Source organism: Vipera ursinii, assembly GCF_947247035.1.
Source record: "Vipera ursinii genome assembly, chromosome: 2".
NCBI lineage: Eukaryota > Metazoa > Chordata > Lepidosauria > Squamata > Viperidae > Vipera > Vipera ursinii.
Window position 1 is genome coordinate 50,958,863 of NC_139513.1, and position 72,089 is coordinate 51,030,951.

Genomic DNA, 72,089 nt, shown 5'->3' on the forward strand with positions numbered 1-72,089 from the left:
GAGGGACCATCTCTTGCTGATCACATCTACCCAACCCACTAGAGCGGGGAGGCAAAGAATGTAGCAGGTCCCACCCCCTAAAGAGACACATCTGGTGGGACCCAGAGGAAGGGCCTTCTCTGTGGTGGCTCCCTCTCTCTAGAACATCATTCCCTCAGAGATTAGACTCCCCCCACCACTCTAACACTCTTTCAGAAGGCACTGAAGAAGTGGGCCTGGGGAACCCAGAGTGGGATGGAGCCCATGAAATGGCTAATTTGAATGTATGTTTTCACTGGGGTGGGGTGGTGAGGGATGGGGAGTTATTATTTTATTATTTTTCTTCTCGTTATTTTTTATTCTTTTTACATGGTCTTTTTATATCCACGTAAGCCACCTTGTGCGAGTAGGCAGCAATATAAATTTTCTAAATTAAAAATAAATAAATTTTACAAGATGACACTTTTTCGAATAGCTCTGAACATGGATATATGTTGCTAGCAATCTTGGGTTGGGAAAGAGAGTAAAGAAACCCAGGAAGAGCATCTGAACTTCTCTGGAGTAAAAAAGGAAGCAGCAGCATTGGTAGGGTGTGTGTGAGATGTCAACCTCTGCAAGATGGGGGTGTGGTATTGCTTTTTGATACATTTTTCTTAACATTTTATGTCTGTCAAAAGGAATGGGGCTTCAGACATTATGCTATGCCTGCTGTTTTGCAGATTTAGACACTTTGTCTGCAGATGCCACTGAAGGGAAGGGAATGCTGAACCAATCTATGTCAATAAGGTGTTATGGGAATATAGTCCCTTGCTGGATGGATTAAAGTCACCAATAACCGCCTAATGTGGATACTACATGTATGTCAAATCCTTGCTAATCCTTGAGCTTGTTTGCTTGCAGATGTTTTATTATACAACTAGGTAACATGCTCTCTACATGGGGCTGCCCTTGAAGACCACCCGGAGGCTTCAGCTGGTGCAGAATGCGGCCGTGCAGGTTGTGATGGGAGCATCCCGATACTCCCATATTACACCCCTCCTGCGTGAGCTGCAATGGCTACCGGTTTCCCTCCGGGTGAGATTCAAGGTGCTGGTTCTTACCTATAAAGCCCTACATGGCTTAGGCACGGGATATTTGCAGGACCGTCTGCTGCCAGGAACGTTTTCCTATCGCCCTGTGTGCTCACACAGAGAGGGCCTCCTCAGGGTGCCGTCGGCCAGACAATGCCGGCTAGTGACCCCCAGGGGAACCTACTTGGTGGAATCAACTCCCTCAGGAGCTCCGGATGGCCCCAGACCTTCGGTCATTTCACCGTGACCTTAAGACATATCTTTTCCAACAGGCCGACCTGGACTGATGATAATGGGGTTTTTAATTATGATTTTAAATGTTTTTATTGGTTTTAGTGGGACTTTGACACAATTTAATTCTTTTTTAATATTTGTATTGATTTGTATTTTATTGTTGTTAGCCACCCTGAGTCCTTTGGGAGATAGGGCGGCATACAAGTTTCATAATAAATAAATAAATAAATAAATAAATAAATAAATAAATAAATAAATAAATAAATCATCATACTGATGAAATTACCTAGTTGGGTAATGAAATGTCTGCAAGGAAACAGTTAAGCTCAGATAGCACCAAGGAAGCACCAAGGACTCCATAATTCAATCCTCCATAATTCAATCCAAACAAGTAACACATAAAAACTGTATTTTAAAAGATGTGCTTATTTCATATTTTAATCTCTCTCACACTCTTTTTCTACATATGTATCTCACTCATAAAAATTCCATTCAATTCCAGCTCTATAAATTATACAAAAACAAGACAATAAAATAATCAGTGCTTGCTGATTCTGCTTGCTGAACTGTGAAGAAATTGCAGTTATCTTTTTCCCCCCTAAAGTGCACAATTTTGGAGACAGTTGGATTTCTTGGATATTTATGGTACATTAATAGAATATTCAAACTAGTTTCTCTTAAGATTTTTAACCTCTTTAAATGTTTAGCCTTAAGGAAGTGTTTGGCTTATTCTAAAATACACCATCAGATTTTATGCTAAGGAAAAATTTAGTTCAACAATACTCTAAGTGAAAATTAAGAATTCTCTAGAAAGCCTTGGGCCTTTTGGCAGCCGAATCTATTTAGGAAGTTAAATAAACTGATCACAAAACAGTTCCAGCCTTCAGCAGGACTTCAGAACTTATTAAACTACAAGTCCACTGATCAATAATAATTATTGCCCATGGTGCTGGATACTCTCAAAACTGTTAGCACCTTAGATAGTATTGAAAAAATTGGGAAAAATTCTGTGTAAAGAAAAGAATTCCTCCACTTTCAATCCATCACACCAATATATTCAGGTGGTAATAGAAAAGAATGTCTGTAACTCAGGACTGAATTATGGAGTCCTTGGTGCTTCCTTGGTGCTATCTGAGCTTAGTGTGATGATGATGTTACCTAGTTGCATAATGAAACATCTGCAAGCAAACAAGCTCAAGGATTAGCAAGGATTCGATATACTCAAATAAATTTTGTGAGATTTGTTTTTTAAAAAGGTTAAATCTTTATCTTATCTTTCTAAACACGTTAGGCAATCAGAGGAAAGCAGAATTTTTCTGCATGCATAATTCACAGTAAGTAACAGAGAAGGGGTTAAATAACTAAATAACCACCACATGTTCTTTCTCACTACAAATTAAACCATCTCCTCATATATTTTGAGCGCACTTACAAAGAATAACTAGCAAAAGAAAAAAGAGAAAATATGCTCTCTGTTTCGGAACATTGTGGTTTGTTATTGATATATTTGGCAGATTCCTTTTAGCCACAATATAAACATTTCTACCTTTAATACAAGGTCTGGCAGTTATTGACCTCACTTTTTTTTACAGTTGTGAAATAGAATACAGTCATTGTGTTTGCTGACTTTTGCACACACTGGGATTAAGAACATTGCTTAGTGACAGAACATTTATAACATTCCAATTTAGCAGATGTTATCTTCACTGAAAGGAAGCTGGGAGCAAGATAGTAAGGGTCACTGACCTTGAATTCAACATGATTATATACTCTAGAATATCAGAATATTGGACTGGTCCTCTGACATATGAAGAGTTTGTTGTTATTCAACTTTTGTTTCAATAAATTAACTCTACTGCTATTACCATGCAAAATATATGAGACGCAGAAATTAGTTCAGATACAGATATAGTACCAACAAAATTCAATGTCCATTACAGAAAGTAAGAATACTTAGGCAATTAACTTTAGTTTCTGTTAAACATGATTTACAGTCCAATAGTGTAAGAAGTTTTTAAATAGGATACTAACTCATGCTATGTCTGAGACAAAACATAGTACTTAAGTGGAATTCTTCCAAATGAATCTAATCTCAGGATCCTTGTATTCAAACCTATCCCAACTTTTAAAATCTAGTTGCAACAACAGCAGGAACTAAGAAGTTCTCTTTGTTGTTTTAGAAGTATGTCTACCACGTTTAGGTTAATTATAAATTAATCATATAGTTTAGAATTACAGGATTACAGAATTGGAAGGAACCTTGGAGGTCTTTTAGTCCAATCCCCAGCTTAAGCAGGAAATCTGATATGTTTCTGGACGAATGGCTGTCCAATCTCTTCTTAAAATCCTCCAGTGATGGAGCACCCACCACTTCTGGAGGCAAGCCTTTCCACTGATTAATTGTTCTCATGGACAAAGTTCATAGATTCAGTAAAGCTATGTGCAGTTTAAAGAAAAGTTTATGTAAACAATATGCCCCCCAAAATTGGTACAAACCTGTGTATCATATGTACAGTACATACTCCTAATATAAAACATGGAAAAAACAAGAAGTGAAACATGTGGCTTGTATATTAAATAGCTGGGACCATAGTATCAAAGACTACTTAAATACAAAACTTTCATAAGATCAAGTTTATAGACTTTGGCAGAGAATAGAAGATGACTTTGTAAAGTAATCTTATTAAAGTCCATGCTAACTTGTTATAGAAAGTATTTTGCATGAAAGGAAGAGGCAACCATTAAGCTGTTGACATGATCAGGTCCCAGAACACTTCGCAGGCAGAATGCTCAGCCTGAGGATCTCCAGTTTTGAAAAAAGGTATTAAGCAGCAGGTAATCAGAGGCCCTTGGCTCAGGCAGTGAAAAGGAAATTTGAGGGATCTCTGCTTAGTCAATTCTAGTGCAGCCTAGTCTGATTTTGTACTTCCAGAATTAATGTGAGGATCACACTTAGTGATCTACTGGCTTTTGTGTCTCAAATGTTTTGCCACAGTTCTCTATGCAAAAAGCATCTAATACACAATTAAGGAAGTATTTTTGGAGCATATATGTCCAAAATACATATTTTTTAATGTGGATTTTAAAAATTTGGCAATTTGATGTGAAAAGAGGCTAGAAAAGACCATGAGTTAAAGACACTAGAAAATAAAAGGAACCAGAAGTAGACTTAAGCAGGGCATACATATGGGAGGGTGTGGTGTCAAAAAAAAGTTGGCCTTAATGAAAGGACATGGCTTTGATTGATCAAAGCTGTCAGCTTGATTTTTACACACACACACACACACACACACAGAGAGAGAGAGAGAGAGAGAGAGACAGAGCCATGGGCACCTCTGAATTTAAGAACAATCCTATTCATAGGGTCCTAGGCTTGGGTCCTTTACAATTGCACCAATCCCTGAAAGAAGTCATGTATTTATAGCACAGAATCTTAGTATATAAGAAATATAATTTGGAGGTTAGAAAAGATTTTGCTATCAGCTATTTTCTGAGGATGTCCTTGTGCTCCTTCTTGTTTATAATTCATTTCAAGGCTTAACGTTCTCTGGGGATTTATACAATAGCAAACTCATGAGAAATAGAGACTAGTCAGAATTTCTCCCAAAAGGAGAAGAAAATTTCAAGGAGCCATAGGCATAAGTGAGTTTCTGTTGTAAAATATGGACAAATCTAAAGTTACAAAGCAAATGGATAATTTCATACGAAACATGTTATTCATACTCAACCTTTCCAAGCTGAATATATTAAATTTCATCCCTTTGCTACTTTCTGTGAAATTGGATCAGCCTTTTCATATTACTGCCTGTGGTTGAGAATATATTTATAGGAACTGCCCAAATGTAAACATTTCCTAGTTTGAAAAAAGGGAGAAGGATCTCCTTTGGACAGGCTTGTCAGCTTAACGTAATTCAATCACTCTCAAGGATGGCTTCTCAATAGCTTGTCTTTATTCATGCATCGGTCTCCACTTCAGCCACAACATAATCACACCCTGACAACTCCTAAGGTGCTTGTCCTCCTCAGCTCTTGCTATTGCCCTTGTTTCATCCCCAGACCACAAATGACATAGGCTTCAGTCATCACTATGGGTACCTGTATAAATACAGCTTCTTATTACAATGTTATCCAACAAATGCAAAATCTATTAGAACTTAGCCATCAATTACTGTGAATTCAAAGTCTGATAAAAAGCAGAGCATGTGATCAGAGGTACATTTTGGGCGGATTAGGAGTTGCAGGCAAGCCCCTCCATTCTGATCACTGGCTAGATCTATTTCTCTTTCAGCATTGGCCCTCTCCATTGGCACACACACTCACACCCCACACACAAACATTTTCATGCCTTTCATCTCTTTAGGTGCCACCTCCCACCTTCAAACTCTCTTCATTTTACAAACAAGGTAGAGGAGAGAAAACTTCACTCTTCCATTTGGGGCAGAAGCATGGTGGAGTTGAGCGGGCTTGTGTTTATTTGCTCATTTATCTATATTAGAAATAAGGGAACGCTTCCTCATAAAGCTCCACAGAAGTTTACTGATTGCACAAGCACTGTCGTCCTGTCATCTTTCTGGGGTTATTTTGGCTCAGGCACATTCCCATGTCTTTGTCTGTTTCACTTTATTTTGACTTGCTAGATGCTCCGAAGGGCCACAGATAAGCTAACTATGCAAGATAGATAAAATCCCAAAGTGAGGTCCATCACCGTTCTGACTTCAGTGCCCTGACTGTGGGATGTGTTCCTCTCTTTCTGGTACTATATGTGTTAAGTTTCATGGGGAGCAAAAAGGGACGAGCAAATCAATCCCCCTGCTTCTCATGAAGCACAAATTAGAGCATCATTTAGCAATTACTTATACAAATGGAGGTAGGATAGGCATTGGCATTGGGGGCAACATATTTTAAGCCAGCGTTGTTTTCTGACAGCCCAAGGAATGGTTAGCACTTGATACTATATCTGACCCAATCCAAAAGCTTTTCCCTTCAGATTATATAAATCTTCTTATTTTGGTAGTGCGGGGAGGGGGAATTTAATGAACTTCTTGACTGGAATAATTGGCCTTGGAATTGAGTAGCTGATGGATCCCTTTTGGTATGTTTGTTTTAGGGATGTTAGTGTTCTTTTTCCAGACAATTATTTTGTAGTATCTTTATATTATGCTATTTTAATGGTATCATGCCCTATACAGTGCATGGAGTGGAGATTTGATTTGGTTTTCTATAGCTGTATAAAATTATTTGTATAAAATTATAAGGCAATATACAAGGGCAATATATAATATTATCAGAAGATCTGTTCTCTTATAGAACTGACTTAGAAAGGAGTACATTTGGCAGACACTCCTACTAGGGAAAAAAGAGGAATTTGGTTTTACCAGTTCAGTCTCCAGGTATAACCCCTCCCAATTTCATCTTCCACAGTGCTCTGAAGGGTCCATCAATCTTTACAAAGCAGCTTCTTAGAAGGTATAAGGAACAAAGGAGAAATGATGCAAATCACCTTCTTTTCAATGGGATTATCCTGTGAATGGAATTCTGGCTGCAATCCATTGGAGTGTACACAGGTCCAAACAACAGCATACTGTATGCAAGGAAAATCAAAAGAAAGGAGAGACAGAGGCCAAACTTCATGGGCTCGAATAGTTTCCTTGGCATGGAATAGATTAAACTGATTTATACGAAGTTCAGCATCATTTATTTTGTGAAGTGCTTGGCTTCTTAGGGCTTAACTGCTTGCTTGCATTATCCAACTAGGATAATGTCTATGTCTATTTCATTATCCAACTAGGTAATGTCTATTTTTCCTGACAACTCCCCCACCTTGTCTCATGGCCAAACAAAATGGAGTGACAAAACAATCTTTTCTCCATCTATCAGTCTGCCCAGTTCATCCAAAGTACCTTTTTCTCAGATTTAGCACTAGAGATTCTCAGGGTTACCTGTGGAATTTTTTAGACAGATAATAGCCAATTAGGAGAAGGACTCTGATATAAAAAGCAGTTTTTAGATGTCTCCATCTATTCTAGGAGATGCGGCCTCTTTTTCAAAAGGCATTATTTGCACCTCACAAACTGGAGTTGAAGGAGGAACTGCTTCTCTGTATCTGGTGATTGTTTTAGATTTATTGGGGGGGGAATCTCTTTGCTTCTTGATCAATGGTGAGGTAATATAAGATAAGTAGGAAGGAATAGCACAAAGCAATTATTTGAAGATTATGATTATTAAAAATATAGGGAAGGAATACAAGGTTGGCTTAGTCCATCAAGGTTAAGATACTGTAGACAATCAGTTATATCTGACAACCTTTATTGGACTTTTGCTGATAAGGAATAAATGACAAATGTCTATGGAGATTCTCAATCAACCAGGTCATGGTAGTCCTAAAAGTGCTTTTTTTCCCCAAAAGGTAACTGGACTTTTTTTTTTTCCTTTGAAAACATTTTACTTCATCCAATAAGCTAAAGTCTTCTATTCCATGAACTGAAGAAGCTTCTTGGATGAGAAGAGAAACATTTTCAAAGGAAAAAAAATAACCCAAGAAAGTCCATTTAACCTTTTGAAAAAAGCACTTTGGGGACAAAAAATGACAAGGATTTTGGATTTTATTTCTAGCTAAGAAAGTTTCCTTGAACTGTGGCAAATAAATTTAGCAAACAAACAAACAAATGGCATGAGATATGAAGTGAAAAATGTATATGTTACATCTTAAGATATAGCAATAAATTTACTTAAATTGTTTGTACTTATTATATTTTTGTTTGTACTTATTATATTTTTGTAATTGGTATAGTTTTATTCTTTTTAATGGTAATCTCTAATAAAATTATTAAAATAAAAACCTCTATACTGAACCTGCAAGGGTTTTTATTGTTGTTTTTTTAATTGGAAAAGGTTTTTTTTTATTCCCTATGGAAGAATGGCTAACCAATTTATGGGGTATACCTTAGTGTCTAGTAGGACAACCTAGCTCACAGTTCAAGAGGTATGGACTGAAATCATTTAAAAGTTAAACTGAATTAAATTTCACTGTTTCAATTATCAGCAGATTGATTTACTGAACTTTTCACTGCAGCTGAAATCAATAAAACCCACAAAAACCTTTCATAATATGACTACCACATCTAGGCTGAAAAGTCTGGATTAACATTAGATGGCAGCAAAGAGAAAAAGAAATGTTTATCTTTTGGTTTCTTTTAATAATCTTCTGGATGTTTACAGTGCAGATATGATAACCCTATTACAGATTGACTTCAAGAGGACTGAAGAGAGATAGGGTTGTTCTAAAGTCTACCTTATTTTTATACTGACCCTTCAGCCTTGTAGAAACAGTAAGAAGTGTCATTCAAAGCTTTCTTCTGCAATATTGGTCCATTCTCCCCAAAGGGTTTTGATCCCCACTGAACATGAATGGAATTCTTGATGTCCCAGAATCTTTTCAAAGTGCAACACTCCACCTGTTTTCTCTCCTCAGTGACTCTTGGCATACTGAGCTGCCACAGGAATGATGAGCTACTTAAAGGATTGGTTACCCATGGTAACCCTCTCCCTGATATCATAAAGCAGATGCTCTGTGGATCCCACTTAAGAGTTCATGTGACAAATGAATCAAGTATGCAAGTAGGACAAAACCAGCCCCCAGAGAAAGCGAGATGTCTCCTTATGTGCCCTCAGCCAAGAGTTCCTGTGATTCCAGGAAAAGGTTCTTTATCAGGAGAGGTGGACTAGGTCTACTCAAGATCCCAGGTGCACAATAACTATTTCCTTAGTCTCCTACTCATTGCATTTTCCAGGTTAGCTTTTTGGTTTTCAACCACAGTTGTTCATTAAATGAAAGATACCTATAAGAGAATGCTTTGGCAGCCTGTTCATTGGATGCCATCAGCCTATTTCCTTGACTGACTAATACACCCACTCACAACAACTTTATTCCCAGAAGGAAAACAAACGATAATGTTCTTGACTGAAGGAGCAAGTGTAGACAGACATCCTATCAATAAAGGCTGGGGAAAGCTGATGTCTTTGGAAGGAGATTAAAATAACCCATTAAAATAATCTTGTGGGAGTCAGGACCAAGTCCGTGGAAAAATATCATTTGATATAGAGGTTTAACTGAGATAATGAAACTGTCTATTCAAGCCTTGAAGCTGAAACTCCAGAATGTTAGCAAGGCTTCTGTTCTCTTCCACATAGCATTTGATTTTATGGAAAAGCTAAGTCCCTTTTCTATCTCACAAGCTGCTGTGAGTCATCCATGCATAGCTTACATAGGTTCTTGTCCCTGGTTGGACAAATAAAGGAACTAACTTCCCAAACAACCAGATATGGAGTAGGAATCCCTACTATTACCTTTAAGCTACTTAAGGTACCTGTAAGGTATGCTAGGAAACATATTTATTTCTTTTCGACCCCAAACCACCCCAGTGATGCCCTCGCTGTGATGTCCCGTTGCCTGGAGGCGGTTCGGGTCTGGATGGGGAGGAACTGACTTCAACTCAACCCTGACAAGTCTGAGTGGCTGTACATTCCGGCATCCCGGGACATTCAAAATGTTCCATCTCTTTCTATGGGGGGTGAGTTTTTACCCCCCGTGGATAGGGCTCACAACTTGGGAGTCCTCCTAGATTCACAGCTTACTCTGGAAGATCATACAGTGGCCATGACTAGGGGGGCTTTCGCCCAGGTTCGCCTGGTGCGCCAGTTGCGGCCCTATCTGGACCGGGATGCTCTGTGTACGGTCACTCATGCGCTCGTGACCTCTCGCCTTGACTACTGTAATGCTCTCTACATGGGGCTTCCCTTGAAGACCACTCGGAGGCTCCAACTGGTACAGAATGCGGCCGCGAGAGTTGTCCTGGGAGTTTCCCGGTACTCCCATGTTACACCTTTGCTCCGCGAGCTGCATTGGCTACCAGTTGTCTTCCGGGTGAGGTTCAAGGTCCTAGTTATGATCTTTAAGTCCTTACATGGCATGGGTCCGGGTTACCTCGGGGACCACCTGCTGCCGGTGTCAACTTCCCTCCGCCCAGTACGTGCCCACAGAGAGGGCCTCCTTAGGGTGCCTCCGGTCAGGGAATGTCGACTGGTGGCCCCCAGGGGGAGGGCCTTCTCTGTGGGCGCTCCGGCATTATGGAACCAACTGCCGGTTGAGCTCCGGATGGCATCTGACCTCCGATCCTTCCGTCGCGGGTTGAAGACCCACTTATTTGAATTAGCTGGTCTGGCCTGATGGGGGAATATGGGTTTTTAAATTGATTTTTAGTATTTATTATTGTTGTTTTAACTGGGCACTGGTTTAATTTCCTTTTAACTTTTGTATTGTTATTTATATATGCCCTGTGAACCGCCCTGAGTCCCTAGGGAGAAGGGCGGTATAGAAATCAAATAAAACCTAAAACCTAAACCTAAACCTATTTATAGTTCCACTGAATCTTTACTAACTCTCTCCTGGTGCATATGAGAAACTTTCTAGCTATTTTATTCTTCAAGAGAAGGAGTTTTTCTTTTTTTCTTTTTTTTTTTAAAAAAAAGTAAAAATTCACCAGTAAAATTGATCCAAGCTGTAACCCAATCTTTATGGAATGTCATAATCTTTATGGTATGCTAATTATAAGTAACTATTGCTAGTAGATTTTAATTTGTGGGTCACCTCTCAATAACAACAACAATACTCCCAAATACAAATAATGTTAAGATTTAGTGCATGGAAGAGAAGGAAGAATTTTAATAGGGGTTGCATTCAAGAGCTATTTGCATTAGATATGTCCAGAGATTGTTAAAATAGTTGTAAACATGGGAAATAAGTATTGGTCCATCATTTTCTAAATCTATTAGACTACAACTTCCAGAAACCTGAGTTAATTAGACTGGAAAACCTCTTGCTAGTTGACTGTACTACAAAACCCAATAACTTTCAATTATGGATCATCTTGCCTGGAGCTGCTAGAAACTCTCCTTCAACGACATTACAAGGCTTATAGATTCCTTCCTCTTGATCAACGTTAGTCACCAGCAGTGGCTTTCTGGGTTTTAGGCAGGAATCTTTGGGGGCGCTAGCCAAGAATTAATTGGAATTATCAGCATTATTTATTAAGAAAGGTCCTGGAAAGGAACCCATTATTAACTCTAGTCTTCTGATGGGTTCAAAGCTGGAGCAATTCAGCTCTGGAAAATTACATTTATTAACAACATTGCAACAATAATTAAATTCTGGCAACCAAGACCCAGCATGGGCGTGATTTTCTTTCCCTTTATCTCATCAACACATGAGTCAGCTTGTGATATTGCTGATGCTGTCAGGCTGTTTGATATTTTCTGCCAAAGGATTATATTCTTGAGGTGCTTACAAAACATTTTCTAATTATTTTTCCTTCTACCACACTGAACACCATTAATCAAGTGTTATTATTTCCCCAAACACATTGGATTGTAGCAATGGTACACTCTGCAGGAAACATGCTAAAAGGACTAGGCATCTTCCAAGTTCAACCTGCAGGTAACCAAAAACAAATGATTTTTAAAAAATTGTTTTTCTTGTTCCTAGTAATAACTGTCAGGACCCACCTCAATCCACATCTTAGGAAATAAGAACTCTTGGATGCAAGTTTAGTCCAAAAGGAAAATGTTTACTAGGAAGGAATCAATTGTGGGAATACAAGACGGAATCTGAGAAAAGTTACATTTCAATCCTATATAAACCATTCCCATTCCAGTCCCTCCCCTCATCCATTTGGTCAGGCTGTCATCAGTTGCTAGGTGTCAGGTCCTTCCATGGGAAAGGGAACTCTCCTTGGTTTTATGGTTATTGCTTCCCTTTTCAGTTGTAAATGAAGACACAAACCAGATCTGTCTGTCCCCCTCCCTTCCCCCGTTAAAACATCCCCTGTTGTTTGAAAATCGCTTTAGTAACCATCCTCTCCCCCCCCCTCGGAGAGATGGCAGAATCCCCAGTAATAGCACGTTGTTCTACCTATACAATTATGAAATGAGATATAAATGGATTCTGACATTCGGCTCTCCTTTCAGAAAAAAGATGAGTCCATCTGTGGGGAAAGAAAACATATAAATGTTAGCCTGGTTTGTTTGCATATTCTGTATGAAACCTCTTAAGCAACTTAGGTGCTTTAACATGGAGTTTGTTAACCCACTCATTTTCTGAGGAGGGGAGGTGTTTCCATGCCACTAAATATTGTATCGTTCCATGGTGTTTTCTGGAATCTAAGATTTCTTTCACTTCAAAATGTTGTTCTCCTTCCACCATGATGGGTGGTGGTGGTGGTGGGATTTTTTCTCGTAGTGGAGATTGTTGTTCTCTCTTTAATAGACTGCAGTGGAAGGTTGGGTGTATTCGTCTAAGATTTTTGGGTAGTTCTAATTCAACTGTTACTGGGTTTATGATTCTTTTAATTGGAAAGGGTCCAATATATTTTGGTCCTAGTTTTTTACAGGGTTGGAGTGATTTCAGGTATTTTGTGGATAAATATACCATCTCTCCTACCATAAATGGTGTGGGATCAGTTCTTTTTTTTGTCTGCCTGTGTCTTGTATGCTTTTCTGGCATCTTCCAACGCTTTCCTAACGATTGGCCATGTATTTTGTAATTGAGCAATCCATTCCTTCAGATCAGGGATAACCGGTTCTTTTGGGGTTAGTTCTGGTATTGGGTTGAAACTCTGGCCTGTAGCTACTTGAAAAGGAGTGTAACCTGTGCTTGAGTGGACTGCATTATTATATGCTACTTCTGCAAAAGGCAGTAGGTCCGTCCAGTCGGACTGCTGAAAATTAATATAGCATTTCAGATATTGTTCAAGTATATTATTAAGTCTTTCAGAAGCTCCGTCTGTCTGAGGATGGTGACTAGATGACAGTCCTTGGGTGGTTCCTAAGAGGGATAAAAATTCTTTCCAAAATGCCGACGTAAATTGCACCCCTCTGTCAGATATGATGCGTTGTGGTACCCCGTGCAATCTGTAAATATGCTGTACAAAAAGTTTTGCTAATGCTTTTGCAGTCGGGATTTTTTGGCAAGGTATGAAGTGTACTTGCTTAGAGAACAGATCTGTGACAGTCCAGACTACGGTGTTTCCATTACTTTCTGGCAGTTCTACGATAAAATCCATGGCTATTTCTTTCCATGGGGCTGAGGGGTTTGCCACCGGTTGTAACAGATCTGGCGGTTTCCCTTGCAGTCTTTTGGCCATCGCGCAAATTTGACAGCTACCCACATAGCTTTCTATGTCCTTTTTCATAGATGGCCACCAAAATTGCCTTTTAGTTAAGTGTAAGGTTTTTACAAAGCCAAAGTGTCCTGCTGATTTTGTATCATGGCACAGTTGCATGAAATTGATTCTCTGTGTGGCAGGTATATATAGCTTCTCCCCCACCCACGGCAGTCCATCTTTAATTGTGCACACATGTTTATTTTTCTGGAACCATTCATCACTTTCCAAAGATTTCCTGAATTCTATTCCAGTTTGGCTATCTACCTTCGGCTTCATTTTTTCTTGTGCCCTGGTGGTGACTGGTGCTGCCAGTTGTTGTTCCGGTACAAGTGGTTTAAAGTCAGTAACTCTTGTGCTGTTATATTGGGGCATGCGGGATAATGCATCTGCCAGGAAGTTCTTTCCCCCCGGTAAGTGTTTGAGAGTGAAATTGAATCAGTGAAAGTGTTGGGACCAGCGGGCTTGCTTAGGAGTGAGCTTCCTGGGCGTTTTTAGTGCTTCCAAATTTTTGTGGTCTGTCCAGACCTGGAAAGGTATTTTATTTCCTTCTAAAAATTGGCGCCATGTTAGTAATGCCCACCTCAACGAGAATGCCTCTTTTTCCCATATTGGCCAGCGTTGTTCTGTTTCTGTGAGTTTTCTGGATGTGTATGCGCATGGTTGCAATGTCCCCCCATCATTTTCTTGTAATAGTACGGCTCCTACCGCTACATCACTCGCATCTGCCTGTATTACAAAAGGTTTGTCGGGATCTGTGTGTTTTAGGACAGGTTCAGCAGAAAAAAGTCTCTTTAGCCTCTCAAATGCTGCTTGACATTCCATTGACCATTTCAGAGGCTGGCTGGGTTTCACGGGTGACCCCCCCTTCGTTTTCAACAAATTTGTGAGGGGCATGGCTATTTGGCCAAATGCGGGGATGAATTGGCGGTAGAAGTTTGCAAACCCCAGGAAACTTTGCAATTGCTTCCGTGTGCGGGGGGGTTCCCACTCTAGTACTGCCCTGACCTTCTCAGGGTCCATTTCGATGCCCTCTGGAGATATGCGATATCCCAGGTAGTCGATTTTTTCCTGATGGAATTCACACTTCGATAATTTAGCATATAAGTGGGCAGCTCGCAACTTCTTCAGGACTGCTCTGACTAGTTTGATATGTTCCTCTTTGGTTTCTGTGAAGATAAGGATGTCATCGAGGTAAACCAGGACCCCCTTATATAGGTGCTCTCTCAGCACGTCATTAATTAATTGCATAAAGACTGCGGGGGCCCCTTGCAGTCTGAATGGCAATACTTTGAATTGATAGCACCCCATTAGGCAGTTGAATGCAGTCTTCCATTCGTCTCCTTCCTTAATCCTAATACGGTAGTATGCTTCCCTCAGGTCTAGTTTGGTAAAAATCTTTCCTTTCGATAGGTGGGATAACATATCCTTCATTAGGGGAAGGGGGTACAGATTACATTCACTAATTGTGTTCAAATTTCTATAGTCCACAAGCAAATGAAAGGACCCATCCTTCTTCTCCCTGAACAGAACCGGGGCGGCCACTTTGGGTTTGGCAGGCTCAATAAATCCTCTTTCTAAGTTTTTCTTTATGAATCTCTCCAATTCTGCCATTTCCCTTGGGCTCATGGGTTTTGGGAGTTTTGCCCCAGGTTTGAATTCTATGGTGCAGTCTGTGGGGCGGTGGGGGGGGAAGCTCATCTGCTCTTTCCTCACTGAAAACCTCAGCCAGGTCCCTGTATTCCTCCGGTATCTCTGGTAATCCCTTCTCTTTCCCCACTGCTGCTGTCTCCTCCCTCTGGGTTGGGGGGCTGCTTTTGGAGTGTACGTTCTTCTGCCCCCCCTTTGGGAAGTTGAGTTCTGCTGTCCTCCAGTTTATCCCGGGGTTCCATTTCTTCAGCCATTCCAGTCCTAGGATCATTGGGCATTCCATGCCTGGGGCCACTATAAACGTTATGTCCTCCTCATGGGGTCCCAGTGATAGGTGGATTGGTAAAGTGGCTAGGGTGGCTGGCCCTCCCCCTGCTATTGTCCCATCTAATTGACTAAAAGAGATTGGATGTTTTAGCCTCCTCACTGGGATGCTCAATCTCTCCACCAGCGTTGGGCTGATAAGGCAGCGGATGCACCCAGAGTCTATCAGAGCTTTTATTTTGGCTGCTTCAGGCATAGGGGAAGCTAATATAGTCACTGTCTTAAGTATGGGTGGAAGGGGTCCACTTACCAATGGTTCTCCCTCTGAGCTGTCTTCCTTTTTTTTTTATTAAAAAGTTTTAAAATACAATTTTCCTTTAAAAAGCCCCCCTTCCCCCTCCCCCCTCCCCCTCCCTCTCCTCCTCCCCCCCTCCCTCCTCCCCCCCTCCCTCCCCCCTCCCCCCCTCCCCCCCGACTTCCCAGAGCTAAATACAAGGTATATATATAAAAAGCAATCATAAACAATCATATACTAACAACTATAAATTCTAAAATCCATCACTCTCTCACTTATATAGGATAAGACAAACCTTAACAATATAAAATATATATAAAAAAACTAAAATAGAAAAAAAAAAGAAAACGAAAGAAGACTTATTCGAATGCTACATAAAACTTCTTAACCCTATACTTGTTGTGGATATACTCTATCCATTTTCTCCATTCCATAATATAGCGTTCTTGCGAGTGATCTTTCAAATAGGCCGAAATCTTCGCCATCTCTGCCAGGTCGGAAACCTTCAAAATCCACTCTTCTATGGTCGGCAGTTCCTCTTTCTTCCAATATTGGCCTATCAAAAGTCTTGCCGCTGTAATTAAGTTCAACATCAACTTAGTGTCCACAACTGTAGCGTCTGCAATTATTCCCAACAAGAAAAGTTGCGGACAAAACTTTATCCTCTGTTTAAAAATCTTCTGCATATTCCACCACACTTTTATCCAAAAGGTTTTAACCTTCTTACATGTCCACCATATGTGAAAATAAGTTGCATCTTCATCACCACACCTCCAACATTTAGGCTGATACTTCGGATACATACTTGCAAGCTTTTTAGGATCTAAATGCCATCTATAAAACATTTTATAAAAGTTCTCTCTTAAGTTTTGAGCTTGTGTAAATTTTACGTTCCTCACCCAAATCTTTTCCCACGTGTCCATTGTGATAACTTCCTGGATGTTTTGGGCCCATTTTATCATACAATCCTTAACAAGCTCTGTTTCTGAATCGATCTCTATCAATGCAAGATATATCCGTTTGATATGTGCTGATCCCTGATTTCTAATTTGCTTTATCAAATTTTCATCAGTCATTGCAAATCCATTTTTCTGGTCCTCTTTCCACCTGGCCCGTAACTGAGTATATTGAAACCAGTTTTGAACAACCTTCTCTTCTCGCAAGAGGCTATATGATTTCAAACACCAAGCATTTCTTTCCAAACTAAGAATCTCCTTGTAGGTAGTCACATCATGTTTGAAGCCAGCATGTATATTTTCTATTGCGTGTTTTGGAATTGCCCACAATGGTATCTTACAACTTAACTTATGTCTATACTTCTTCCAAACTCTCAACAATGCCTGTCTTAAAATATGCACCCTAAACACGTTGTCTACCTTCTTATCATACAACAAATAAGCATGCCAGCCAAACAACAAATCATGGCCCTCAAGATTTAATAACCTCGATTGCGTCAAATTAATCCAATCACTTATTCCTACTAATGCAGCAGCTTCATAATATAATTTAAAATTAGGCAATTTAAGGCCACCTCTCTCACAAGTATCCTGCATAATCTTAAGTTTAACTCGTGGCTTTTTCCCTGCCCACACAAATTTATTGATACCACGCTGCCATTCCTCCAAGTTAGAATCTTTCTTAAAGATCGGTATCATTTGAAATAAAAATAAAAATTTTGGCAGGACATTCATTTTCACTGCTGCAATCCATCCCAACAAGGACAATTGCAATTTTTCCCAACTCTCCAATTCTTTTCGAATTTCCCCCCATAATTTTTCATAATTATTTTTATATAACTTCGTATTAGAGGGTGATAAAATCACCCCAAATATTTAACCCTTTTAACAATCTCAAATCCAGTTAATCCTTCTAAAAGAACCTTCTGTGAAACCGTCATATTTCTAGCCAAAATTTTGGTTTTCTGTATATTTACTGTATATTTGCACGTAAAAATGCAAGTAGAAAAATAGGGACCGCTACGGTGGGAAGGTAACAGCGTTCCGTGCGCCTTTGGCGTCTAGTCATGCCGGCCACATGACCACGGAGACGTCCTCGGACAAGCGCTGGCTCTTCGGCTATGAAACGGAGATGAGCACCGGCCCCTAGAGTTGGAAACGACTAGCACGCATGTGCGGGGGAACCTTTACCTTTACTTTTTTTATATTTACCTTAAATCCAGAAACCTTCCCATATTGTGTTATTATCTCCATCAGGTCCACAACAGAGTTCTCTGGCTGGGTCACTGTAACAACCAGATCATCTGCAAATGCTCTCAATCTATAGTCCTGATCTCCAACTTTTATCCCCTTAATTTTTTCCGAATTCCGAATTTTAACCAATAATATCTCTAAAGTTAACACAAATAGCAAGGGCGATAACGGACACCCTTGCCTTGTGCCCTTCTCAATATTACATGCTGCTGTCAGGCTATTATTAACTATAATTCGGGCAGTTTGTTTTTGATATAATGCCCTAATCGGTTGTAAAAAATTTTCCCCAAAATCCATTTTATCTAAAACTTTCAACAAAAATTGCCAATTCAATTGATCAAAAGCCTTTTCAGCATCTAAAAAGATTAGAGCTGCAGAGATCTGGTTGTTCCTTTCCAAAAACTCTAACACATCAACTATATGTCTCACATTATTTTTCATTTGCCTACCACTAATAAACCCCGTTTGATCCCCATGAATCACCTGTTGCAGAACCCTCATCAGTCTATTAGCCAAAACCTTAGCAAATATCTTATAATCTGTATTTAAAAGCGATATCGGTCTATAATTTTTAACTTGAGTAGCATCCTGATCTTCCTTCGGAATCAAAGAAATAAAAGCTGTTCTCCAAGACGGTGGCACCTTTCCCCCCCTCTGGATTGTCTGGAACAACTCCTTTAACGGTTTTATCATCTCTAATTGTAAATTTTTATAATAGGCCACAGTCAAGCCATCCGTGCCTGGTGCTTTATCCAGCTTCAATTCCTTAATTGCTGTAAAAATTTCTTCTTCTGTAATCAGTTGATTAATCCCCTCTTTTTGTGCTTGCGTAAGAGCCGGGATCCTAGCATTCTCCAAATATATATCAATATCTTTTGCGCTAATTTCCTCTTTAGTATATAATTTTGAATAAAAATCCACAAAAGCATCCTTAATAAGATTCTGTTGAAACACAACCCTTCCTTTATACTCAATCTTATCTATATTAGAGGCCCTTCGTTTTTTCCTCAGTCTATAAGCTAACCATCTGCCTGGTTTATTAGCGTTGCAAAAAGTATTATGCCTAGCAAACCGCAGATTGGTCGCCACTTGATCAGCCATTAGTTTATCAAATTGTCCTCTTAGCAGTCTAATAGCCTCCTTGATCTTCACATCCTCTGGGTTCAAAATCAAAACCTTTTCTTTTTCCTTTATTTCATTCTCCAATTCTTTCCTTCTAGTTTCCACTGCGCGTCTATGTCTATTATTCATATATATCAGCACCCCTCTCATATAGGCCTTGCTAGCATCCCAAACCATATCCATAGAGGTACCCTTATTCATATTAATCTCAAAAAACTCCTTCATCCGCTGTTTGCATTCTTCCACATTTTTCTGATTTCTAAACAAGTTCTCATTTACACGCCACGAGCGCCTATCTCCTTTCTCCTTATCAATCTCCAACCAAACTGGACAGTGGTCAGAGATAATTCTTGCACAAATCTTCACCTTTTTAGTTCTCAAAAAAAAATCATTAGTCAACAAAATAAAATCAATCCTTGAAAAAGATTGGTGTCTGTCAGAAAAAAAAGTATAATCCTTCTCCTGCAAGTGTCTCTCACGCCAAATATCTCGCAATTCCAGGTCATCCTTCATTTCAAAAAAAGATTTAGGCAATCTAGCATGACTTGGAATGCGCTTAAAAGCTCCAGCTTTATCCAACTGTACATCCAAAACACCATTCCAGTCCCCCATAAAAATAAAAGATTTATAATCCAACTGGGTAAGCTTTGTGTGAAGTAAACTAAAAAAATCAGCTTGTTGTTGGTTAGGTGCATATAATCCAACTAAAAGCGTCTTTTTACCTTCTAACAACAGTTCAATCATAACAAATCTTCCATGCTTATCTGCTTCAATTAAGTCTGCTGTTAAGGCACTTTTAACATAAACAACCACACCATTTTTCTTGTTCTCTGCAGAAGCAACAAATTGCGTACCCAGCCTCGAGTTCAATAAGTACTTTTGATCCAAAACTCTAATATGCGTTTCTTGCAGACATATAACATCTATCTTAAATTGTTTTAAATATTGAAAAACTTTCTTCCTTTTCTGTGGTGAGTTTAATCCATTAACATTCCAGGTTAAAAATTTAGTTGCCATGCATATCCTCCACAAGCTCTTGGACCACAGCTTTGATAGGACTAACTTCTTTAGGCCGTGCTCCTCCCACAGCTTGGCTATAAGTACGTTGTGAAGATTCTGAAGACTTTTGCTGATCTTGTTGTTTTATTTTCTTTGCTCGTTTTAAAGCAGCACGCGTTACTCTTTGCTCTCTAGGATCATCCAAAGAAGATATAGCGTGATCTCCTCCAGCATCACTTTCCTCTGCTTCATCCTCTTGATGTTCTCCTTCTTCAGGTCCCTTTGCAGCTTCCAGAAGTGTTAATGGGGTTGCTTTTAAGACATCATTGTAAAAATCACGCGCTTGCTTCACAGTAATCAGCCGATACCTTTTACCTTCATACATCACCATCAGCCCATCTGGAATCTCCCATCTGAACCTTATATCTCTTTGCTTGAGCTCATGCACAAGAAATGTATAGTCCTTCCTTCCCCTTAAAATCCTTGGAGGAATTTCTTTTAAAACCAGGACTTCTTGTTCAGCAATCACAACTTTAGCATCATAGGCAGCTTGTATAACTTGATCTCTAATTTCTCTTTTTGCAAAGTAAACCACCACATCTCTAGGCAGCTTTCTCTGTCTGGCAATCCATGAATTCACCCGGAACACTTTATCCATAGCTGCCCTTATTTCAGATGCTGGCTGGTTCAATACCACTTCAAGAGCCTCAGAGATCAGCTGCTTTAAATCTTCTTTAATATTAAACCTCTGATTCTAATAGCAAACTGCATCTGGTAATATTGGGCAAGACTTAACTCCTTTTCCATTTTGTCTCTTGCAGTCTCATTCTCCCGTGCTTTTACTTCTAATACTGCATTCCTTTGAGCCAGATCATCCATTTTTTCATCTAAATCTTCCACACATTCCGCCACTTTATGCACTGAAGACAAAATGTCTACCTTCATCACACTGAACTTCTGTTCCATCCTCTCTTCCATTCTCTCCTCCAGTTTCTCCAATTTCTCCTCCATCTGTGCAAATTTATCACCCATTGATTGATTGATTGAGTCCAAAAGTTTATCCAAAGCATCTCGTAAATCCTTCGGTGTCAGCACTTCAGGAGGGTGCAATGCCTGTAGTGATGATTGTTGCACCGGGGAGGATCCACCACTCCGAAGAGTTTTAGGGGGAGGTTTAGCCGCCATCTTTTACTCCTCAATTATGACGCACTTTTAAAAAGTCCAACAAACTCGAGAGTATAATAAAATAATCCTCTTCACCTTTTCCCTCTTGTATCGCTCTGCCTGCTCCTTTAAATCATAGTCCTTTCTTCAGGCAGGGATGGTTCACAGACGCCTGGCTCTGCTCCAAGAAGTTCGGAGCAGAGACGCTGGCCAGCTGGGAGCAACCCAGGCTTCGGGGGAGTTCAATCCTTCAGCCGCCCAAGCTCCAAGCTCAGGCGGCCCCGGAGAACTCTACCCCTACCTGGGGCCTCACCCCCTCCTCTTCTCCCGAGGAGGGGGCTTCAAATTCACCCGAACAGCTGATCGGCGCTGTTTCGGGCGAAAAAACAACAGCTGAGCCGCGGGCAGCCCGGGAAGGCTGTCTTCGGCGCCGCGCCGCCACCGGAAGTCCCCCTCTGACCTGTCTTCCGAGTTGTCCACCGTCCCTGCGGTGCAGGCCGGAGTCCAGTCCCAGTTCCTGGCAGGAATTGTGGACTCTACAGCCTCTGTCCCCTTCATGGAAGATTCTTTTGTGTTGCCTTGGGGCTTCCCCGGCTTCTTGGAGGATGATGCCTCTGGTTTTCGTGGGGGGGCTTTTGAACGACATTCTGCAGCACGGTGGCCCTCTCTCCCGCAGTTGAAGCAACTTGTTGATTTTTTGGCTGTGGCTGGTGGTTTTTCCCCCTCGCGTGTTTGCTCGGGTGGCAGGCGGCCCCATGGTTTTCCTCTGCGGTGTCTCTTCAGTAGGTCTATTTCCACTTCCTCCGCCAGGATGTACCAGTCATTGAGGTGGGGTGGGTCTCCTCGAGGCAGGCAAGCATCATACAGGTCGTAGTTCAGACCGTCTTTGAAATGGCTAAGGAGGATGTCTTCTGGCCAGTTCAGCTTGCTGGCAATGGCTCGGAATTCTTGGGTATAATCAGCCACTGCTCGCCTGCCCTGCCTCACCGTTTTGATTCTCTCCCGGGCCTTACGGTCAGCCAAAGGATCCTCGAACCGTCACCTCAAAGATGACATGAATCGGTTGAAGTCGTTGAGTTCTGGGGCGTTGGAGTCATGCAAGTTCACCACCCAGTCTGCAGCCATCCCGTCCAGGGCAGATTGCACAATTTGGATGCGTGTTTTGTCACTGGGGATGTCCCGTCCATACTCTTCCATGTAGCTGAGGACTTGGGTTAGGAAAAATCCCAGTCGTGATGGCTCCCCCTTGAATTTGACTTCCAGGGGTGGGAGTCTTTGGCTGGAGCGTTGTCTGTGCCGTGGCCGGTATCGCTCCTCATCCTGGTCCCCATCTGTGGTTCTGGGGGGGGTACTTCTGAGGCAGCAATTCCTGTTCCATTGGATGGCCCTGGGGTTTCAGGTGTTGGATCCCCTCCGTTACCTTTCCAGTTGCGTCCCCAGGCGCTGCCTCGGTTGCGATTTTCAGCTCTCTCCTCCCTCAGTGAACTCAGGGTTGCTTTCATCAGATCAATGGCCTTTTCCAGGATCCGCTCCTCCTCGCTGGCGTGCAGGGAACTCTCCATCTCTTGCCCCCATTCCGGTTGGTGGTTACTACGCCTCAGGGTCTTTTCTCCCGAAGCCTTTTCCCACTCACTTTTCCTTCCAACGCCCATCGACCACCGGGGTTTTCGGTTGTACTGCTCCACCGCTTCTTCCCCGGGGGAATATGCTGCTTCAGCTTCCCATTGTCTCTGGGATTCCATTTGGGGGAAAGACTCCCCCTCCATGGGGCTTCCCTCCTCTCTTGCTTCGTCGCCAGACATTTGTATTTGTTGCAAAGTCCCCCGGTAAGGTTTTCCCTTCCAGGTTGACTCTTAAAGCAGATTCCGTCTACTGTCTGGACCCACCTCAATCCACTTCTTAGGAAATAAGAACTCTTGGATGCAAGTTTAGTCCAAAAGGAAAATGTTTACTAGGAAGGAATCGATTGTGGGAATACAAGACGGAATCTGAGAAAAGTTACATTTCAATCCTATATAAACCATTCCCATTCCAGTCCCTCCCCTCATCCATTTGGTCAGGCTGTCGTCAGTTGCTAGGTGTCAGGTCCTTCCATGGGAAAGGGAACTCTCCTTGGTTTTATGGTTATTGCTTCCCTTTTCAGTTGTAAATGAAGATACAAACCAGATCTGTCTGTCCCCCTCCCTTCCCCCGTTAAAACATCCCCTGTTGTTTGAAAATCGCTTTAGTAACCATCCTCTCCCCCCCCTCGGAGAGATGGCAGAATCCCCAGTAATAGCACGTTGTTCTACCTATACAATTATGAAATGTGATATAAATGGATTCTGACAGTTTAAGCATTCACACAGATAGAAAATTGATTTTCTCAGCTGATTTATTCATGAGACTTCCATGCTCCTAAAGGTTAAACATCACAGCAACATGTAGGGAATAAATTGACAGTTATTGAAGAATCAGTGAAACCTATAGTCTATTCAATTATAATGTGCATTTTTATTTACCATTCTGCTGTTTAACTTGTGACAGCATTAAGAAAAATGTAAGTAAATGCACTTGTTGGGTGGTGCACTTCAGAAATTTTTTATTTTATCTTAAACATTTATATAACAGTATATAAAGTCTGGGTGGTTTCCAATCAAGAGTCCAATTTCCTTGGTCTTGAGCTATGCTTGAATGTAAGTGCTTTTATTGATGCATAATAATGGTTAACCCACAATCCAGTTAATCTGAGTAACTCAGATTGAAGCAGTTTCATCTTCTCTGTAATCAAAAGAATTCTAGTTATTAAAGCCAGTGGCAGAAATGGGTGTGGGCTGGAGATATGCATATTTGAACCCTTATCTTTGATAGGAAGGGTTGTATGTTTATTATTAAAGTAGAAAATAAGTATTCAGATTAAAGTTGGGTGGCTGTGTTTGCCAGGTTTTTTAATGTCTAAATTGTATTCAAAGTTTTTGTTCCTTAGTCTTTAAGGGCTATTTTTTGATAGAAACTCTATCAATACTGTTAGATCCACTATGAAAATATCAAAGCTCAAACAAACTTAAAAGGGTGATAATTATTAACATATCAAATAGTATCTTAGCTCAGGTTTTTACTTACAAGATTACATACTGTTGGTGATTATGGTTTCAGTGCTGGTTCTTTAAGTGGCAGGCTGGACACCACAGCCTCCAAACAATCAAGAAAAGTGGGGGCCTAGGAACAAGGCACCGGTGCATCACCACAAGATGACAAGTGCCAGGATATCAGAGGCCTAGACTTAAGATTTGAGGCAAAGATGGATAGAGACCTTTCTTCCTGACATGTTTATAACCGTGCACATTGTATTTGTATGGTTTATTTTTTTAAGTACATTTAACAGGAAGAAATTAGGGTGCCAAATTTGAAGCATATCCCAGAGAGGAATAAATGAATCATAGGATGGCTTTCTTTAACCGTACAAAAAAGTAATTTATTTTTTTTCCACCTAAGCAGCATCAGAATTAAAAAATGAAGTCCCATACAATAAATAATAAATCACCATATTATCAGCAAAGCCCTTTGCTGAGGCCCAAATCTTCCTAAGATGTTTACTTACAAGTAAATGCTTTCAAGCAAAACGTCAACACACCAGACCTTTATCTCTGCAGGTGCTAGATGTTTTTGTGTTCTTTTTCTAAGCCATAGCTGGAGGACTAGTAATCAAAGGAATCTTAACCGATCTTTTATGTCTTATGCTATATTCCTATTAACACCTCCCCCACCGAACCGGTAAAGAAATTATTTTTAAACAGTGATTTGGTAAATCCTAGAACTCTCCCCCCTTGGCCACCAGTCTCAGAAAAGGAGATACAGTCCATCATTAAAAGCTTAAAGAGCAATAAAGCCCCAGGCGAGGATTTTTCACCAGCAGAATTATTTAAGAAATTTCCCAACTGGTGGGGCCCTGTATTAGCAGGTCTTTTTACACACATAAATAACACCTGCCATATACCAGATAGGTGGAAGATGGCAATAGTTGTCCCCATATATAAAAAAGGGAGTTAAAAGGATCCTAGTAATTATAGGCCTATCAGCCTGATTGACATTGTAGCAAAAATATATGCTAGGTACCTTTTGAACAGAATTGAAATCTGGGTAGAGGAAAACAACATCCTCACAGAAGAACAAGCAGGTTTTAGACAAAACAGATCTACTATTGATAACTGCTTTGTCTTGAACCATCTAATTGCCAAATATGCCTATAAGAGGAGACCCCTGTTTACTGCTTTTATAGACCTTACAGCAGCATTTGATATGGTAAATAGAGACATACTATGGAGTAAATTGACATCTCTTAAAATAGAACCCAGACTCCTGGCCTTGATTAAAGCCCTTTACACAAGTACCTGTTTGAGGGTGCGGTATGGGATTAATGGGGCCCTGACTAACAGGATTCACACAAATAAGGGATAAGGCAAGGGTGTATCCTGGCCCCATTATTATTTAATTTATACATCAATGACTTGCCAGGGTTAATGAAGGATACCATGGTACACATGCCAATGATCCTAAACACTTACTGTAACAGCTTGCTTTATGCTGATGATATGATTTTATTATCATACTCACAAGTAGGATTACGTAGGCTATTAAGAAGATTCAGCTCTTATTGCCAGGATAACTCCCTAATCATTAGCAAATCCAAATCAAAAATAATAGTGTTTGGAAGAAACCATCAGAGACATAAGTGGCAATTAGATGGTGAACCAATTGAGCAGGTTAATACCTTTGTATATTTGGGAGTAACTTTCTCCAAGACTGGATCTTGGGCCTGCCATCATCAACGGAGTACATTTAGAGCAAATGCCTGTTTGAACTTATTGCTCAAACTAAAGAACCATAGTTACCCAGGGTCCCTAGCTCCATTACTCAAGGTTTATAAGGCTAAGGTTACAACAATGCTCTTGTATGGAACAGAAATTTGGGGTCTTTATTCAACCACAGTTTTAAAACAAACACAGTCCCAGCATCTGAGATGTATTTTGGGTGTAGATCCAAGAACATCTGCTGCAGCAGTTAGAGCTGAATTGGGAATTCATACAATTCAGGCATTATCTAAAATTAGAGCTTATAACTACTGGTGCAAAGTTAATGAAATGGAGACTGATAGACTCCCCAAATTATGCCTACTAGAACAAATAAAACTACAATCACAAATCTCCTGGATCACCAAACTAACAAATTTTGTAAGAAGCTGTGGCCTTCCTGTTTCTTGCGTAACAGGAGAACAATCTAAAAAAAGAGTTGCCCAAAGAATTAAGGATATAGAAGCACAAACTGATATAGCTATCCTTAGTAAGGTGGGTAACTTGAAATGGCTGAGTAAATACAAATGTACTTTTCAAGTGGACAGTTATTTGAAGTTACAACTCCCAAAACATCTTAGGGAGATATTTACGAGAGCGAGATTCGAACAGCTTGATACAATGGTCAGATATGGGAGATTTCATGCTATACCGTACAATGAGCGTCTCTGCATTTGTGGAGCGGCAGAGGTAGAGGACCTGGCTCACATCCTATTTGACTGTTGTCTGTATAAGAGGGTGAGAGACAGGTATCTTGGTCTATATACCAAATGAATGACCCATTGGGATCCCCATATCAAAATAACTTAGCTTATGTCCGGTCAGAACTTGAAAATAACATTTAACGTAGCACAGTATTTAAACAAAATGATCCGGTTAAGATCTGCATATGTGGGACTGATTGGGGTAGATTGCAAGGGCGACTCCGAAATATAATGTTATCATATTTTATCTATATCTTAAATTTGTATTTTATTACTATTTCATCTTAAATTGTATTTTATTTTAATTCCATTTTAAATTGTATTTTATCAAATTCCATTTTGGATTGCTTTTATTAAGTTTTGGTGATGGTTTGTTGCTGGAACTTTGCACTTTGATATGGCCCAAGGGCTAATCAATAAAGTTGTTGTTGTTGGTAATATTAACACCTAATCATGGCACAAACATGCCCTGGAAATCTTCTCATGCCAGTATAACTTTCTGCCATGGTAGCCCTCTAATAGTGCCATGCTATCTACCTAAAAGGCTGGATCTAATCTAAACTTAATCAGACTACTCTAACTTGATCCAGAAGCAGCATTCTTTTCTGGAAGATCCCAGCCCGAGAAAAGGTGGAATGCCAAGTCCCTAAGTCCCATTGATTTCACATCTGAATCCAACCCACTGAATGCCATGGAACTTCCTCCCACATACTGTAAGTGAGCAAAGGAATTTAGACTTTAGAGAAAGTTGCCTAGAGATGTGGTGGTATATTTTGCAAAAAGAGAAACTAGAGATGAAGTTATACAAGCTGCTTATGATACTAAAGTTGTGATTGCTAATCAAGAAGTTTTGGTCTTAAAAGAAATTCCTCCAAAGATCTTAAGGAGAAGGAAGGATTTTACATTTCTTGTGCAAGAGCTCAAGCAGCGAGATATAAGGTTCAGATGGGAGATCCCAGTGGGGTTGATGGTGACGCACGAAGGTAAAAAGTACCGTTTGGTTACTGTGATGCAAGCGCGTGATTTTTACAATAATGTTTTAAATGCAACGCCATTAACACTTTTGGAAGCTGGAAAGGGATCTGGAGAAGGAGTGCATCAAGAGGCCGAAGATGGTCAGATAGAAGACAACGGTGTTGGAGGAGTTCAAGAGACAACCTCGTCGGATGAATCTATAAAACAGAGGGTGACGCGTGCTGCTGCAAAACGATCTAAGAAGAGAAAATAGCAGGATTTGCAGAAGGCTATGGAACTTTTACGATATAGTCAAGTAGTCAAGTAGGGGAGGTGGGAAAAGATTTGGGTGTAGACGCAATATATTTTTATATTTGGTGGTTCTGTGGAAAGGGTGAGCTTTTTTTGGATTAAAGTTTGGGGGAATATACAGAAGATTTTTAAATGGAGGTTTAAGTTTTGTTTGCAATCTTTTTTTTTTCTTATTTTTGTGTTTGGAATAACTATAGATGTGGTACTGGAAGAGGAACGGCCGAATACAGAAGAGTTGACTTTAAAGTTTTTTGATTTGGGATTCTTGGTTAATTTCAAAAATTATTTGTAAGAATGTTATATCATGGAATGGATAAAATGGATGGAGTTTATTTAGGATAAGTATAGGGTTGAGAAGGGGTTTTTTTTTCTTTCTTTTTCCTTTTTTTTGTCTTTAATATATATTTAATACTATTAAGGTTTGTTCCATTCTATATAAGTTTATATTCTATATAAGCTAGAGAGTGTCCTTTTCTTATTCTAGTTTTTTTTTATATATATACTTAATATTGTTAAGGTTTGCTTTATCCTATATAAGCTAGAGAGTGATGGATTTTAGAATTTATAGTTGTTAGTATATGGTTGTTTAGGTCTGTTTTTTTTATATATATATACCTTGTATTCAGCTCTGGGAAGTAGGGGGGGGAGGGGGGGAGGTAGGGGGGGGAGGAGGGAGGGGGGAGGAGGGAGGGGGAAGGGGGGTTCTTTAAAGGAAAATTGTATTTTAAAACTTTTCAATAAAAAAAAAAAGATCTGCATATGTGGGACTGATTGGGGTAGATTGCAAGGGCGACTCCGAAATATAATGTTATCATATTTTATCTATATCTTAAATTTGTATTTTATTACTATTTCATCTTAAATTGTATTTTATTTTAATTCCATTTTAAATTGTATTTTATCAAATTCCATTTTGGATTGCTTTTATTAAGTTTTGGTGATGGTTTGTTGCTGGAACTTTGCACTTTGATATGGCCCAAGGGCTAATCAATAAAGTTGTTGTTGTTGGTAATATTAACACCTAATCATGGCACAAACATGCCCTGGAAATCTTCTCATGCCAGTATAACTTTCTGCCATGGTAGCCCTCTAATAGTGCCATGCTATCTACCTAAAAGGCTGGATCTAATCTAAACTTAATCAGACTACTCTAACTTGCTCCAGAAGCAGCATTCTTTTCTGGAAGATCCCAGCCCGAGAAAAGGTGGAATGCCAAGTCCCTAAGTCCCATTGATTCCACATCTGAATCCAACCCACTGAATGCCATGGAACTTCCTCCCACATACTGTAAGTGAGCAAAGGAATTTAGACTTAATCAACTCAAGATCTTTTTTTTTTCATTCCCACTGTATGAAAGGGGAAAGCAACCACAAACAAATCCTATTTTAGATGACAGTAAAGACAAATAGGAGGAAACTTGTAATTAAAGTCCCCAACCCCTGTGGGAACAAAAACTGACATGGAGGAAATTAAGAAATGCTATTCAAGGGGTAACTAAATAAGTACTCATCACTAATCCCTCAACTGTGCAACAGGGAGTAATAAAACAAGCAGGAGTTGCAAACAGGATTAGCAGCTCAGAAATGCTAAAAGGGCTGGATAGCATTTCCCAGGTGCTTTGGCACAGAACTGCAATTTAATGCAAACGTGCCACAGTATAAGAGTGGAAAAATTACAATAGAAGAACATAAAAAACACTCGTTAGCAAAATTAAGCGGAAGGAAGGAAGGAAGTTCCAGAAGAGGACTTCTCTGGAAGCAACTTGTATGTATGTCATCTCTGAAACAGAAATAAAGATACACAGCGACAATACCATTTATTGCTGAGGAGGAATTGCTCAAAAACCTTAATCAAACCTGAAAAATTCTATTTTGATAATCCAATGAGTTGGCCTGCCAATGAAGGCTGGAAGGATAAAATTATCCTTAAAAGTTTTGGATAAAGAAAATGTTACCCCTCAGCTTCCAGGAAGTCATAACATTTCAATTAACAGCCTGAGTGCAGTGAGGGCCAGGAAAGGGAGCTGGTAAACACAGAATTAAGATAATGTTCAGAAGGATGAGCAACAACTACTGACAGCTTTTCCCTTTTCCCATATCTGCCTGGGCAGATGCTGTGGGCATTGATGAGAAAGTCCATGGCCAGCTTGACTCTCTGGCTATTGCAAGCTGCACCATTAGGTACTACATGACACACACATTTTTCTAAGTACCCACAGTCACTTTTTAGGACAGACCCTGTTCAAAGTAGACTCTAAACGCACTCATATTTTCGAAGATGAATCATGTGCTGCTTCAAAGTTTGCACATCTTTCCAACAAGGTGTATTGTCAGGTTGTTTGTGATTACTTGACTCAACCAGTATCTTGAGGCATATCAAAAGCTGAGGCATCTGATAGCCTGTTCTGCTTCATCTCCTCTCTCACCTAATATAAGTACTTTGTTCTAATGTGCTAGAGGGAGGCAGAACGTTAATAGATTCTCTCCCACTTTCATCTCTCCTGCACAGGGGAGGTCATCGCATTGATGAGCAAGTCATAAATTAAATAAAAGGAAAAAGAGATTGCAAGAGTGTTCAGAACAACTTGTCATTCTGATGGTGCTCCATGAATCATGATGTTGGTAAAGGCCGTTGGACTTCACACAATTTGTAGTTCTTCCATGGTCTGTCTTCAGTGCTAAACCAAATGCCCTGACCCTTTATCAGAACTAAAGCTTCAGCACAACAGGTTTAAATAACACATTGTAAGAAAAGCTTGCTAAGCACAAGGTGGTGAAGAACAAATTAAAAAAGAAAGGAGGTAAATAAAAGGCAGAAGTTAGAAGTCTACATGGCTGTGATTGCCTCATAGAGCATGTTGCAGAATGTGGCAGTATATTCAAAATTAGGCAGAATTCAACCATTACCTCTGATAGTTTTGTTAAAATATGCTCATTTTTGCTGACTTTCCAAGGGCCTTTTGGTACATTAGTCAACTGTATTATTACATGGCATTATCTCTTTGACTGGGGTAAATTCCATTTCTGGTCTGAAGGTGGAATATTATCAAGGAACTGCTTAGCTGTGAATATTGTACTCAAATCTATGTGTTTAACTTAATATTTTGCTCATCTCTCAGTCAAGATTAATTTGCACATGTAGTTTGAGTAGTTCGGATGAAAATTCATCCTTGGGCTAGCAACATTTCCATTTTTTTTCTTCCCAAAGCCTGACTTGTCTTTTTGAACATTTCTTTTTGAACATTTCATTGCAGTTGCTGCCTGCTGGGTCAAAAATGCAAGAAAGATGAGCATGGCCCTTAGACATGGGCATTTTCCCCAAGACGGCTACGAATCTCAGACCAGCAACTATAATTTCAGACCCAAATGAGAGATTAATGGCTGCTTTGGATTTCAGCTAAACCTTCCTTCCTCTACTAAAAAAATATAATTTTTCCCATGTTGCCCTTTGGTCACACCTGTTCCTCTTGGAATGCATAGTACAGTTTCAAAAGAATCAAGGAGATAAATACATCCACGGTGCTTTCTTATCCCTTAACTTGTGTGCTATTCTTACTACCAGGAAGACCAATAAATGAACAAGGAAGCTCTTGGGTTTCATGCATCTCTTTTGGAAAGCACCCAACCTTCAAGATCCTTTTCCATAAGTAGAGCGTGCTTAAAGCAAATGGACCATCATCAGTCTGTAAAGGCATTCAACAGAATGCAACCAACCAAAGCCTGAGGCAACTTATAGGGGTATGTCTTTTAGATGCATAATCCATAGTGGATGGTTATATCTCAGCTTCTAGGGTTTCCTCTTCCTCAGCAGCTTTAATGTTCCCATAGTAAGTTATGTATCTGAAACTAGGGAACTGTCAATCATCTCAATATTAGTGCACGGCTGTTTGGCTCTCTCATTTTGCCCATGGATTCTGAGCAACAAGGTATGTACTAAACATATCTGTACGGTCAGGACCAAGAAGCTAGGGTAAAGTATTGAGATTTTGATCAAGGACCTGCCTTAATCAGAACTTAGAGTAATCTTATCTTGTAGTTTCATCTCTTATGAATAATTAATTTACTGATTGTACTTCTGTATTTTCTTGCTTATTCAGACCAGCCTCACACCAACATTTTAAAAAGCACCATACTTTTCTTTGCCTTCCATGTCACTTTACTTAATTTGCATTTCTAACGTGCCCTGTCTTGACAGCAGATTTTAAAAATACACATGAATGATATCAAGACACTTCTTAAATGCGATTAGAACTTTTTCTCCTGCCCTGAAATTATATGCATAATTCTATGTGACATAGCCATGGCCCACAGCAGCAGACCAAATAGACATAACAGCAATTCGAAAAGACATTTGGAGAATAAGCTTTACACATACCAAACTACAGGAATTATTCTAAAACGTAGTGGGCAAATAGCACATACACTGAAACAACAGAGATGTAACAACTCTGGTATCTCTGGTGAATACCCCTGTCCACCGTGATAGATAGATGTGACCTCTAAAACCCTAAACAAAACTTCAGTCTCCTTTGATCCCCAACTGGAGGACACAGTGCCTGGATAATATCTGTGGTGAAGTTTGCCATCATTTCCCTAGTACCCTTCACTTTCCTTGGACTTTAAAGGACTAGGTTCAAGCCTCATCTGTCCCATAAGGATTCTGTTTTCTCCCCTTGACTTTTTAAATTAGGAGCTGCTGCAGAGCAAAACTCCTTTATTTTCACCTCCCAGCATACAAGAGCCATAGTGTTGGAGGGAAGGAAGGAAGGAAGGAAGGAAGGAAGGAAGGAAGGAAGGAAGGAAGGAAGGAAGGAAGGAAGGAAGGAAGGAAGGAAGGAAGGAAGGAAGGAAGGAAGAAGACATTATGTTCTCTTGGTCACTTGGTAATCACAATCCGCCATCAAATATTCTAAGATTTATCAATGATATCAGGAGGCTTGATAGGAATATTGGAGTATGCTCCACTCCAAATTAGTAGACTTTACCACTAGGCAGTGATGAGCCTTCCATACAATTCACTTTACTATTATATTACTACAGTATATTAATGATAGGGTTTGTCTATGTGCAATAGGATTGTGATTTTGTATCAGTTTACCAACCAAAAGGGGGGGGGAAACCTCTAGGAAGATCATAAACACTTGCCTTTTTTCTTACCACTGCCAATCAACATGACTGCAAGCAACATCATAGAAATTATTATCTAGAGAAGAAAAATCACTTTTTTCCCTGAAGAAAAAAAAAGGCATCATTGCCAGGAGAAGTTAAACGACTGTGCAAATAATTGCTATGACTTCATTCATGGATTCAGAACATTGAACTGTTACTAAAAAAAACAGTTTGGTTTTTAATTAAATGGGTTGAGCAGAATGTTTCCTGTACATTTTGTCTCTTATGTTTGGGTCTACAAAGGTAGAAACCTGCACTTAACCTAACTCTAGGAATTGTTTTATTACACTTTATTTGTCTGACCTTCTAATCCAGGGGTTTCCATCATTGGCAACTTGTGGACTTCAACTCCCAGAATTATCTTTTTTTTAATCCCATTTATATCTCGCCCTTCTCCGAAGACTCAGGGCGGCTTACAATCTAAAGTACAAATCAATGTGCTTAGCAATAGCCTTCATTCTATGTATATGCCTGCTTTTTAGGGCTTTTGGCACCCCCCAAGCGGCATTATTACAAAGTCAGCTTATTGTCCCCAACAATCTGGGTCCTCATTTTACCTACCTCGGAAGGATGGAAGGCTGAGTCAACCTTGAGTCTGCTGGGACTCGAACCTGCACTAATTGCAGGCAGCTTAAGGAGGCATTAGCCCACTGCTCCACCAAGGCTCCTCAGAATTCCTCAGCCAGCCATGCTGCTAATCTAATCCTATTAATCTAATCCACCCCATTGCTGGCAATGGGAAAACCCTCCCGATACGTTGTGTGATGTCACGTGATGTCGCAAGTTTAACATGTCTGATCTAATCCTTACAGACTGGGTCACATGTGGAGGGAAAAACTGTCTGCCTTGCTTTCTCATATAGCAAGGGCGCTCTCACGATACCAATAAGGAAGGTTTCAGAATATGTGCTTAAAACCCTACTGAAAATAAGGGAACAGTCTGTAGGGAACAGACTTTTCTATTTGAATATACTGAAGGTATAAACTGGCTCTGGGACATATAGACATACGGTGTAATTGAATATAGGCCTGCAGAAAACTAAGTCTTGGATAGATGGGTATAGTATTGCAGCCTAAATCACTCACCCTTTTCCCTTGGTTTTGATTCAAAAGCCTCAAGATATCAAGGGAAGGGATGAGTCAGAAATTAATATTAGAACTAGCTTTGAACAAAACATCTTTCACATATCAGAAATCAATAAAATTGGAAGAGTAAAAAAATGGCTGTGGATTAAAGCATTATGAAATGGATTTACTGTAGGTCCTGCAGTTTGTAAATTAGCACGAAATTTATTTATTTATTTATTTATTTATTTATTTATTTATTAGTTTTTATAAACCGCCCTTCTCCCGAGGGACTCGGGGCGGTGTACAGAGGAAGGAAGGTGTACAGATGAACAATAAAAAATAATAAAAACAATAGTGAAAACAAACTGGGACCCCAATTAACGCTATCATGCCAGGCCGGACTGCTGGAACAGGAAAGTTTTTAAGTCGTGTCGGAAGGTACGGAGGTCGGGGGCCATCCGGATTTCGGTTGGTAAGCTGTTCCAGAGGGCTGGCGCACCCACTGAGAATGCCCTCCCCCTGGGGGCCACCAGCCGACATTCCTTGAGCGGTGGCACCCTGAGGAGGCCCTCTCTGTGGGAGCGCACAGGACGGTGGGGTGCTGACATTGGCAGAAGGTGCTCCCGTAGGTAGTCCGTACCCATGCCATGTAGGGCTTTGTATGTCATTGTTAGCACCTTGAACTTCACACGGAAGGCAACCGGAAGCCAGTGCAGCGCACGGAGGAGAGGTGTGATATGGGAGTATCGGGAGGCTCCCAAGAGTGTCCGTGCCGCTGCACTTTGCACCAGTTGAAGCTTCCGAGTGGATCTCAAGGGCAGCCCCATGTAGAGAGCGTTACAATAGTCTAGGCGAGAGGTCACAAGGGCATGGGTGACTGTACGTAAGGAATCCAGGTCCAGATAAGGCCGTAGTTGGCGAACTAGTCGAACCCGGGAGAAGGCCCCCTTGGTCACAGCTCCTATGTGGTCTTCTAGGGAGAGCTGCGAGTCTAGGAGGACACCCAGGTTGCGGGCCCTATCAACAGGGGGTAGTAACTTGTCCCCGATGTTAAGCAATGGGACGTTCTGAATATCCTGGCTTGCCGGAACGTACAGCCATTCAGTCTTGTCCGGGTTCAGTTGAAGCCTGTTCCTCCCCATCCATTCCCGGACCGCTTTCAGGCAGCGGGACATCACGTCTAGGGCATCACTGATATTGTTTGGAGTTGAGATAAAAAGCTGGGTGTCATCAGCATACTGATGGTACCCTACTCCAAAACTGCGAATGATCTCACCCAGCGGTTTCATGTAGATGTTGAACAGGAGAGGCGAGAGGACCGACCCCTGAGGGACTCCGCAAGCGAGAGGCCTCGGGGTCGACCTCTGTCCCCCTGTCAGCACCGACTGCGAGCGACCCTGGAGAAAGGAGGAGAACCAACGCAGAACTGTGCCTCCCACTCCCAGTCCCCTGAGGCGTCGCAGCAAGATACCATGGTCGATGGTATCGAAAGCCGCCGAGAGGTCTAATAAGACTAGGACAGAGGAATGGCCCCTGTCCCGGGCTCTCCAGAGATCATTCATCAGAGCGACCAATGCCGTCTCCGTGCTGTAGCCCGGCCTGAAACCCGATTGGTACGGGTCTAGATAAACCGCTTCATCCAGGATCTGAGGAAGTTGGTGCGCCACCACGCTCTCAACAACCTTCGCAAGGAAGCGAAGATTGGAGACTGGACGAAAGTTATTCAAAGAGGATGGGTCCAAGGTGGGCTTCTTGAGGAGAGGTCTCACCACCGCCTCCTTCAAGGCGGTGGGGAAGTGACCCTCACTCAGAGAAGCAGAGATGACCGCCTGGAACCAGCCTCGTGTCCCCTCTCGAGCTGCATAGGCCAGCCAGGAAGGGCACGGGTCCAGTAAGCATGTGGAGGAGCTCAACCTTCTCATAATCCTGTCCACTTCCTTAGGAGTTACAGGATCAAATTCTTCCCAGATGACGTCGACAAGACTGTCCATGTCTTGTTCTTCCATCTCAGCCCAGTTGGAAATTTCCTATTAATTTATCCAACATAAAATCTAAAGCCAACATTGCTGTTCCAGTATTCTTGAAAAAGATTTTTCAAAGAGATTTTAAAGTCAAGAGATTTTTATTAATGTGCCATCTCTGCCTCTTTTTATCAAATATACAGTTCTTAGAGAGAAAAATGTTACAGTATGATTGTACTCTTTCAAAGATTATGAGGTTAGAACAGAAAGGATCACATATTAATTCAGAGTTCGTTTCCCAAACCAGGATGCCCAACAGCAAATACAGACCGCTAACAGTTTCTCAAGAAATTTGACTCCAGAGGTTTTGAATGCTGCAACACTGGAAATTATTAAGAAGACACTGGACAGCCATTTGTCTGAAATGGTATAGGGCAGGGGTCGGCAACCTAAAAAAGAAAAAGAGCCACTGGGAACCGGTTCCATCACAAATTAAAAAAAGAGGGAGCCGCGTGCGTGTGTCCATGCACGCGCATGCGCAAAAAGGTTTTTTGCGCATGCGCGGACGCACGCGGCTGCCATTTTTTAAAAAATGAGATGGAACCGGTTCCCGGTTGCCCGATGGCGACGGCCCGTCTGCAAAGCTGCCGCTTTCGGCAGCTTTGCAGACGGGCCGTGGCAGCTTCCGCAAAGAGCGGCGCCCCTGCCCATTCCGAGAGGTGCGCGCGCACCTCTCCGAACGACCGGAGGTGCGCGCGTACCTCCGCGCGAATGGGCAGCGGTGCCGCTCTTTCAGGAAGCCCGCCGCGGCCCGTCTGTGAAGCTGCCGAAAGCGGCAGCTTAGCAAACGGGCTGCGGCAGCTTCCGCAAAGAGCGGCGCCCCTGCCCATTCCGAGAGGTGCGCGCGCACCTCTCCGAACGACCGGAGTTGCACGCGCACCTCCGTGCGAAGGGGCAGCGGCGCCGCTCTTTCAGGAAGCTGCCGAAAGCGGCAGCTTCCTGAAAGAGCGGCCCGCTGCCCGTTCGCGCGGAGGTACGCGCGCACCTCCCCAAAGGTTTGGGGAGGTGCGCGCGCACCTCCGGTCGTTCGGAGAGGTGCGCACGCACCTCTCGGAATGGGCAGGGGCGCCGCTCTTTGCGGAAGCTGCCGCGGGCCCGTCTGCTAAGCTGCCGCTTTCGGCAGCTTCACAGACGGGCCGCGGCGGGCTTCCTGAAAGAGCGGCACCGCTGCCCGTTCGCGCGGAGGTACGCGCGCACCTCCCCAAAGGTTTGGGGAGGTGCACGCGCACCTCCGGTCGTTCGGAGAGGTGCGCACGCACCTCTCGGAATGGGCAGGGGCGCCGCTCTTTGCGGAAGCTGCCGCGGCCCGTCTGCTAAGCTGCCGCTTTCGGCAGCTTCACAGACGGGCCACGGCGGGCTTCCTGAAAGAGCGGCACCGCTGCCCATTCGCGCGGAGGTACGCGCGCACCTCTCCAAAGGTTTGGGGAGGTGCGCGCGCACCTCCGCCCATTCGGGGAGGTGCGCGTGCACCTCTCCAAATGGGCGGTGCCACTCTCCATTTGGAGAGGTGCGCGCGCACCACTGCCCGTTGGAAGAGGTGCGCGCGCACCGGGCGGCTGGGAGCCGCAAGAGACGGCTCAAAGAGCCGCATGCGGCTCCGGAGCCGCAGGTTGCCGACCTGTGGTATAGGGTTTCCAGCCTGAGCAGGGGGTCAGACTAGATGACCTCCAAGGTCTCTTCCAACATCATCATCATCATCATCATCATCATCATCATCATCATCATCATTATTATTATTATTATTATTATTATTATTATTATTATTTACAACAGTTGGCATATACAACACAATATGTTATTATTCTCCACTCAGACCCAAACCAACAAGAAAGTCATTTTTCTTTCTTTCTGTGCATTCAAAGGAGTGCTTTGGGACTTTTGCTGACTAAAACTACATTGTCTTGGTCACCTTCTATGCTTCATCTCATTGCAGGCAATCGCTTCTACTCCAGGGAATGTTCAAAGCCCTCCTAGGTTACTGTTGAAACACTGTGCTATTTATTGTTTTTTTAGAAAAAAGATGAAATATTAGGTCTTCTCTAACAAAATCAGGTACTTGACTGAAGTTCTATTTCCACTTTTATCTTAAGTGACAGGAATAATGGTAAAGCTTGATGTTTTCTTTCTTCCTTAAAAGTTCAGTGATGGAATAGTGAAATAGTGGCCTTTCCTTCCTTCCTTCCTTCCTTCCTTCCTTCCTTCCTTCCTTCCTTCCTTCCTTCCTTCCTTCCTTCCTTCCTTCCCTTCCTCCCTTCCTTCCTTCCTTCCCTTCCTCCCTTCCTCCCTTCCTCCATACATCCATACATCTATCCATCCATCCATCCCTTCTTTCTCTTTTCCTACTACCTTACATTGTTGTTAGCCCACATGACAGGAATAATGGTAAAACTGTGGTGGTGTTTTTCATTTGTTTCTTTTTCTTTACTGGTCCATGGTTAACGCGTCAGAAAGAAAAGTGTCCTTCATGAGTCAATAAAGAGAGGCTCATAAAAAAAATCTATTGATAGAAATAGCATATTCTCAAAAGCTCTCCCATATAAAGAAAAGCAACTATTGAGTCTTTTCTTGACACAGGTGGGAGAAACAACAAGCAGGAATTCTCCCAGACCAGAGCCTTAGTAGGCCTGATCTAGACAGAATGGCCAAAGGAGGAGGGGTTAAAATCTACTAAAGGATATCTTAACCAGATTTATTTCTAGCCAATTTACCTGCAGGAGTCAACCAGCTTAAGCCCAAAGTGCAGAAAAGTCTTAATCTCCATTCAAGGAAATGAATACATCAAGCAATATGTCTATGAGGAGAACGCATCAGATATTTTTGATATATTTTTCAGCATTCAACCAAGTTGTTTTTTTAATTTTTAATGTTAGTGTGAATGATACAGTATATTCATCATTTGTTATTTTCTTTTGTACTCATACTTTTTTTTAATTACTAGTGTTTGGTGGTTGTTATTTTGTTTTTGTTTTTTCCCCTTTATTTTGTATTTTAACTTTGGAAATGAAGTTAAAAATAATTGTAAAAAAGAAATATGTCTATGTTATAACTTTTCACACAGTACCAAGATATTTTTTGATACTGGGCAGCACCCGATCTTGTACTCCATGATCTGTACACAACCCCCAAAGGACACTACTTTAACTCTTTTTCTGACTTTGTACAGGATAGACCATAAATAAAATCTCAGTAAACAAAAATGAATCCAGGCTTAAGTTCACTGAACTTATTACCCATTAAATTCAAGAGAAAGGCTGATCCTGAGTTCAGGGGGAACTAAGTTTAAATAATTTAGTGATCATAATCCCACATATTTAGTTCAATTTTCCTGGAAGAAATCTTTTGACTTAAAATATCTGATTTGCACGTAGAAGACCAGCATTCAGGTTTTTCACATCTCAAAGTATGAGGCTGTGTTGATGGGAAAGCCTCTGTGTAAAAACCTCTCCTTCCTTCCTTCCTTCCTTCCTTCCTTCCTTCCTTCCTTCCTTCCTTCCTTCCTTCCTTAGAACAGTGATGGGAAAATATTTGAGATGAGGGAGGGAGAAAAACAGGCAAGAAACGCAGCTGGGGAAGTGTCATCCTTCATGAGGAATGAAGAAATGCACCATCGCCTGGAAGTGGCCAGCACATGGCCCTCTCCTCACAGCACCGAGAGGCTGATCCGGAGGCACAAATCTGAAGTGAAGCATAATGCTGCACAGCCCCTAGCCTGCCCGAAGTAGGCAGGGCCATGTGCTGGCCACTTCCAGGCAATGGTGCATTTCTTCATTCCTCACAAAGGGTGATACCTCCCCAGCGTGCACCCAGGGGTCAGGGCCGATGCGGCAGGGGCCAGTCCCTCACTGTTTCCAGATGGACTTGTGGAGCTAAGACTGAATGTATTTCAGCATAGATGACCACCACAAAATTGTACATTGGCTCCTGGCCGGCCTGGGCTGGAGCCAAGGCAGCAGGGGCCGTTTCCTCACTGTTTCCAGGATGGCTTCGTGGGCCACATAAAACCACTTCATGGGCCGGATCTGGCCCCCGGGCCTTGTGTTTGACATGTCTGATATAGGTGATCTAACTCAGTTTCTCTATGTTTTATGTTAACAGAATGGCACTGCAAAGAAACATATCTGTGCATAAAACATAATATTCGATAGAATATATACAAGTATATAGATATAGTTACAAATTTGAAAACTGATACAATAGCTATCCTCATCATAATGGAGAATAGCCTAGCCCTAGCCCAAACTTGGCTCTTTTATGACTCGTGGACTTCAACTCCCAGAATTCCTGAGCCAACCATGCTGAGGGGAAAGAGAGAGGTTTCCAAGCTGAGCCATGCTGGCTCAGGAATTCTGGGAGTTGAAGTCCACGAGTCAAAAAGGAGCCAAGGTTTCCTACCCCTGGCCTAGCCAAATAATGCTGCGGTTATGTAGCAGATGCTTTGGACCTGATGATGGACAAGTGCAAGGCTCCCTATTTATGGTTCTTTAGGTCAGATTCGGAGAGCTGGTTTGGTGTAGTGAAAACAGGACAATGTGAATACTAGTTCCATCTAGTTTCATCACAAAGTCAGTGGGATGATCTTGGACTAGTCACTTTCTTCAGCCCTAGGAAGGAAACAATGGCAAATCACTTCTGAAAAACTTTCCCTAGAAAACTGCAGGGACTTATCCAGGCAGTCTTGGAGAATCAGACACAAATGAACAAAAAGGAAAAATGAGACATTCACCTATGATTTTTTTCTTATACAAAAAACGTTCCCTGCTGGTATCCTCAGATGGATTGGACTTCAATTCCTAGAATCCGGGCCTTGAAATTCAATATATTGGGAGGCACTAGACTGGTAGAATCAGAAAGTTGATGGTCTTAATCAGAGGGCTCTCCTCAATCAAGCAGCATACCTGCCTTCCTCCACTCCCTGGACATGGAATTGCTTTTTATTTATTTATCTGTGAAAATGGAAGACCTATGTATCCTAATCAGGAAGGGTTGATTACCTTCCCCTCTACCCCTGCCTGAGTGACAGGACTGGTTTAGCTGTTAGTCTAATTGCTGATTGCCTGGGATAGAGCAATGATAGCCGTATTTGTAGTCACATTGAATGTCCCTGGAATATACATTAGGGCAGCTGCCATTTTCACATGGAACAGCCTTCCTCTTGTTGTTCTTGCCTCAAACAACAGAATATCACCAGTGAAAACAGCACTTAATTTTTGAGGTTGAAAACTAGATCTCTCGCAGTGCATTTTGCATTTGTGGATGTGATTCTATAGCTCTACAAACATGGAAGGACAATGATATATGTCAGATGCTTCTGCAAAGGGCTAGATTTACTTTTATGCAAAAAAAAAGCTATTGAATAAGGGTAAGGCCAAGCTAATGGCAGAAAGTGAAGAAGAACTAAAGAGCCTCTTGTTGCGGGTGAAGAAGGAGAGTGCAAAACTTGGGTTGAAACTTAACATTAAGAAAACCAAGATCATGGCATCTGGCCCTCTCAATTCCTGGCAAATAGATGGGGAAGAAATGGAGGTAGTGACAGATTTTGTTTTCCTGGGCTCCAAGATCACTGCAGATGGGGACTGTAGCCAAGAAATTAAAAGACGCTTGCTCCTGGGAAGGAAAGCCATGGCAAATCTAGACAGCACACTAAAAAGCAGAGACATCACCCTGTCAACAAAAGTGCGTATAGTCAAGGCTATGGTCTTCCCAGTTGCAATGTATGGCAGTGAAAGTTGGACCATAAAAAAGGCTGAGTGCCAAAGAATTGAGGCCTTTGAACTGTGGTGCTGGAGAAGACTCCTGCGAGTCCCTTGGACTGCAAGGCGATCAAACCAGTCAGTCCTAGAGGAGATCAATCCTGACTGCTCTTTAGAAGGCCAGATCCTGAAGCTAAAACTCAAATATTTTGGCCACCTAATGAGAAGGAAGGACTCACTGGAGAAGAGCCTAATGCTGGGTAAGATCGAGGGCAATAGAAGAAGGGGACGACAGAGAATGAGGTGGCTGGATGGAGTCACTGAAGCAGTAGGCGTGAGCTTAAATGGACTCCAGAAGATGGTGGAAGACAGGAAGGCCTGGAGGAACGTTGTCCATAGGGTCGCGATGAGTCGGACACGACTTCGCAGCTAACAACAACAACAACAAGGCCAAGCTGGCTCATTTATTTGGGGTTAATTTACAAGTTGTGTGGAACATAGATAAACAACCCAAGCCTGAAAACTGAGCTGGGCCCTGGGCACTTTTTGCAGATCTGGACCTTTTCCTATGCTTTATGGTTACTTAAAACATGCTTGCTGAAAAGAATATAGCATGATTTTTCATACAGAATTTTGGCTACAAAGTAAGCCAAAAAATGTTGTGCTTAAATTACAGTAGGTTTAATATACCTTTAAATGTTAAAAACATGAAAATGCAAAACTGGATTACATCATTTCATCACTGTACTGTCTCTGAACTTCCAGCTTTTGAGAAGAAGAAAAAAAACTTTTAAAAGGTGAACTGCTTCTCCATCAAAATATGACTGATGTCATCCCCCTACTCTTGAAATTGGAAACCTCTATATATTCTCTAAAGTTTGAAACAAGATGATTTTTTAATCACCTTAAAGTGCCAATAATTGATATAATACTTAGAGGATGAAACCTAAACATTAAAGCAAGAATGCTCAATCCATACCATATCTACACAGCAATTAACAAAATAAGGTTTCTCAGCTTCTTCCCTACTTAGGTTGCTGAAATCGAGAAAAGCTTGGCGTAACCAGAATATTATTTTTAAGTGAAAGAAATGTGAACTCAGTGCAGTTCTTCAGCTGAAGACAAAAGCTACCACTCAGAATGAGTTCATACTGAGTTCACACTGAGTTCATCTCCTTTTCTTGTGGTTTTTGATGTCTTGGTAAACTAATCAAGGAGAGAAGCAAACTAGAACTGAGGAGAAGCTTTCTAATAGTGAAGACAATTAACCAGTGGAACAGCTTGCCTTCAAGTTGTGGGTGTTCCAACACTGCAGGTTTTTAAGAGGAGACTGGACATGTCTGGAATGGTATAAGGTCTGCTGCTTGAGCAGCAGGTTGGACTAGATTCACAGGGGTAGGCAACCTTGGCTCTTTTATGACTCGTGGACTTCAACATGGCTGGCTCAGGAATTCTGGGAGTTGAAGTCCACGAGTCATAAAAGAGCCAAGGTTGCCTACCCCTGGACTAGAAGACCACCAAGGTCCCTTCCAACTCTGTTATTCTATTATTCTATTCTGAAGTCAGTCTACAACACTGTGTTAGATAGCCTGGATGGGATTAAGTGCAGATTTGCACTTCCTGCTTGCCTTATCACTAGCACTTGAATGCTTACTATTACACTGCATGTGCAGATAATGTCTTCTTCTACTGCAGAGGTCTTCAAACTTGGCCACTTTAAGACTTGTGGACTTCAACTCCCAGAATTCTCAGGCCAACATAGCTGGCTGGAGAATTCTTGGAGTTGAAGTCCACAAGTCTTAAAGTTGGACACCTTGACTGAGACATATAGGGAATTGAAGTCCAAAAGTCTTAAAGCAGCCAAGTTTGGAGACCCCTGCTCTACCCATTCTGAGCCCCCTGCAGCTTCCACCTCTGCCATTTTCCACCTTAAGCTACGATAAATCCTTCCAAGTGGATCATCTTTCTGTTCTAGGAAAAGTTTAGCTCCAATTGGCTACAGCATTTTGCATTCCCCCTCCCCTCCAGTAGCGGGTCGCTGCCTTTGCACCCAGTTCCTCCTTGGCTGCAAGGCTTCTTGTTTATTATTTTGAGATTGATCCAACGATAGCTCATTAAATCAATGAACTTTCATTGCCCTGCATTTTCTCTAAGACCTCATCACTTCATTCATTTCCTACATCTCCCAATGGGCCATCTGAAGCAAAAGCTCCCCTGCTTCAGGTTTCTGAACTTTGCCAGCTTCTTGGATATTCCCAACATTAATCAGAGGATGCTTGGAATGATACTACTAGATTTCTCTCACAGAATGTTCTATATCCAACCATCCCTCTTGTTCTTAACAAAGACAAAACTTTCAATTTCAGCTGACTAGATAATTTGCCTCTGAGTCTTTACGTGTAACAAAGAGCCATCTCTCATTCCTCAGTATGTGAATTTTGAGTTGGACTCTTCATTCTGGCATGTGAATTTTGAGTTGGACTCTTCATTCTGGCATGCCAACAACAGCTACAACAGCAGCATTATGCAGAGTGTAGAAAACAAGTAAGTTATAAGAAAAACAATTAAAGACAATTGATTTAAAAAAGAAACAAATAAAACTCATGTACACTAACACTGTTACAACCTCTCCATAATTTTTGACCTTTGCTTTCATCATATCTATACATTGCTTTATATATTTTTGTTCTTTGAATTTCTCACTCTCTTTTTAATGATGTCATCAATTTTATCCAACTATGACTTTTGCCCTTCTTGAAAATTCTATCTCTCATATGTGTGTGTACTTCCTTCATCCTGGACACTCCCTTTTTTATGCGGTCCACATTCATCCAGCAGCAATTTATTCTTGATTCTGTTCCAGACTCAATTCCTATCACCTCAAAAATACCTTTATGCTTCTCCTGACTATGACTTCCCTTTTAACAAGGTGGAGAGAAGTGTACACATAAACAGAGCTGTTTTGTTATGGAGCCATGAAGAGTCAGACATGACTTAGAACTGAACAATAACAACAAAAAGCTGTCTTTGCTCTTGAACTGATCATATGCCATATCTTTCTACCAACACTTGCACATCTTAAATTTTCTCCATCCATTGTCCATCTTTAGTCAACATTTTACCTGTGTATATAAAATCATTTATTTGCTCTAGTTTTTCAATATTTATGTAAAACTTTCAATTATTTGCTTTATTTTGTGTGTGTGTTAAACACAATTGCTTTGTGTTTTGTACATTAAATCTTTTATACATAAATTTTCAGATTCATAATCTTTGTTCCATTGTACAATCTACCTAATGTTCACCACAAAACATGTTGGGTTCCAACCAACAATGAGGCATCACCTGGGTACAAAAGGACATGCGTTTTCTCATCTCCAATCAATACATCTTTAACATCACAAGAAACATTTCTCTTTACCCATGGGTATATTAAACAATTAAGCGAATATCACACATCCTTTTCTAAACCAAAGGAATATAATTCACTAGCATTGCCTTCCACTTATAACGATCCATGTTTCTGTATGTTCTATTTGTGTGCATGGGCTTTTGCGGCTGAGGCAGCAGAGGATTAGTGACAAAACATGCACAGTGATATCACCTATTATGTACAGGTGTACAGTGTTGAGACGCAAGTACAAAAGGGCTTGTTCTAACATTATGGATACAGATTAACCATTCTGGCATCATCATGGCTTGCTGCAGGTCCCTATTGCCTACTGATTTGCAAAAAATGTCCTTCTGAAGAATTGTGGTACAGTAGGATTAGAATAGAATAGAATAGAATAGAATAGAATAGAATAGAATAGAATAGAATAGAATAGAATAGAATAGAATAGAATAGAATAGAATAGAATAGAATAGAATAGAATAGAATAGAACTGGAAGGGACCTTGGAGGTCTTCTAGTCCAGTCCCCTGCTCAACCAGGAGACCTTATACAATCTCAGACAAGTGACTGTCTAGTGTCTCTTCTTAAAAACCTCCAGTGATGGAGCGCCCACAATTTCAGAAGGCAAGCTGTTCCACTGGTTAATTGTTCTCACTATTACGAAGTTTCTCCTTAATTCCAGGCTACTTCTGTCTTTGGTCAGTTTCCAACCATTGTTTCTTGTCCTGCCCTCTGATCCTTTGAAGAATAATTTGATGCCTTCTTCTCTATGGCAGTCCCTCAAATACTGGAATACTGCTATCATGTCGCCCCTGTTTCTTCTTTTCTTTAGACTGGCCAAACCCAAGTCCTGCAGCCGGTCTTCATGTTTTAGTCTCCGGGCCTTTGATCATTTTAGTTCCTCTTCTCTGAACTTTTTTGAAAATCTCAACATCTTTTTGTAGTATGGTGACCAAAATTGGTTGCACTATTCCAGGTGGGGTCTTACTAGGGTTTTATAAAGTAGTACTAATACCTCGCATGATCTTGATTCTATGCCTCTATTTATACAACCCAGGATTGTATTAGCTTTTTTGGCTGCTGCTGTGCATCCACTAGGATTCCAAGGTCCCTCTCACAGTTACTGCTTTTGAGCCAGGTCTCACCGAATCTGTACTTATACCTTTGATTTTTCCTGCCTAAATGAAAAAGTTAGGTTTTCTCCACATTAAAATTCAATTTGTTGGATAGGATAGTAGCAAGAAAAGGTAGATTGTAAATAATGTAAGTGGATGCCCTGAAAGGATTCTCTGGTTGCCATGGCAGTAAGCTTGCCCTTCAAAGAATGCAGGAAGACCTGCATTCAGAAGCCTTGCTTTTCTGAAAGGTTGGGACTGTAACAGCAGGATATTAAGTGGTGAAGAATGAAGGAAGATCAGCTTTAAACAATGCATATGCTAGCATTGTTGGCTGACTGCTGTTTATGCTTTTACCAGATTTTACAAACACAATCTAGTGCACTGATAGCTCAGTTTACCATCCCAGTGAGTTGGGAAAGCATAGGTAAACTCCTCCTTTACTAACAGTGCAGATTTAAAAAGAAAAATGTGTTTTCTTCCTTATAGAAAATGATTGGGGGGGAGAAGAATTGGATATACAGTATGTGTGTATGTGAGAGAGAGAGAGAGAGAGAGAGGGAGGGAGGGAGGGAGGGAGGGAGAGGGAGAGGGAGAGAGAGAGCTAGGTTATGTTTGTGTTCTGAAAATTGCTAGGTTAGAATTTCTGCTGGCAAGCTGTGAAGGAAGTTAAGAAAGCCTCAGAGCTGCTCAGCTGGATTTGTTTCACCTGAGGATTACAGGAAACCTATAGTCCAGGCAACCTTGGCTCTTTTATGACTCATGGACTTCAATTCCCAGAATTCCTGAGCCTGCTATGCTATGCTATGCTATGCTATGCTATGCTATGCTATGCTATGCTATGCTATGCTATGCTATGCTATGCTATGCTATGCTATGCTATGCTATGCTATGCTATGCTGCTATGCTATGCTGGCTCAGGAATTCTGGAAGCTGAAGTCCATGAGTCATAAAAGAGCCAAGGTTGCCTACCCCTGGCCCAGGCAATAAAGGAAAAAGAAAGTACACACATGTAATAAACAAATGACTAACTCATGCCATTCTATTGCTGCAGTCAGCTGGTGACTTTGCTTATTTATAAAGTTGTTTCAATTGCATCACCTGCCAAGTTCCATCTCCGAAATGGTGCTTGAATTTGGTTTCTGAACTGCAATCTTGCCTCTCCTCTTTTCCCTCTTCTGTGTGAGATTTAAGAATTAGTAAGGTCAGGTGCTTGAATGTGGCAGCATTAACAGAGCATATGAAGTAGTAGACGGAGTTTAAAATAGTAAAGAACATTTGTCACTTCTGAGTGTTTTCAGAGCAAATCAGATTCAAGAGTCAAAGTAAAAATGTTTTGGAAATCAAGCCTTCTCAAAGCTAGCAGCAGGTGAGAAGCAAAATAGGTTTGATAATAACCCATGCAGAGATATTATACATGTGGAAAATTCAGCAGACTTGTTTGGTTCTACCTCTTCAGAAGCTGACATGAATGGGAGATCTAAAATTAAACCTTTATCCTGCCACAATATCGTGTGAGGCTTTTAGGGGGACAATAACTCTTAGTTTGCCCCTTATGAGATCTGTATAGCATAAATCCTACAAATGAGAATAATTTTAACGTTGATTAGTATCCCCACAAAAGATAGTGGCAAGGAAGCAGCTGTGATTTCAGACATCCTCTCTGGAAACAATGATTGCTGATATCCTCTCTTTCCACCCCCCTCTCCCCCAACTCTGAAGAGCTAACATAGAAGGGCCATGAATAATTTTCTCTAACATTCATTTTGGCTGCAAATCAACTATGGTATATTTATGGCTCAGTTCTTGGAATGAAGAGTTCCTGTTACCGATTTTCCAAGGTTATCGAAAAGATACCCAGCTCTATTTTTAAACAGGAAACACTCTGAACTCACTTAAGTTGGTACATTGAGTGAGGTTTATCATTTCTCCAGGTGATCACTTAAAAAATGTGGAAGCCTCTTTATCCAGCTGATGTAGAAATATGGTGAGTCCAAGATTTGGGGTTTGTCTAATTGTATTTTTTTTCCATAGTTTTGCAGAGTTGGACTCAGACAAAGCAAAACACAATATGTCCTGTCGTTTGTCTCCCTCTTCATTAAACAGAAGTAATAACGAGTCCATAATAATAGGACGAGCAAATAAGCATAGATATGAAGTTCATTTTTCAATTAGTTATATGAACTGTTCTTTTTCTTTTTAAGTGAATTTGGACTTTTCTCCCATGATTCAGGATGATAAAAAAAAAGTAAACCATATTTTTTGTATTACCCTTCTGATTTTGGGTTTTAATCTTTGTTTACCCCTAGAAATTCAAGAAGCTGCCCTAGATTCCCTTAATATGTCTTTTCCCCTGTGTTTCTTTTGGAATTTTGCTGCAGGAGATAAAGGTCCATCAGTTCTTTATTCAGGAGGTGTAAAAGGATTTACTTACACATGCGAACAGCTGCAAATAGTTCCTTCCCTCCAATGTCACTCATTTGATGCCACCCTTCTCAAAAGGCCTTGTATACAATGAATGATAGAAGACCTCTAGGCCTGGGTAGACAACTTTTGCCTGGCCACACTCACCTTGCTGCAAAAGGGGATGTAGCCATATAAACAAAACAAAAGTGGATGGGAAGTAGAAATGGAATTGTAAAAAATCAATTGTAATGTTATTCCCCCTAATTATCTGAGTTGTTTAAATGTTATATTCTAACACCCATACACAAATGGTTACATTTGACTTACAGCCATTCATGACCGTTCAAAGTTACAACGGCACTAAAAAAAGTGCCATTTTTCATACATATGACTGTTGTAGCATCCCTATGGTCATGTGATCAAAATTCAGATGTTTGGCAACTGGCCTGTATTTATGAGCCTAATTTGTAATATGCATGTCGACAGCTGAAAATCATTATATAAACTTTTGCTTTACAAATCTGTATTGCTCCGGCATTGTACAGTAGATGCATTTACAAGGTTTGAAGAAAGAACTTGAAATAACTCAAATGGCATCCACAGCTTCTCTTCTGGAAGCTATAGCACCATTCTTCTGCAACGTGTGTTCCCACTATAAATACCAGTTGCAGGGCACTCGTGCCCTTTCAAAGCTCTATTTCTCCCACAGTTATAGCTCTGTGCATTAGTGCATGACATTTAATCATGTTAGAAACACAAAAAACAATTGCACTTTTTAAAAAACTGGTTGGAAAGAAAGAAACAAGGCTGCTTTCAAACAAGATGTCATCCTGCACTAAACTGCATAAATCCACAAGAAAACCATCAGTCACAGGGGTTATTATTAGCTAATAGCAATAACCCTACGACTTTTCTTAAAATTCTAGTATATAAGTAATTTGAGCCTGGGAATGAACTGGAAAGGAGAAAACATACCTTGAGACCTAATTTTAAAAAATGTAATATTTAAATGTAAGTGCAAGGTTAGCTTACTTGATTTTGCTCAATACATTATTATGCATTCTTCCAGTTTCGTGTGTGTGTGTGTGTGTGTGTGTGTGTGTGTGTAGACAGACAGACAGACAGACAGACAGACAGACAGACAGACAGATAGATAGATAGATATAGAGGTATAGGTATAGGTATAGATTAGATAGATAGATAGATAGATAGATAGATAGATAGATAGATAGATAGATGTAGGTGTAGGTGTAGGTGTAGGTGTAGGTGTACATGTAGATGTAGATATAATTTTTTTATAGTCACAAGTGCTTAATATTTTATCAGCAACATATTGTCTGGGTTCCAACATTTAACTTATTATTTATTTATTTTATTTTATTGGATTTATATACCGCCCTTTCCCGAAGGACTCAGGGCGGTTTACAGGGTATTTAAAACAAAGATCGATACAAAAGTTGAAAACAATTTAAAAAGATTAAATCAAAACCCTAAAAAATAAAAACCCCAATTAAAATTCTCATACATGTTAAATTCCTTTCCCTCTACCTCATTTTTCTAGCCATTGATAAAAGGTATCACATGTTCTAAAATAAACTGAATCTTCTTTCTCTTTCATTTTCAATGTCAATCTATCCATTTCTGCACAATATAGAATTTCTTAAATTAACTTTTCCTCCGTTGGTACCTCTTCATTTTTTCCAAAGTTGAGCAAATACAATTCTTGCTGCAGTTAATACATGTAAAATTAGATATATACACTCTTTCCCATAATTTCCTACCATTATGCCAAACAAAAATTGTCCTGGCTTAAAAGTCTTCCAGTTTCTTGAGCAGCAAGAAATACCGACGATAGTATCATAATGTCCCAATACCTACAGCATTTAGTGATATCCATTTTTATAGATGGTGGTGGTGGTGGTGACGATGATGATGATAACGGTGAAAAATTCTATGCTGCCTAAGTCCTGGGGATTCAGGGGTATACTCTAGATATCATTCACGGAGGAGCAAAAAGATGTGCAGACTAATTGGTGAACCATTGTCAGACTTCTCCAAAGAAAGCAGTATCTACCTGTAACCACAGAAGGTATAGCCTTCCATTGGCATAAATGAGACAAAATGAAACAAAAAACATGTACAACCCAAGGCAAAGAAATCATTCTTCAGACCCAAGTTTTTTTCACTGTTGGCTGAGAGACATGGATGGCTTTTCTAAATAGATGCAACACGAGAATCCTACAACTAGCAATAAGAAACTTTTATTCAGAAAGACTCCCCTCCCCCCACCTTTTTTTTCATGGACCTTTAAAGATACTGCATTTCCCTCTCTCGCCCTCAGCGCTTACATAGCACCCTATAAGCAAGGCCATAGCATTCAAAAGCTGGCTTTAAAAATGCAGAAGAAAGTACATCTGGGCCAGCTGAGCAAATATTTTGGAATAAATCCTGTACTTTTTTTCCTATAATGTTTCAAAAATAAGCTAGAGAGAGTTTAAATATAGCACTTCTGAATTGCTCTTTCCAAGAACTGATGAGCTGTTTGTACGTAACAATTGCACAAGCAGCAAAAGTAGCTACTTCTCTTAGGAAAGTCTGCTGCACGATATATATCTATATCTATATCTATATATCTATATCTATCTATCTATATCTATCTATCTATCTATCTATCTCTATCTATCTATCTATCTATCTATCTATCTATCTATCTATCTATCTATCTATATCAATCATTCTTAGGAAGACATTAAGACTCACCCCTGGGTTATGGGAATGGTGTTGACAGCCCTCCATCCTGCAAAGAATGGATGTGGGGGGGATACACACTTCATTTCCAGAGCAGGGGTTCAGAGATCAAGCCAAACAGATTATTTACATGTCTCAATAGCTTCTAAAAAGAGTTTCTTTCTCGGGAAGGGATGGAAAAGATGGTCCATAATTTGCCATTAGCCATCTTTTTTTGTTATTGGCTTTAGCAAGAGCACAATGGCCATGTTTATTCTAGCAACGTTAGATTGCAAACCCATTTATCTGAGACCAAACTCCATTGAACTGTGAGATATATACTTATGTGGCATTTTTGCAAATTAATGGTTAGGTTTTGTGAAATGCTAACCGATGCATTTTCATCAGACATAACAGAAAAATACAATGAAATGAAAAGTGAACACAGTGGAATACATCAGTTCCTATTAACCATACCTATTAACCATTCAGATGGATCTAGACCAGGAGTGTCCAAGCTTCACAACTTTAAGACTTGTGGACTTCAACTCCCAGAATTCTCAGGCCAACATGGCTGGCTGGAGAATTCTAGGAGTTGAAGTTCACAAGTCTTAAAGTTGGACACCCCTGACTGAGACATATAGAAATACATTGGAAAAACAGCATTGAGAGAATAGCTGTAAAATCTTTTACCAAGGAATCTAGGAGTAACAGAATTGAAAGGGTCTTTGGAGGTCTTCTATCTAGTCCAACCACCTGCTCTAGAAGGAAACCCTATGACATTTCAGACAAATGGTTGTCTAATCTCTTCTTAAAAACTTCCAGTGTTGGAGCACCTACAACTTCTGGAGGCAAGTCATCCCACTGATTGTTCTCATTGTCAGGAAATTTCTCCTTAGTTCTAGGTTGCTTCTCTCCTTGTGTTCTGTTCCAGCCTACGACTGTTTGAATGTCAGGGACAACCCCTTTTTATAATCAACAGGCTGGAACTAACCCAACCAAATTTATTTACAAAAGTTAAATGAAAAGTTCAAACAAGACTTAAACCAAAAAGGTTAAACAAGAGTTAAACAATAACAGACCAGGACTCTCGCAGAAGCTCTTCAAATGGTTGCCTTCAGCAACCAGCACCTCCCACACATTCCCCTTTTAACAGCAGTCCCAAGGCATGGCTTCTCATTGCCTTCTCTCAAGTTGCCTCATTGCTTTCCTCTGCTCAGTTCTGCTAGATTGCCTCCTGCTCCTAGCGTCCCTGAACAGAGCCAGCTGTGGATCGTCTTCTTCCAATCCTTCATGCTCACACAGCTGGGTCTGAGGAGGAACAAGACGGGAGGGGCCAGGCTGAGAGTTCTGCAGTGCATCAGAACCTTCCTCTGACACCAAAGGCTCTTCAAACCTCTCCTCCTCCTCCTCTTCAGAATCGTCTGACTCAGCTGCCGAAACCACAGGCTGACACTGAATCACAACACCTTGATTAATTTCCACCTATTGCTTCTTGTCCTTCCTTCAAGTGCTTTGGAGAATAGGTGCCCCCCCTTTTTTGTGGCAACCCCTGAGAAATTGGAACACTGCTATCATATCATCCCTAGTCCTTCTCTTCATTAAACTAGACATACCCAATTCCTACAACCGTTCTTTATATCTTTTAGCCTTCAGTCCCGTAATGATCTTTGTTTCTCTTCTCTGCACTCTTTCTAGTGTCTCAACATCTTTTTTTATATTGTGGCGACCAAAACTGGATGCAATATTCCAAGTGTGGTCTCACCAGGGAATTATAAAGTGGTACTAACTTCACGTGATCTTGATTCTATCCCTTTGTTAATGCAACCTAGGACTGTGTTCACTTTTTTTGGCAATTGCAGAATACTGCTGAATCATATTTAAGTGATTGTCCACTAGAACTATTTCTTCTTTACTTTAGACTAGCCAAACCTAAGTCCTGCAGCCGGTCTTCATATGTTTTAGTCTCTAGGCCTTTGATCATCTTAGTTGCTCTTCTCTGAACTTTTTCCCAGGTCTCAACATCTTTTTTGTAGTATGGTGACCAAAATTGGTTGCACTATTCCAGGTGTGCTCTCATTAGGGTTTTATAAAGTGGTACTAATACTTCGCATGATCTTGATTCTATGTTTATGCAACCCAGGATTGTATTAGCATTTCTGGCTGCTGTTGCACATTGCTGGGTCATAGGCAAGTGATCATCCACTAGGCCTCCAAGGTCTCTCTCACAGTTACTGTTTTTGACCCGTCTCACCTAATCTGTACTTATATCTTTGATTTTTCCTGTCTACATGTAAAACTTTGCTTTTCTCCACATTAAAACTCATTTTGTTGGATAGGGCCCATTGTTCAAGTTTGTCAAGATCTTTTTGAATCCTGAGCTTGTCTTCTGAGGTGTTGGCTATTCCTGCCAGTTTAGTGTCATCTGCAAATTTGATGAGTTTCCCTTCTATTCCCTCATCTAAGTAATTGATGAAGATATTGAACAGTACTGGGCCTAAGACGGAACCTTGTGGTACCCCACTGCTTACTTCTCTCTATTTGGTTGTAGTGCTGTTGAGGACTACTCATTGAGTACAGTTTGCCAGCCAGCTACAGATCCATCTGGAGGTGATCTTGTCTATTCCACCTTTTTCTAACTTACCAAGAAGTAGGTTGTAGTCTACTTTATCAAATGCCTTACTGAAGTCTAAGTATACTACATCCACAGTATTTCACTGATCAATTAATTTAATCACTTTGTTGAAGAATGAAGACCCCACCTATCCATGCATGACATCTTGAGAGCCCCCAGAAGAAAGATGTCAGAATCAACACCAGTGTCCTGATGAAGAACATAATGAATTATATTGGGAACTGCTCAGGCATTTAAAGGAAAGGAGCAATCATATTCACACTTGCATAAATAAACTTTGCAGCAGGAATAAATAGAAATATATCAATATTTCCAAAAACACAATCATTTTTATTATTTAATAAAGACATTTGTATACCACTTCCCATAAAAGAGGTTGAGGCAAGCTACAAAAAATAAACAATAACAAAACATCATTGTCAAATGAGTTGATCTGAATCATGTATGTTGAATGCAGGCAGGGAAGGTCTTTGTGAAAAGACCATTCTTCCACCAGCATCTCAATAAAATAATAGATTTGCCTTGAAGAGTCCCATATTCTCATCAGAATCTCTCCAGTTGATTGAAATACTTTAAAACAGTAGTGTCAAACTGCTGGCCCGTGGACCAGCTTCATCATACCAAAACCATACCCACCCCATTGCTGGCAATGCAAAAAGAGTTGTGATACGTCGTGACACATCACGTGACGTGACGAGTTTGACACCCATGCTTTAAAACAAGATGGTTTAGTAAGCACCTCAGTCCCAAGTTATATAGAGCATAATATTTCAATAATAAAACCTTGAACTTGGCCTGATAGTGATTGAAAACTACTATGGTTTCTTCAACCTAAGTGTAAGATGTGTATAAAAAGATAAAAATGTGAAGTGAGATGTCATTTATGCTAGAAAGAAAAGCTTTGTTCAATTTTCATCTGAGCCAACTGTGAATTTCAGCTACAGCCCTCAAGGTAGCAGGTAATTAAAAAAATATGCAGGATTCCTTCTTTTTCTTGAACTAGATAGGGTATTAATAGCACACTCAGAAACATTTTTCAAAATCAGGAAGGCTAATCACAGGAGTATTAAGAGTCCATAACTCTCTTCATCAAGAGAGCCTGGTTGCATTTAAAGGGTCCGTTGTGGTCAGTTCAGAATAAAAATAAAGTGTAAATTGCAACCTGGTGACTTCAGATGACCATGAAAGCAAGGTGGGGTGGAATGTAAGGAGGGAAAGTTTCTTCTATTTCTTCTCGGAGATGGCAGAATAGGTTTGGTGGTCTGATCTTGAAAGAAACATCTGCCATCTATTGGCAGTGATTCATTTAAAATAAAAATAGAAAGGAGAGCTAGTGCCCAAAGTTAATCTGGGAACATTGTCAATTTGCTGAGGTTTTTGCTTTTTGCTTGTTTATTAACTCCAGATCTCATTTGTCTTTCAAGAGCTCAAGGTTGGATTAAGAGAAAATCATTGGTCCAAAGCACCCAGTAACTTAGCTTCTACAACTCAGGGTGAAATTGCAATTGCGCCTCCTGGGTACCAGCCCAATACTGTACATTCACCGCTACACCATATATGTGACTGCCTGATATAAATAGCCCATACTGTGGGAATTGCTTTAAGCACATGCTTAGAATCACACTTTTGTGGCTAAATTATTTATGAAGACTCATTTTAACTTAAAGAAGCCAACCAAATCTGTTACCAAGACCAAGTCAAACATCACAAAATATGAACCAAATTTTAAATGAATTTGTGAACCATTTTTAAAAGAAAAACTCAGAATGCCAGTGTTGATCTCTGATTGATCTGTTTCCCATTACAAAAAGAAAAAAGAAAAGAAAATCTATAGGAGCCTGCTTGAAATGGTACTAAAGACTTCCATCATTATTTGAAGGATGGAAAAATTAAGAGGAAAAAAAATCAAGACTATGAATATGGTCATCAAGTTATGAAGTTAATGATAAGGTTAGTACCATAAAGCAAGTAGTTCATTGTATAAATTATGGAATTCAGAAAGCCTATGAGAGTGTAGAGTAGAAAGTGTTTGAAAATTATTTGCTAGTCCTATTAAATTATTTTTGTAGACACCATAGAAAGTTGAAAAGGCAATTGGTTTAAGTAAGAGAGACAACAGGCTGTCATAATTGTGACAGATAAATCCCAGACTGATATCCTGCAAACATTCCATCTGCATGCAATTAAAACCATTGCCTTTTTAAAATTCATGAGTAAAGCATTCATTCCTATCAATCACATATCATTCTCATCTATGTAATACAGAAATGGGGGATATGAAAGAATCCTAGGTATTGCATTATACAGTATACACATCTTTGTTAACAATCAAGCTGTAGTCTCCATGCATGGCAAGGTATCTCTGCAGAAACTGCTTCTAATATTTATGGAAGCCTAAATATCTCCAATGAGATGAAATTATTGGGATTTTGGTGTAGCATTCATGACCTGTAACTTTTAATGAGACTTAATTACATCTAGCTTTGATCAAATCCAGAATATGCTAATCATTTTTGCTGGCACGACCTGGTAGCTATCATGAGACCGATAGGGCAACTGATAGATGTACCTGATAGAGATTTAAGAGCATTATCAGTGATTTATGAGATAAGGAATAGGCAACTATTTTGTATTTGTTGAGTAGATTTAGAAGAAAACACTGCTTTTCCAATGTTGTCATTGTCTGAGTTATGTTATCCTCTGTAGCATATTATCCTACAAAGAAGGTTAAACAGAGACAGGGAAGACTTTCCCTTGCTTTCTTATTTAATCCCACTTACTTATGGATTTGGAAACATGAAGCAGCTCTGCTAAGTCTTCTTACACCTTCTGTATCTCTATGTATTAGTCATTTTTACACATTCAAGGCACATCCCTAGATTTCTTACGTGGAGTACAACAGAGTGGGCCTCCTCAGGGTGCCTCCGATCAGAGAATGTCGATTGGTGGCCCCCAGGGGAAGGGCGTTCTCTGTGGGCGCGCCAGACCTATGGAACCGCTTGCCGGTTGAGCTCCGGACGGCCCCCGACCTTCGCTCCTTCCAACGCGATCTAAAAACCTATCTATTTGAACAATCCGGCCTGGTCTGATGGGTTTGGGGTTTGGATTTGGTTTTAACATAGTTTTAATTATTGTATTATATTGGGCATAATTATTTAATCTGTTTTAACTTTTGTATTTATATTTCAATATTTATTGCCCTGTACACCGCCCTGAGTCCTTCGGGAGAAGGGCGGTATAAAAATTTAATTAATAAATAAATAAATAAATAAATAAATAAATAAATAAATAAATAAATAAATAAATAAATAAATAATAAAGGATTTTGGTGCACGCAGAGTGGGAAGAAATCTGCTGCAAATGCCATGTTTAAAGAAAGTCTTCAAGAGAAACAGCAGTACCTTCTAATAACTCTTTAACAGGTGCGATTTATTTTTAGCTTTCAAAAGTGTCCCATTTAGATTTAGACTCATGAACAAATCTTCTTTTTTTAGGAACAGAAGACTCTAAACAGCAGAACTGCTGCTGAGGCCTAATCAGAGAGTCTGTTCTCCAACTCTGGACAAGACAGATGGGAAGATTCTCTAACAGTTCGTACATCCTGACTGGGTCTTCTTCCAGTTTCTAGACTCCCAGAAATCTCATCCATCATTTAAGAGGTTTCCCCAAACAATCTGCTTTCAGATTTGCATATATCATGATAAAACCCAAGGATTTATTCCATATACAGCATTTCCCATCAAATAAATGTGCACAGGCCTGAGATTTCTCTCAAGCCGTCTACAGAAAATTCTTTTTAAGTTTGGACTTAAAAAAAAAAGAAATTGAAGAACAATAAATGGTATTATTTTCATTACTTCAGAAACAAATTTATTTACAAGCTCTAGTTTCACTTAACATTGTCAGTGAAGAAAGCCTTTATTGTTTTCGGCAAGGGTGTGGAATTTATGACCTTTCAGACATGGTTGAGTTGCTGTTTCCCAACAGTGCTAGCTTGCAATGATTAGGAAAGTTGGAAAATGTAGTTCAGCAACCTCTATCCCAGCTTAAGATCATAGTAAGTAAATGCATACATTTCTACCCACTCTTGAGATTCTCCGTCAGATGAAACGTTACATGTGCACTTCCTTCTCTATTACCAACTATCTCCCCTGACAGATCTACACATGGCTGTCCTTTTTTAATTTCACAGGCCTATTAGTGTGATTAGTTCATAGTTTGCTACTCAGATGCATCTTGTCATTATATCCGAGCTATTTTTATCTCCTTTGATTTTATTCCATGTTATTATGCTTTTGTTTTAATCTGCACAACCTTGAACTGGGCAGCTAGCTACTCTTAATTTGTTTTTATCATATTGCAATTGAATTGGATTTATTTGTGTGTGTGTGTGTGTGTGTGTGGAGAAAGAGAGAGAGAGAATATATGCTTCAAGAGAGAGCATTCAAAACACTTTCACCCCTTGTGATAAATATCCCCTTATGACATACTTTGCTATGAGAATGGGTCTTATTCTTAATATCTGCTGAGAACACAACCCTGTCCATTGCCATTTCAATATTTACTTATTTGTGAGTTGTGAAAGCCAGACCTCACTCTCTGCTCTACTTGGATCATCCTCGTTCATGGAAAAGGTCCAGGAATGCAACTATGCCCATATGAAACTCACAGGACTTTCAGTTAAGGAAACAAACTCCAGTGCCAAAGCAGACCTGGCATTAAGTAGACAAGAAGCCTTTTCTGGCTTTTTGCTAGACCTCCCAATGGTTTCCCACTAGGTTCTGCCCTTGCAAGCATCCCATTGCGGCACATCTGGCAGAACATTTTGCTTTGTGATTTTGCTTTTTCATCTTTTCTCTTCTAGGGAACAGTTCTGCTTCTTTTGTGCCTTTTGTGCCTGAAGCAACTTGGTGATTGGCTGATTTGCATCCCTGGTGTTCAACAATGGGCTTAAATTTGGCTGTAGTGGAGTGGCTGATAGAACTGCCTTGAGCTACAGATTCCCAGACATTTGGGTGTAACCTGCAATTGGTGAAGGAACAAGGATGAATTGGAGATGAAATAGAGTATGGGGAACAAGTTGGAAATCAGACACATAGGGTGGGCCAGAACATTGCCTAACCTTATTTGCCCTACCTCACACCTTGCTCCTATGTTCTTCCCATTCTGCAGAATCAAAGCACCAGTGATCATTAAAGGATTTTCCCTTAGACAATGAGGAGGGACATGTCATGACTGAGACAGAAGCCATGCAGACAGGCTGATTGATGTATGTAGAGCCTTCATATGACTTCAGTACACATCCTCTATAATCTGCATACTGTATGTGATTGTGTTTATCCTGCAGTTGTAATAGGGTCTGGTTATGTCACTGGGAATCAACCCAAGCAAGCATTCCTACATCCTGACAACCATTCTGTATTTGTCATGACCAAGGTGAAAATGTGCCGTAGTATTTATAACACTGCATTTCGCTTTGATCTTGCCCCACAGAAGGATTTTCTTTTGACATAGATTTCTAGGCCCAGCTGGCAGTAACAGATAGTAAATAAAAAGGATTGACATTTTATAGAGAGCTCCTGTCATCTTAAACTGATTTAAAATGTGACTCTCTCTAAGCATCAGTCTATAAATAGGCTGACTTCATTCCCTCCTTACTCACGTTGATAAATAATACCAAATGTTTCAAGATTGCTATCTTAACATATCCTGATAAGGAAACAGTGTTGGGAAACATACATAATTGAGTACAGTTGACTGTACTTGTATTTTGAATTGCTTTAAAATTCACTCCAGATGTATTCAGCAAACCCCCAGGTTCTAATTTCCATTATTCCTCCTTTAGGAAAGTATATTGGAATTGTGTTGTCTGGGGTAAGAGACCCTGAAGGAAATGGCTCCCTTCCTTCTACAGGTTTTATGTATTTGAAAAACAGAATAATATTCTCTCCCCTTCTGTTTATTTTCCCCAGCCTTGATCTCCAGCCTTAATCCCATGACCTGGTATAACTTGCCTGAGTCCTCAAGTTCTTATCTTAAAGAATTAATGACCAGCGAATATAGCAACAGACTCCAGGATTACATAGCCTTTTAAAGCTTTCCCTCAGAGCATGTTCTTGGCCTTAGTTTATGTTGAAAAAGTTAAGAAGGGTCAGATCTGGCAAGTATTTGATTGGGAAACTAACCGGAAACACTAGGACTGTAAATTGAACTGGAAGAATGGGGGACGGGAAAAACCCAAGCTTATTGGAAGAATATAGTAGCAAACCACTTCTGTATTGTTGCCCATGCATCCATCCATAATCTATAGGAGTCAAGCTTGCCTTGAGAGAGTTTTCAGCTCTTAGATATGTCTATGGAAGCAGACTTTTAATTTAAAAGTGTTACAGGCTAACACTACCATTAGGGAGAATGGAAGATTCAGATAGAACTTCAGCAACACAAATTGGGGATGATGAGAAGCTGAACTGAATGAAATGTTGGTTGACAAAGTTGTGATTGCCTTGAGGCCTGCTCTATGGTGTTCTGTTCCTTTGTATAACTAAAAGGAAGTAGGACCATTTATTAGTTGGGTCAACTCTGTGTGTGGAATAGAAAGCTACCATTTTAGCAATGTCCCTAAATTGTTATCTTTATTTCTCTATTTCTTAAAAATCAAAAATATCAATGGTCCAAGTCTAAAAAAATTCATAATTAGTATTCAATTTATTTAATTGCAATTTATACATGACTATTTTTTTCTTAGACTGGTATTTTTTAAAAAAAAATATATTATAAAACATGCATAAAGAATCAGCAATACAGAGGGAAAGTATTTCATACCAAGTAACAATTCATGTAAATCTATATCAATGTTAAATCCTACTAGGTATATGCTCTATAACAGATGCCTATGCTGATCTGGGTGTTACAATGAAATATGATTTGCTTTCTGTCATTTGTGAACATGAAAAGGTAATCTAGACTAGCTCTTCACATAAGAAGGTTGTCTTCTCCTGTTACAATTATATACTAGCTAGAATTGTGTTTCAGGCCTTAAAAGTTATGTAGTCAACATTTCTCAACCTCAGCAACTTTAAGATGGGTGAATTTCAACTTCCAGAATTCCTCAGCCAAGCTGAGGATTTCTGGGAGTTGAATTCCACAAGTCTTAAAGTGGCCAAGTTTGAAGACAGACTTGAACACTGGGCACTATCTAACAAAATGAAATTCAATGGTGAAAAAAGTAAGGTTCTACATTTAGGCAAGAAAAACCAAATGTACAGGTATAGTATAGGGGTACCTTGCTCAATAGTAGTAACTGTGAGAGAGATCTTGGAGTCCTAGTGGACAATCACTTAAATATGAGCCAGCAGTGTGCTGCAGCTGCCAAAAAAGCCAACACAGTGCTAGGCTGCATTAACAGAGGGATAGAATCAAGATCACGTGAAGTATTAATACCACTTTACAATGCCTTGGTAAGGCCACACTTGAAATACTGCATCCAGTTTTGGTCACCACAATGTAAAAAAGATGTTGAGACTTTAGAAAGAGTACAGAGAAGAGCAACAAAGATGATTAGAGGTCTGGAGGCGAAAACATATAAGGAATGGCTGCTGGAATTGGGTATGTGTAGTTTAATGAAGAGAAGGACAAGGGGTGACATGATAGCAGTGTTCCAATATCTCAGGGGCTACCACAAAGAAGAGGGAGTCAAGCTATTCTCCAAAGCACCTGAAGGCAGGACAAGAAGCAACAGATGGAAACGAATCAAGGAGAGAAGCAACCTAGAACTAAGGAGAAACTTCCTGACAGTTAGAACAATTAACCAGTGGAACAACCTGCCTCCAGAAGTGGTGAATGCTCCAACACTGGAAGTTTTTAAGAAAAGACTGGACAGCCATTTGTCCGAAATGGTATAGGGTTTCCTGCCTGAGCAGGGGGTTGGGCTAGATGACTTCAAAGGTCCCTTCCAACTTTACTATTATGGTTATGATTATGACCCCTGCTCTAAAGTAACAGAGAGCCCAAAGCTTCTTTTACATTCAGGGAGAGTGCTAGATAGTAATAAGTGGGTGGGATACAAAAATGTGCAGGACGAGAATAAGAATTAAATTGGGTTTAATGAATTAAAGTACTTTGATTTCCATTTTGATGCCATCACTCCGCCATTTAACAGCTTTCAATCGTATTAATTTTATGGAAACTTTTGGACAGGTTTTGAGGGTTACAGTGAAAGCTGTATGCAGTCTAAGGCCTTTTGCTAAAGCACCTCTGACATAAATTGTATTAGGTTTGTTCTGTCCTATCAGGTTTTATGAACTTTACCATTAGTTGTTCTAGTAACAAGCTTCTAAAAATACATTTCTTACAATCATTCTACTCAATTATTGTAGCCGGGTTTGTTGAAACCAGGCAGACAATGGTAGCTCTTACAGGCATGAGACCCACAGGAGGGGGAGGTTTGAGAATTTTGGCACCCACATCCATTTGCTGGTACCCAACAAATTCAATCAACTTCCCCAGGCTGGTTTCTGAACAACAAAAAAAAATTGGCTGCCCTTGTGTAGGCACTGTTTGAATTCTTTGCTCTTTGTTTTCCCAGCCAGAATAGGCAAAACTTTGTGTTTCTAAGGTTCCAACATCGTCCTGTGTTTGGATTATACTGGAACAAACATCTTGCATCGACCTTGGAACAAGATCATGTAGCTGTTCATTGCCCATTATTGTACTTCCATAAACACAAACAGAAGAACAGAAATCACAAGAAGCCATTTTAATACAGAGGCATTTTTAATCTCTTATCCAGAAGTCGATGCCACATTCTTGCTATGGAGTAGGATGTAAATCCAAATAAATTAACCCCAGTCTTTCCATCATTATTCAGTGATTGTTGCACTATTGTCTCTATTTGAATACAGCACTCCTGTCACTTTGAAAATTGTTCTTAAGTCTTGTAGTACTAGGACTGTGTTGGTAGTAATAAAAAATATTAGAGATCAGTCACTGCTATTAATTCATCCAATAAGCCGCATGCTTATCTTTCAAATGGAGCTCCTGTTCTAGCTTGCTTACACTGAACTCAGAAGAAACACTTTCATTTTGTTTTGCCTATGATGAATGTTGTTAATGGAAACACTTTCATTTTGTTTTGCAGATGATGAATGTTGTTAATGGGGGGGGGATCCAAAGACATTTTTAGCAATATTAAATCTGCCAGAAGGGATCTAAGATTTAGGATCTTTATGGATTCCTTTTTCCTTGCTTCTCATTGAGAGATAAAGGGGAAATCTTTTCATTGATATATTTTATTTAATATGTAAAAAAAATTTACACACACACACACACACACATATACTGCTCAAAAAAATAAAGGGAACACTTAAACAACACAATGTACTGTATTTAATAGTAAGATGTCTTATCTTGTGTTCCCTTTATTTTTTTGAGCAGTATATATATACACACCTCTGTAAAAGGGCTCAAATTAAGATTTTTAGGTGATTTCCTATCCACCAGTGACCAAGTACAGACTTACTTAGCTTCAGTAGTCTGACTTCATCAAACAGTGTGTCACCAGACCACCCACTGGCATTTTCACATGTTAATTCTGAGAGAGTACATGAGCCATGGTAGCACAATGGTTAGAAAGCTGTATTGCAGGCTAATTCTGCCTACAGTCTGGAGTTCAATCCTGACAAGGCTCAAGGTTGACTCAGCCTTCCATCCTTCCAAGGTAGGTAAAATGAGGAGCCAAATTTTGGGGGGCAATATGCAAATAATGCTTACATTGTAAACTGCCCAGAGAGTGCTGCAAAGTTGAGAGATGCAGGTGGAGTCACATGCTGATTTTCAAAATCTTTCTGGTGCTTCAGCTACAGAAGTGCCAGTCCAAAGACAGCAAGCACCCTAATCTCTAAAGATGCTTACTCTGGATTTTGCCTTGAAGGCAAGCTCCTGCCATGGCTTCTTGCCTTATACCAGGGGTGTCAAACTCAATTTCATTGAGGGCCGCATCAGCATTGCGGTTGCCCTCAGGGGGCCGGGTGGGAGTGGCCTGGGTGGGCGTGGCCTACTGGGTAGGCGTGGCTAAAGTGCGTATGGCCTACTGGGTGGGCGTGGCCAGCTCTACATCGTTTGCATCAAGGGTGCCTATGGGGGCCTGGGCAGGAGTGGGGGCAGATCTGAGGGTCTCTGGCAGAAGGAGGGTCTCTGAGCCAGGGCCAAGGCAGTGGGGGCCGCTCCCTCACTGTTTCCAGGATGGCTTCGCAGGCCGCATGAAACCACTTCATGGGCCGGATCTGGCCCCTGGGCCTTATGTTTGACATGTCTGCCTTATACTATCACTGCCCACAAATCCTAACATTGGACATTTCCTAATATTGGAGTTTATGGTAAATTGAAATGCTTGCTTCAATCAACATTCACTCGGCACCAGTCCAAACTCTGCTGCTGAATTACCTGAACTACTGTAATCAATTCTCAGCTATGTTATGATCTCAGGAGTATGTTGAAACATAGATTATCTATATTTTCTGAGTTGCTTATTAATATTTGTATATGTGTCAAATGGCAACTAGCTGAACTGATTGCGCTGAGTAAATTTTAGCTTATTGAAACACTGCTATAGATAATGGGAAAGCACTGACAGTATATGACAACAAAGCAAACAAAAAGGTTGATTAAAAAATTAAAACTAACCAACTTTATTAGGATATAATCTTTTGTGAGCAGCTGCCATAAAAAGGTTGGCTAATCATGAAGGTACTACCAGCCTGTGTGTCTAATGTGTTACTGTGCCTCAAGAAAACATTGGATTCTAAATGTACTTTTTATTTTAATGCTCATATGAGATACTATGCTTTGTATGGTATATCACAGAATGTGGTGAGAAACAAATAAAGCTATTACGAGTACTGTTTCAAGGCTTTATCGTTTTGTGGGATTCAACTGCATGTACATTTGGGCCCAGCTTTTCACGCTCATTGAGAAAATATCAGTGTTATTACAGTCTGCATTAATTCTTCTGAGGAGTTGCTGCTGAAGAAAATTCTGAAACGAATCTTTGGACTTGGAAAGCTAAACCAAATGTCCACATGCTCATGAACGTGAGATTTAGCGCCACCTGCTGTTCCTTGGTGTGAATCTGGACGATGTTCCCCAGGATCCTATTTGGCACTGCAAGGGAACCCTAGTTCCCACAGATATAGTTGCTCTAACAATACATTTTGATTCCACCCTCTGCTACTTCTGCCTGTCTAGTGTGTTAAAGGTAAAGGTTTCAGCTGTCCAGTTGTGGATCTGCCATCCACTGGTTTTATTCCAGTGCTTTCTCTGTGCCATATTTCTGTCAAATCCCACTTTGGAATAGAGTAAATGAGTCTTGGAAAGGCATATGTCTCTGTTCAGGCAGAGAATGTAGAAGAGGGGGAAACACCAGGAAAAAAAAAGTGCTATCAGACTGGTATAGTTGAAGTGTATTTCCGAATGTCACAAGTTCACATGTTTCTATCTGCTCAAAGATTGGCCAGAAAAGCAACAATAAATATGAATTCACAAGTGACAAGCTCATCAAGTCGGGCAAGAACTTAAATGCAAGCAATACCTGCCCCACCTCCCCACCATGCTATTTACAAAAGAAGCAAAAAGATGTGCGTGTTGAAAAGTGACCAATTTATGATGTTTCCTTTCAGAAAGACTAAAAGGTTGCAATTGCTCATTTTGGGTACAACTGGTAGTAGAAGACAGAAGCTATGATGCTATTCAACCTAACCAATGCTTTGAGGGAAATCTCTATGTGAAATCACAGTAGTAAGTGTTACAGAGTGCTTATAGATGTAATTGTTAGATGGCAGCAGCGCATCACTTCCATTGTCCCAGCGAAGAACAAAGGGTAACCAAAGCCATTTCTATCTTGTGCTCAAATCTGAAGCAAATCTGTCCAGAAAAATCTGGTCCCTAGATGGACTGGCAAAATGTCACCCAAATCATCTCACCAAACTCTATGCAGCACTAAGGAAATGCAAACTGTTACTTTTGAACTACCTATCACTTTCCCTAAAAGGAAGGAGGGTAACACTGAATGGCACTACTGAACATGAGTCTGCAGTTGCAATAAAATGAGCACACTTATTTGTAAACTTCCTCCTTAGATCCACAACTGTCATTAGTCATACTCATTCTTTGTTTTCTTCCACTGTCAATTATAGGAGTGTCTTTGCTTGTTTGTCCTGCAGCTATGCAATAAATCCATATCTCCCCTGGGCTCTATGAGGAAGAAGTCACTTCTTAATGACCTCACCACCTCTTCTGCAAGGAAAAGTTCAGGTCTAACTTGTGGCAACCTATATATACTCATTCCAAGATATCCGTGAACAAACCATTGATCACCAGGGAAACCATGAACTTCTGAACTCCTGCAGACCCCATCCCCACGACAATGAAACTGAAATATCCTAAGACTAATAGCCAAGAGGACTTTCCACCACCAGTCCAGCAACAAGAATCATGAGCTTGCATTAGAGCCATGGCTGCCTATACCATATTATTTCTGAAAACTAATGTAATATACAGGCATTTGCACCAGTTACCTGTGGAGCACTGCCAAGGCTTTATAAATGATTGCCATCGTGCCTCCTCTCTGAAAACTGCATCAAAGCTACTGGAGTGCTCAGAAAAATGGTAGATTACTCTCAGATAGGTCTCATCTTAACCCAATCTGATCTCTGTGATGTCAGCCAGATCTCCGAACTCACCTTTCACCATGATGTGGAAGAATAAAGTGTTATTGCACAGGGATTTGGCATTAATCAATAGCAGCTTTAGGCTACGGTACCTAGAAATGCTGTCACCCAGCAAAAAGAATGAGATCAAATGTGAGCACCTGCACTAAACTGCTGGCTTCCGTTCTCTGGCAAAACACACTGAACGTTGCTCCTTCCCTTGGCTTGTCAATGTGGACACAAATTCGTACTCATATAGGTTCCCCCATCATTCTCTTCATTGTATCTTTTTCAAGCTGCTCAGCCAGCCACTAGCCGTCTAATCCATCTCCACAAGCGTTAATGGCATGAACCTGAATTACCTCCTTGCACTCTCAGTTCATTTTGCATCTCTCAGTCATGGGGTAGGGCCAGTGGTGGGATTCAGATATGTGAACAACTGGTTCTCTGTGTGGATGCCACTTTCAGAAGTCCATTCTGAGCCTGGGTAACAAAAAAATAGCTACCAGTTTGTTTGTTTGTTTGTTTGTTTGTTTGTTTGTTTATTTATTTATTTATTTATTTGGATTTATATACCGCCCCTCTCCGAAGCCACCTTCTCCCAGTTCTTGACTCTCAAAACAACCAATCAGTAAACTTTCCTTGACAGCCAATGGGTCCTCCTGAGACCTCCCAATAACTGGGAGTTGCCACACATCAATATTCAACCAACAACCTTTGAGACGTTTCTTTGAGTCTTGGCCCTACCAGCTTTCATGATCTTCCTTCTTGGTCCTATCCTCCATCTTTTCACATACTGCACATCAACACACATCACATCTTATCTTCTAACACTATGGATTCATACACTTCTCTCCCCAACCTATCTAATGTTTCCTCACTTTGATGAATCAAAATATTTTAAAAGTCCCCCAATTTATACGGATGGTGACTGACACACACAGACACACACAGACAGACACACACACGCACGAATTTTAAGTCGTGTCATTTAGCATAGCTGATATATGGACAATATTGCAGACCCCAATGGTGTTATACTGGCATAACATCAGACTCCTCTTCAAAACGCACTGTGTAAGCCATGTGTCTTTTGTCTGTTAAAAACCTACTCTTCCTTCACCCCCATTTTCAGCCAACAGAATAATCTGATTTATTCCTTTCCCTGGCAAAGATACAGTTTGGTAAGATGGTTATAAATTTAGGAAGTCTGTGGCTCAGGAAGGAATACTTCAGTGGCAAAACAAGAGCAAAGTATGTTGGCCAACAAGAGTGGAAATGTTCTTACAGTTGTACAGCTTGAAAGGGAATGAAAAGAACCAGAGGCCAATAGAATGAAACTAAACTCAAGTATGAAATCTGATTCATTCTCAACTTCCTTTTGGCTTTTCTGCAGCCATTTTCTCCAGCTACACAGCAGGTGTGACCTTTTCCACCTGATCCACAGGGAACCAGAGATAAGACAAGTTGATAAATGCATGTAAGATACTCCTGTTCCTAACATACATATCCCAAATGGAATAGTCACTGGAACCAGAAGCAGGGTTGTGAAATCTAAAATCTATGCTTTTCTTCTTGTTGCAGAAAGGGCAGCATTTGTTCTTTGCTTGTTATCAGGTTCTGTACAGATAAAGCAAACTCAGGAAATGGGGCTCCTGTCCCATGTTCTGCTAGTCCATATCAACACCTTCCCTCCCACAATACCCTCACAACTCCTACATCTCTCTGTCTCTCTGTCTCTCTCTCTCTCTCTCAGAGGCTTCATCATCCCAGCCTTTGTCAAACAGTTCTTTCAATGCAAGTAAAATAAATACACAGAGATGCAAATAATTTGGTATGGAAATCAATAGAAGAGCTGCATCACCATGGAGAAGAAAGTCAGTAGATCAAGTTGAACCAGTGGCACAAACATTCTTCCATTTTTCCATCAACCAGTGATGTCAGGAGTTTAAAAATCTAGCAGCTTCCTAATCTCTTTCCTTGCTTATTTGGCTCATTAGATTTCAGCTTCATCAACTGATTTGGAAGATTGGAAAATGGTAGCGCCAAGTTACCTTCTTAACATTTATACTTCTTGAATCTATGAACATTTTAATAGAGCAATCAAAATGAAAGGCATTAGCTGAATACTTGATAGAAGTTCAGCATCTCATTTTGCATTTTATTATATGGATGCTGTTACTGTATCTACAAATGGATAATTGCTGCAATGTAAGCCATGTAAAATATCTTCCATCAGTGAAGAAACTGCATTTTGCTGCCACTGAATTTCCAAATGCCATACACTGGTGAGACACTTTTCAAAGTCAGTAACTTTACCAGTATCCACCTACAATTTGGCAAAAGGGATAATAAAAAAAAAGAAGTCCAGTAGCCTTTTGAAAAAGTACCTTTGGGACAACCATGACCTGGATGACTAAGAATATCCATAGACATAGAGAAGATACTAGTTTTAAATAGCCATAAGGATCCGTCTTGCCCTATTAATTTGGACAGATTTCATCTGGTGCACCTATTAGAAGAAAGAATTCAGATGGGTGGACATATGAAAAGCTACTTGCTAAAATGCATGCTGATGGAAGTTTGTCCCAGTCACCTGGAGAATGCTAAAGCCTTTGTGTTGGGGGGGGGGCTGAAAAACTGTGGGTGTGCAGGAGAGAATTCCTGAGAGCTCAAATCTAACCTGATCAAAATTTAGTGAAGTATATGACTAGTTGCTTAGAAATCATTAAAAGTTATGACAGACCTACCTTGGGGCTATTTACAACCCATCTTCGAAGTGCTGATAGTTATCCCCCATGATCACATGACTAAATTTCAGGTGCTTGGCAACATAGCCACATTTACAGCCATTTCCAGCATCCCACAGTGACATGACCATGTGTTAGGACAGTTTTGCTGAAAACAGGCACTTATCTCCAGTTTTCAGCAAAACCACGCCCACAGTGAGCCATTGGTTCACTTAATGATTGCAGCATTCATTTAACAACTGCTGGGAAAAAAAATCATAAAATCTAGTCAGTCATGTGACCAGCTCATTTTACAACCATCAAGACTCACGACCCCGATGGGCAGGTTCGGCTACGGTTGCAAGTCAAAGATTACTTGTATTTGATTACTGTAATCTCTCAGTGGATTGGTCAAGAAGTCCATTCTTAGCAAGAAGCTCTGCAATGAAACATTCTTTGCACCTATTTAAGGAAGGCTATTGTACACAAGGGACGCGGTGGCTCAGTGGGTTAGGACGCTGAGCTTGTCGATCTGAAGGTCGGCAGTTTGGCGGGTCGAATCCCGAGTGCCGCGTAACAGAGTGAGCACCTGTTACTCGTCCCAGCTTCTGCCAACCTAGCAGTTCGAAAGCACGTAAAAATGCAAGTAGAAAAATAGGGACCACTCCGGTGGGAAGGTAACAGCGTTCCGTGCGCCTTTGGCGTCTAGTCATGCCGGCCACATGACCACGGAGATGTCCTCGGACAAGCGCTGGCTCTTCGGCTTTGAAACGGAGATGAGCACCGGCCCCTAGAGTCGGAAACGACTAGCACGCATGTGCGGGGGAACCTTTACCTTTACCTATTGTACAGAACCATATGTGACCTGAAGATGATCATTCTTTTTAATCCAAAGGGGACCCAGGAATATCTCAACAAGCCAGCATGTGCTTGTATCGAAGCTGGGCAGCAGGGTCTGACCCCTTTTACTTATTCTGCATCTTTCTTGCTAATTAACTCTTGACAACCTCCAAATCTGGTCTCCCTCGGTAGCTTATGTAGCTTTCTGATGTGTGCTGTCAACGGCATTTGTAATGTCAGGGTTCTTCTGAAAATGTTTGTTACCAGGGCAACCTCCATTCTTCCATAATATTGTGCTATCTCTCAAGAGCAACAGATTGATGTTTTTCTCTTGCTCTCATATACACACGGTCCACTGACGTAGGTAGTGGAAGCACTCCAAGTTCCATTCAGTGCACATCACCATATAAAAATTTCACACCAGTCTCCTTAAAGGTACAATGTATGTCCTTTGCAGCAGTCATGCTGAGCTTTGAGTTGTGAGGCCAGCTCTGCACTTTAGCAACAAGGGGGGGGGGGAATCAAGATTTTTTTTCTGGTTTACAACGTTGAATTTAACCCATAAACCAGTTTGTTGTTCTGAGTCAAGTCATGGCTTTGCACAACACCAAAACCCAAATCGATTCCAGCTCGTGGCAACTAGAAAACCACATCCAACTTGAACTGGCTTTCAGATGTTTCAACTTATGCCCAGCCAGCTGTATGTGAGGCAGAAGCAGAAGCTGTACTGTATACAAGCATCCGTTTATTCTGTAAGCATTTGCAGTTTTCTGGATTTTTGATCAATACATAAATACCAAAGGGTAGAGTGTCTCTCTCTTACAACTCACATATAAGCACGAAAGGGGGAGGAATTGTACAGAATCATGCCCACTGGTGCTGATATTCACATGTGCCCACACACTAGGTTCATCGGAGGCTCTGTGTTCGACATTTCTGCAGATAATGCTGTGCCTATGTAGAATTCTTCCTGCCAAAAGGGGCTTCCATTAAGCAAGAACAGAATTTCTATGTATCTAGTTTTTTCTCACAAGGACCAAATATATAAAATGCTGGTGAAAAATAAGACATCAGCATAAAAAGTGTAATGGCACTTCTCAGGTTAGGACCGTTCATTCAACAACTGTTCAAAGTTACAACTGAAATGAATGAGAGGGCCTGTCAAAGCCAGCTTGGGCTCTGTGAACGAGCATCCAGTTCCCGAGTTGCTGGACAAATTGCTGCCTGAGATGCTGAAGAGCTGTACCCTGTGTAACTGGCTAATGAGGAAACACAGCCGCTGCCCATTATGGAAGATGAGGAAACTGAACTACTACTTCTTCCCACTGCAAGGACTGATCATGCAGAGAGGACAGCAGAGCGAAGGCATTCTGCAAGGCTCCTCACCAGAAAGGAACTTTGCCCTTCCAAATGAGCAACACCAGGGAACATTGAACATTGAGCTCAAGCATCTCTGTTGGCAACAAGCATTTGTTACCCAGACTCTGTGTGCCTTGACTCCTGACTTTGAACTGTGTGACTCTGACTCTGGGCCTGGACCAGCTGACAACCCTGAATGACCTTTGGACCCTTGGACTTCACTTAACCATTCTTGTG